Here is a 65,063-nt window from a genome sequence, read left to right on the forward strand (position 1 = left end):
CGGACCACACCTATTTGGGTAGGGTGGGTAGGGTGGGTAGGGTTAGGGTTAGGTAAGGTTAACCGTATAGTACATTTACGTGTGGTCACGTGTGGTCCGGATATAACCGTATAGTACCCTTAAGAACTAGTGTGACCTATTTAGGAATAATCAGTCTTACTTTTCAGTATCAAATTAGGCCAATCTTTAATGTAACTGACTTTAAAATAATGAACATTCTTACAGAAAAAAGTTGGATGACCACCTTGTAAGACCATTTGCCGTTTCGGCTATGCAACCGGTCCCAAAAGGGCCACTGTAGCCTTCTCCAAAAAAAAAAAAAAACGAATCTCTTCAGTCTTCAGTGAAGGGATTCAAAAGATTCGAGTCACTAATGAATCAAAAAATCCTCACCACTTCAGTCACACACACTCAGCCCCTCCCATCGCTGAGGAGTTCTGCGAGTGACGTCACTCTGGCCCCGCCCCCAACGCAAACTCAGTTCTTCGCGTTCATTTCATTCTTGCCCTCATTCCGCGCATACTTCACATCGTTGTTAGATACGCAGAATTGTCGCGCTCTCGCGCTCCGACAAGAAGAAGAAAAAAAGTGATCAGCTGGAAATAAACCAGAGCGTGCGCTCGATCCGATTACTCTGCATCAGACACATTTAAAACACTTGAGGTACGTTTGTGCTTTATACTAAGTTGTTAAAAGCGGTGTGAAGTTATAAACGCTATTTAGATTTTCTATAAAATTGCTTTTAAGTATAAGAATGGTAGATTTTTATTTATTTATTTATTTTGCTACTAGTTATACTAACACTTTATGTTTTTTGGGTTGTACATTATGGAGATAAATACTGAGAGAATAGAGGATATAGTTTTATTCCCAGTTCTTAAAGTGCCACGGCAAAAATAAGCAGCCTTTCACGATGAAAACCGGAAAAAAATACACTGTGCCAAACGGGGTAGGCTAGTTAAATAAAGCGATTAATGTTTTTTTTTTTTGTTTTTTTTTGTTTTTTTTTAGATTGTGCAAACACCCGCAGAGATTTTCATCATTTGTGGAGGTTCAGAAAACACTTTTTGCTTCTATCTATGCCAACTAGTTGACCACGATCTCGTTGTAACAGTAAGTTCACATTTACTTCAATAGTAAACCTCACGCTGTGATTCATGTTTCTGGCACGACTGAATCAGTGTCATTGATTTCTGGTTATTAACTTGACCTCGGTGACTTGGGTATGTTTAGGCAATTATTTGGTCCGGTTAACACCCCGCTCCCGTTTGCTTTCCTGAAAAACGCTAGTTTTGTGTACATAAATAAAGGATTAGGGAGAAAGTCCATGGTCCAGCCCCTGTTAATAATTAATCTGGACGTTAGAAAGCCCTCAGACTAAAATTAGTCTCTGGTCTAAGACTGTCTCAAAAACTGCCTACCTAGACAGCATTTTTTGGGGTATCATGTGTCATATGTTGGTCTCACTTGTCATATTTCCCTCTAAAAGACTGAAGAAACATATTGTTATTTTCCAATTTTATTGCGATTTTTTCAATTTTACTGTCTGACATTTAAATAGCATGCATTGAAAAGATAGAGAAATCTTTTAAGGGCTAAACTAACTGAATTCATATAGTTCAAATTCAATATGTGTGTGAAAAGCATTGTGAAAAGTTTAATAACTGTTTCATTGTAAACATTATGTACATACTGTAGGACATAGGCTACTGTAGTAGGCTACATCAAGTACATGTCTTATACTGTAGTGCATTTGAAGTATTCTTTTTTGTCTTTCTTTTTTGCTGTTTGCCCCCCCCCCCCCCCCTTCAACTGCTGTCTGACAGAGGTTTGTTGTCTCAGATGAGATCGACCCCCTTCGCCATTGTCTTGTTGTTTTGACTTGCCAGTCTATTTAACTTATGTAAACAGAGTAGATAAACCCTAAAATTTAAATACATTCTTACGCTAGCTCCTAAACACTGTTTTTTGACTTCATATCAGTATTAAAAATCAATATCTGTGACAGTTTTCATTCATTTCTGAATGTAATTTAATCAAAACCTAACAAGTATTTCGAAGTGTAGGAACATATGGCCACTTAAATGAAACGGAAATCTGAACTTTTTGTTTTCTTCTCTTCCTTTATGAGTTTAACATTGCACTAATAACCTTTCAGAGGGAGATAATCAGTTAGTTAATTATGCTATTTTCTTTTTCTGTTTTCAAGAATTAAAACTTTGTCAGAGAAGGAAAAAAAAAAGCCTGATTCACTAGTCACGGCTTCCTCTGGGAGCACGGGATTGTGGGAAAATGGGGGAAGGGGCCCTTCATTGTTCCTGCTGTTATTGAAGCAGGGGCTCGTGGAGCGGCTGAATTACTCCACAAACAGTCCCGCTCCCATGCTGACATCTGGTTTGCCACTTAAGCGCACCTGTAGGCTGAAAGATGCTAAACTGTGTATTCATTCTGGCGCTGGACTAATTCAGAGGAACGGCCATTTGTTTGACTGTTGCTGCCACTCATCTAGCCAACTCCATTGTTATGCCAGCAACAGGCGATAGTGGTGGAGGCACCATATGGCTTGTGTGTGCCTCGATGTTATCTGGTAATTTAGCTTATCAACACCATTATGTTGTATTTTGTCCTTTCTTTTACATGTCTTTTTATGCAAAGGGGGTGTTTGAGTAAGTTTAGTAAAGGAGGGACTGTGTTTATGTAGCCAAAGTACAATAGTTTGGCACTTGTAATTAATACCTTTGGTTTACATACAGTTTAGGGAACAAATTACTCTTTTTTTTTTTTTTTTTTTGTGGTTTAATATAATTGCAATTTTTGATAAGGGAAATGCTAGCAAAGCTGAGCTAAATTTATCATGCGTATAATAAATATTCCCTAAATTTTGTTGAGGTTTTCATTCAAAAAATTTGTTTTTGTTTTTTTAAATGAAAAAGTCCAAAAATAATCCCAAGTTTTTGCTGAGCGTTAAGCCGTTTTCTTGCGTCATGTTTTTAGAAATAAGTTCAGATATCTGAGGCGAAGATGCCAAGTTTTAAAGCAACAGGTGCTTATGACTAGCATTGAATGAGACATTTTATTTTATTTTTTTGCTTATCAAAAGAAGAGAAATTAGCCATTTTAATATAGTGAAATGGTTTTCGGTGTAGATTGATGCTAAATTTGACAATACGGACTAATATAATGTTCTTTTTATGAGTTACATGTGTTCCTTGCAGTTTCATTTTTTTCTTTTGGCATGCTCAAAATCACAAGTCTTGCATGATAACTGGAGGGGTGGCGAGGGGGGGTGGCTATACGAAACCCGAAAAGATTTGTCGGAGCAAACGCGAGAGGGGGGCCTGAAGGGGCGACAAAGGAAAATTCATATGTAATGAAATTTGGGTTGAGAGTTTGTCAGCAGAACAATAGCTCAGTGGGACTGTGTGTAGCAGGGGCACGGGTGGCCGGCTTTGTTCAGGGAACACAGGAACAATAGGGTGTCCTCTGTGGCCCGGGGCAGCAGGAGGCCCACGCCGTGCCCTGAGGTAAACTCTGTTGTCACAAAAGGACGGCTCTCTCCACACAGCCCACCGCTCCACGAGACCAAGGACAGCCAGAGAGAGACCCTTACTGGAACTCTGCCACTGACGTCAGCACGTCTGCTCCAGGCTGGCCGCTGGACGGCCTTTTAGCTAGCTTGTAAATGTTGCTGGACTTTAGCTTGAGGAAAAGTTTTGGAGCGATTTCAGAAAGAAGTAAAGAGATACTGGAGTGAATTAGTGTGCAAGAAATAGATAGATACTTGAGTGAAATAAAGAGGGAAAAAATATCTTCCCTGATACAGACAGACAAATAATAATTGAGTGATTTTGAACAAGTTTTATCTCAAAAGAAGATGGATGGATGGATGGATGGATGGATGGATAGGTAGATAGACAAGCAGATAGGTAATTGAGTTATTTTGGTAAAAGTTTTATGAAAAAAGATCAGATAGATAGATTGATGGATGGATGGATGGATGGATGGATGGATGGACAAGCAGATAGATAATTGAGTTATTTTGGAAAAAGTTGATAGATAGATAGATAGATAGATAGATAGATAGATAGATAGATAGATAGATAGATAGATAGATAGATAAATAGATTGATTGATTGATTGATTGATTGATGGATTGATTGATTGATCGAGTGGATGGATGGACAAGCAGATAGAGTTATTTTGGAAAAGTTTTATGAAAAAAGATCAGATAGATAGATAGACAGATCCTAAAGTAAAAGAAAGAGAAAAGGAAAAGGAAAAAAGAACAGCAGAACGGTTTGGGGAATTCACATAATAATGTTATTGTTGTTTGTGTATAGATCATGGCTTTGTGTGGTTTGGTAAAAAAAAGAGCTTTTCTTTGTGTAGGTTATTATATTATTATCAGATCTGTTTTTCCTTTAATGTTCCTTCAGCTCAGTGGAAACGTCAGAACAACAGCTTAGGGAGAGTCAGAGTGAAATCAGTCACTAAATGAGTCAGTTCCTGTCACAAACGCAAAGCTTGAGTTCCAGTTAAACAGACCATTATTCACCTCCCGTACAGTATTAATCAGAGGTGGTCGTGCAGTTTTTCTTTCCCTCCAGTTTACAGTTGATACAGCTGTTAAAATAGCATGTCAGGGTAGAGTTAGTACCTTGTTTATGAAATGCATGCTTTTTGAGAATAGTGTTTTAAAAAAGAAGACATGCTCCTGAACAGAACTAACAAAAAACAAAGCACAAAAACCTTTTCCTTTTTGGGACAGTAGATTAAAAAAAGACACCGCTGTGTCCTAGATAGATTTAGCCAAGAAAATCTGTTTTGATACAATTTCTTCAGATGTACTGCGAGTTTTGAAAAGACTTTCTTCTGCGTTTATAAGAAGCGCCTGTGTTCTCTGTGCGAAACCGTATCTGTGGTAAATCGGGACGAGAGCGTGGTTCACGGCACCCTTTGGAGTAAATGTATTTGTCCCCTGCTGGATGGTCAGGAAAGGTTATGAGCAAACACTGGTCATGCTTCTCGGGAGCTCACACTTATTTGAGCACGTCGTCTCTTCCATTTCCTGGAGGAGGCATTGTGGGACGGCGTGGGGAGAGTGGCACCCCAGGAAGACATTGGATAATAGCGGGATCTGACTCAGCGAAAAATAGCCTGCTTCAGAAGAATAGAGCCTGTGGAGTGATCATAGAACATGTCTGACCCACAACACTGGAGAGGAAGCCGGTCCACTCACGGATTGTCTTCAAGGAAGTGGACTTTGTACGTGGCCTCTGGCAGTGTAGCCACTGAATTTAATCATTTAAAGGGATAGTTCACCCAAAAATGAAAATTCTGTCATCATTTACTCTCCCTCAAGTTGTTCCAAACCTGTATGACTTTCTTTCTTCTGCTGAACACAAAAGAAGATATTTTAAAGAAAGTCGGTAACAAAATGACTGATGGACCCCATTGACTTCCATAGTAGGACAAAAAAATACTATGGATGTCAATGGGGACCAGCAACTGTTTAATTACCGACTTTCTTTAAAATATCTTCTTTTGTGTTTAGCAGAAGAAAGAATGTCATACAGGTTTGGAACAACTTGAGGGAGAGTAAATGAAGACAGAATTTTCATTTTTGGGTGAACTATCCCTTTAAGTAGGACAAGGTCCTGAATCAACCTTCCTATACCGACATGAGGGGACATACAACCTTGCTCACTAATTTTACTTAGGAAATGTTTTTAATATCTGATCCACTAGGGATGCGCAATATACGGAACCATATCGGTTATCGGCAGAATTTTATTCTTTATTTTATAGAAATGTATTGCTGTTGATATTGTATGTTTAATTTTTGCATTTAAATGACCTTTGCCGTCATCTAACACTCACTTAAAAATTCAAACGGATAATTTAACAGTTAAAAATGAATCTTTTGCAAATCTCCAAATAAATATTCATTTCTTATACTGTACATTATCATGTTGTGATCCCTGAATTCACTTGTAGCATTGATTTAATAAAAGAAAAGAAAGTATATATATCGGCCATTTATCGGTTATCGGTAAACCGCTATTTTGTAGTAATTTAGCAATATCAGTAGATATCAGATAATTAATTGTGCATGCTCTTTACCGTCATTAAAGGAGAACTCCGGTCAATTTTAACATTGAGCTCATTTTTTTGTACATTTGGAGTGCTGTCAATACAGAGAACAACGACAAAAATCGGTGTTGCCTACACCGAGTTATTCTATTTTTAAAATCTGCACCCTGTTGACTTCAATAGGGCAAGTACTAAACCTGCTTTTAGGCTCTTAACATCCTTGATGTGTCATTACAAGTGCACAGACAATGTGAGTGATTCCTTCAGAGTGAACACGAGTGAATCTGACTGCAGTAGATGTGAAAGATATGTATAAAAATGATGTTATTTCAGCCAGCGCAAATACCTGTGTTTACATCCTGTTTTCGGTTGAAGTCCAAAGTAATCGATTGCTGAGTTCACGCGCGTGATCATAGGTAACTAAACCTATGCGCGTGAACTCGGCAATCGACTACTTTGGACTTCAACCGAAAACAGGATGTAAACACAGGTATTTGCGATTAATAACTTGTTATTTTAGATTAATAACTCGGTGTAGGCAACACCGATTTTTGTCGTTGTTCTCTGTATTGACAGCACTCCAAATGTACAAAAAAATTAGCTCAATGTTAAAATTGACCGGAGTTCTCCGGAGTTCTCCTTTAATAGCACTGATAATTTAGTAACACTGTTAAATGTAATCTCACCATGATGCATTTCAAATTATTGAGTGTTTTTTTTTTTTGGTTTTTAGTGCATAGAATTTTAATACTAGCCACAACATAATAATCAGCTCTTCTGTATCGTACAGAATTTTAATATCAGTCATTTCTTTCAACCACTCATTGATTTTAGGGTTCTGGTTAGAATAGGAATATTGTTACCAACAAAGGATCAGATTTGATTTCAGATTCATTGAATCGGATTCCATGTTGCTAAGCTAATGATTTATTTGAATGAAAGTGAGTGCAAAACCTTCCTAGCATTATTGTCTTGTAACGCCAGCTTTCTCTACCCACTGGACAATAACTTTCCAGAAGTCCAGCCGTCACTTTGGGTCATTAGCACTTGGTTGAGAGGATTACATAGCCGCGGGGAAAGCAATAACAACAGTGCTTACATACCGCCGCCCCTTAGGAGTCCATGCAGTGCAATTCACAGACATTTTTTTTTTTTCGCCTGGATATTAGCAGGATTGTATGACCTCCGAAACTGCATTGAATAAAGTCATAACCTGGGGAGCGAGCGAGCAAAGCTGTGCGATTTCTGTTCAGGTGAATGAAGCCTTGGACATGCGGGTTCAGTACATATTTAGATGAGTAAAATGTAATCTCAAGGATGGCTTATATGTTTTGTAAGACCCCCGCTTTAGTCATCAGCATGACAAATAATTAATTTGAAGTGCATGCCAAGTTATAGAGCACAATGCGCTGAAGATGTATTACAAGGCTGTGAATTTATTTCTGATTAAAGATGCTTCTTTGCACATGTTTCTGAATAGGATCAACAGCCCATTTCTTAAGGACCCTTCACATTTCTTGCATCTTCAAGACGTCTTCCTCCTATAATGCTTTTTTGGAGTCTAAGGCAAGGGTTTCTTTGAGGAAGGATTCTCTGGCGTGGTTCCTTCGCAGAAATAAAAGGACACGGTTTCATCTAAGCAAATACTACTCTGACAATCAGAGTACAAGATGTGCTGGCCGCTATACAACACATGCCATTGAAATGCAAAAGCCTCTCTCTCTCTCAGAGAAAGACTGAAAGAAGGGATTTTTAGGTCATCCTTAATTGAATTTCCTGGCTGATGACAGAGTAATATAGAGACTAATAGCATTGTGCGTGCATCTCGTGTCACCGCTAGAAATGCACTGGAGGAAGGCTCTTTGCGATCACTTACAGATACTGGATATATGAAAACCCTTAAACCGCTTAATAACTTAATAAGCCTTCTCCGTTATGAAGCTCCTGTTATGTAAGTGGAATCGGTTTATGAGGGTTAATGTAACCATTCTTTTTGATTAAATGAATGGAGCATCTAGTGGCGTTACAAATAAGCTTTTTTTTAGTTTTTCATTGGAATCGGATCGTTTTTGTTCACTATAGCGCTGGTAAGTCCCGCCCCTTCCGCTAACCCCCACTGGACCTCTAGGTTGAAAAATCGTCAATGCAAGTGAATGGGAGAAAATAATTATTTTCTGGTCCCGTTTGAATTGTGCCATGAATGTGAACATATGTTGTCTGTGAATTTTTAATATAATTTTACGTGTAAAGAATTCTACAATTTAGCGGGTAGAAGTTTGATACGGTTAGACTTTGTGTGAGAGCACTTTGTGGACTACAACTCTCGACGCGTTTGAAACGTCACCACCACTCGCACACGGACTAGCTCACGGATCCCGCTAAACATGGCTGTGTCTTTGGTGCACTTCACCGCCTTCTTTCAGGGAGAGGACAAAATCGTTGAGGTTGGCGAAAACCACGGGTAAGTCAACTTTATGGGGGTGACGTCACATAGGCGACATGTAGTCTTTCTCGTTATGTATTTTCCACAACTGCTAGACAAAGAATCATACCATATACTGTCAAACTCGTAACATGAAAAGTTATATAAAAAATTCATAGACAACATATGTTCACATTCATGGCACAATTCAAACGGGACCAGAAAATAATTATTTTCTCCCATTCACTTGCATTGACGATTTTTCAACCTAGAGGTCCACTTGGGGTTTTACGGAAGGGATGTCCCGCGTGACGTCACGCCATTTGGAGCAGCCATTTTGACGGTATAGAAAATCCTAAACCGCTGGTCATAATACAGGTCGTCGTGAAATATTCACCAGAGAATGTCTAATATGGCTCTGTATTCACCTATTTTTCTATCATGCCCGAGCGATGCTGTGATACCGATAGCCTGCTAAGCTTGTGTATGCTTTTAATGAAGCTCCGGTGTAGCGTGATGGGAAGTGAATAAGGTAACTTAGCTGTAAATGTCACCGAACTCAATGTCAGGAAGTTTTCAGTAGGGGTTCAATCTTCAGCTGGCTGGCAGGAGCCGCCACTGGCATGTCATGTGACCTGTCAGTGCCGGCAGGAGCCGCCACTGGCATTTCACGTGACCTGTCAGTGGCTGGTTGGCATACAGTCTGATTCTGGCATTTCACGTGACCTGTCAGTGGCTGGTTGGCGTTTGCCAGTCTGATTCTGGCATTTCACGTGACCTGTCAGTGGCTGGTTGGCGTCTGCCAGTCTGATTCTGGAATTTCACGTGACCTGTCAGTGGCTGGTTGGCGTCTGCCAGTCTGATTCTGGCATTTCACGTGACCTGTCAGTGGCTGGTTGGCGTCTGCCAGTCTGATTCTGGATTTTCACGTGACCTGTCAGTGGCTGGTTGGCGTCTGCCAGTCTGATTCTGGCATTTCACGTGACCTGTCAGTGGCTGGTTGGCGTCTGCCAGTCTGATTCTGGATTTTCACGTGACCTGTCACTGGCTGGTTGGCATACAGTCTGATTCTGGCATTTCACGTGACCTGTCAGTGGCTGGTTGGCGTCTGCCAGTCTGATTCTGGCATTTCACGTGACCTGTCAGTGGCTGGTTGGCGTTTGCCAGTCTGATTCTGGCATTTCACGTGACCTGTCAGTGGCTGGTTGGCGTCTGCCAGTCTGATTCTGGCATTTCACGTGACCTGTCAGTGGCTGGTTGGCGTCTGCCAGTCTGATTCTGGCATTTCACGTGACCTGTCAGTGGCTGGTTGGCATCTGCCAGTCTGATTCTGGCATTTCACGTGACCTGTCAGTGGCTGGTTGGCATCTGCCAGTCTGATTCTGGAATTTCACGTGACCTGTCAGTGGCTGGTTGACATACAGTCTGATTCTGGCATTTCACGTGACCTGTCAGTGGCTGGTTGGCGTCTGCCAGTCTGATTCTGGAATTTCACGTGACCTGTCAGTGGCTGGTTGGCGTCTGCCAGTCTGATTCTGGCATTTCACATGACCTGTCAGTGGCTGGTTGGCGTCTGCCAGTCTGATTCTGGCATTTCACGTGACCTGTCAGTGGCTGGTTGGCGTCTGCCAGTCTGATTCTGGATTTTCACGTGACCTGTCAGTGGCTGGTTGGCGTCTGCCAGTCTGATTCTGGCATTTCACGTGACCTGTCAGTGGCTGGTTGGCGTCTGCCAGTCTGATTCTGGCATTTCACGTGACCTGTCAGTGGCTGGTTGGCGTCTGCCAGTCTGATTCTGGATTTTCACGTGACCTGTCAGTGGCTGGATGGCGTCTGCCAGTCTGAATCTGGCATTTCACGTGACCTGTCAGTGGCTAGTTGGCGTCTGCCAGTCTGATTCTGGCATTTTACGTGACCTGTCAGTGGCTGGTTGGCGTCTGCCAGTCTGATTCGAGCATTTCACGTGACCTGTCAGTGGCTGGTTGGCGTCTGCCAGTCTGATTCTGGCATTTCACGTGACCATAAAAAGAAAACAATGTATTTCCTTACAGCGAGAGTGTCAGACAACGCGTTATACACGCAGTTCAGCCGCGGCTGACTGGATTGAGCATCCGGTAAAGCGTCAGTAAGCAACCAGTCTGATCACGTCCATTTTAACTGGTTTAATTGGGATAAAATGTTCTAAAACATCACTAATACTAAATTATAGATGCACGAGATTCCATTCATAAAAATAAAACAATGTATTTCCTTACAGCGAGAGTGTCAGACAACGCGTTATACACGCAGTTCAGCCGCGGCTGACTGGATTGAGCATCCGGTAAAGCGTCGGTAAGCAACCAGTCTGATCACGTCCATTTTAACTGGTTTAATTGGTATAAAATGTTCTAAAACATCACTAATACTAAATTATAGATGCACGAGATTCCATTCATAAAAAGAAAACAATGTATTTCCTTACAGCGAGAGTGTCAGACAACGCGTTATACACGCAGTTCAGCCGCGGCTGACTGGATTGAGCATCCGGTAAAGCGTCAGTAAGCAACCAGTCTGATCACGTCCATTTTAACTGGTTTAATTGGGATAAAATGTTCTAAAACATCACTAATACTAAATTATAGATGCACGAGATTCCATTCATAAAAATAAAACAATGTATTTCCTTACAGCGAGAGTGTCAGACAACGCGTTATACACGCAGTTCAGCCGCGGCTGACTGGATTGAGCATCCGGTAAAGCGTCGGTAAGCAACCAGTCTGATCACGTCCATTTTAACTGGTTTAATTGGTATAAAATGTTCTAAAACATCACTAATACTAAATTATAGATGCACGAGATTCCATTCATAAAAAGAAAACAATGTATTTCCTTACAGCGAGAGTGTCAGACAACGCGTTATACACGCAGTTCAGCCGCGGCTGACTGGATTGAGCATCCGGTAAAGCGTCAGTAAGCAACCAGTCTGATCACGTCCATTTTAACTGGTTTAATTGGGATAAAATTCTCTAAAACATTACTAATACTAAATAATAGATGAATGAGATTCCATTCATAAAAATAAAACAATGCATTACCTTACAGCGAGAGTTTCAGACAACGCGTTATACACGCAGTTCAGCTGACTGGACTGAGCGTCAGTAAGCAACCAGTCTGAATTCTCTAAAATGCCAATCATGCAAAAGAACATAATCATATCAACAGATGCATAATACACGAGCTAGAGAGGGAGGAACATACAAAACAGATAAACTGGCAAAAATCAATGTTTTCTGAAACTTGCAAAAGGCAGACTGCCAGACAATAGCCAACCACTGGCAGGTCACGTGATATACCAGAATCAGACTGGCAGCTGCCAGTCTGCCACTGACGGTCACGTGACATGCCAGTGGCGGCTCCTGCCAGCCATCTGAAGATTGAACCCCCACTCGAAGTTTTTCTGCACATTTAATGTCTGTAAAAAGAACTTGTGGTGCTTCATAAGGATCTATTATTACTAATTCCTTTATCTTCCTCTTGTATATTTCTTTTTGTGATGACATATGACGTGAAGAGTTAGCTGACGGCCGCTGTGCTAATAATAGATAATGGTCAGTGTTCGTCGCTGAAGTGCGTGAGAACAAATGAATAACATCAGTGTGAACCACGAACATTTATTTATTTTAATAAAAAATTTAAATTTTAATCATTCTGTGTCATTTTCAATGTCAATCTTTTCATTATTTACATGTTTATGCCCAAAATGCTATAATATTCAAAGTAGTTGACTGTCATTCTCCTCTATCCTGTGTACATTAACGTTATTGATTAAATAGCCTAACGTTAGCCTATTTAACATCGTTACTAGGCACGATCGCGAGCATTCATTCAACTATTTTAAAAGACTGGAATAAACACCAGCACACACAAGCAATCTTTATAGTCAATTTAATTAAAAAATGTAAACCCAACAGGTAAGAAATGTCAGAAAGAGAAGAAAAAAAAAACTGTTAATGGGAAGACGAGCATATGACTGCTGCAGCTTAGTGGATAAATATATTTAGCCTATTTATTATTCAGAATGCACAGTTGGAAAGAAAATATATTTATAGGAACATTACAGCAGGCTCAAGATAATTAATACAATGACCATTATATACTATTATATTATTTTAATCAATTCGCAGTCATAAAACATGTGATAATCCGCATTCTCATGTATGTAGGTGCGCTGAAGTATTCCGTCAAAATGGCTGACACGCGGCTAGAGGTCACGTGACTGGGAGATCCCTATAGTCTTACTGAGATGAACATTAATTGACATAATTAACAAATATTTGATGTTGTGCTTATGTATATATCAGGAGTTTTTAGTGCCAGTGACCCCCAAATATAAGAGTCAGCTATATATTTTCTTTATATGTAAACTGGCCCATTTACAATGTAGTAACATGATACTATATAGACAATATTTATTTATTTATTTAATTCATTATTATTATTATTGACACAACAGTGAAACAGTGGAAATAAGACAAAAAACTAAATTATAACTATATAAATTCTATGTATTTTTTAAAATAATTTTATGTATTATGTTTGCTTACCACTGTTATATGGCATTTATCTTTTCTTCTACACAAAGTGCTATACAAACACATTTGAATAAAATAGAAATTGTTTCACTTATCTAATATTGTGTAATAAAAATATAAATGCATGAAATTCAAAGAAATTGCAATTCAAATAAAGAATAACATATATTAACAGCTATATATATATATATATATATATATATATATATATATATATATATAGCTGTTAAAAAATGTGTTGTCACAAATTTGCCTGATTTTTTCCTCTCTAGACCCCTTTAAAAAAAAAAAACTAACTGTTCATACACAGTCTAGTTGTTAATTACCTTTAACTAATCACAGGGCAATTACAAACATATAACTCAAGGTACGGCTGTAATTCCCAGTAAACTGTTTCTTTAATACATTTAAACCATCCAAAGCAGCAAAGTGGAGGCGGGTGGAAGTGGAGCTGTTTTCCATCGGTCCGGCTGCCAGCTTCATCAATAGGGAGCCGCTAATGTGCAGACGAGAGCCGGGCGCTTCGATTACAGCTTAATTTGGTAATGAAGTGAGAGCGAGAGGCTCCTGCGAACGCTTTAAAGAGCTCAGCGTGATGGTTTTGCATCGAATAAAGCAGATTTTGTGATCTACACTCATGTAATAGAGTTTTCTAGCATTACAACACAAATGGGACCCCACGCAAATACTGTCTGTACTCATATACATATCATTACATTTAATTACAACAAGCTGGCGCTTTAGTGATGTTCTTGCCCCGTGGACATGGACACACACAAGCGTACACATGTATACTGTTATATACCCTCGTCTCCATTGGCAGCGAGAGTAGACCAGAGGGAGTGAGACAGCTGCCCGGGGTGGATGTGTTCCTCCCGGTTTGTGTGGGATCGCACCCATGCCTCTCGTTTGGCCGGCTGAGGCTGCCTGGAGGGTGAAGTGTATTGTAAGTGTGACCACAGTACATTGTTGCATGACTAATCTCGGCCTTCCATCTGCCACCGAGGCCCTGCACAAGCACTGTGCTCTCCAACATCAAGCACTGCCATATTGCTGCAGTCACAACATCTTGGCTTTGACTGGCACTCTGCTTGTGCAGAAGCGCCGGGTGGACTCAGAGCCGGGAATTATGGGACGTTACATGCGCACACATAACGAAACACAGAGGTTTTTCCTGACGTCCGAAAGCTGACGGCTTGTGCAAATGTCTTTGGTTTGACAGAACTTGAATGTAGTGCATGTTATCATGCGTTTAGTTTAAAGGGATAGTCCACAAAAATTCAGCCACCATTTACTCAACCTTTTGTTGTTCCAAACACATATGACTTTCTTCTGCGAAACATTGAAGATATTTTGAAAAAAATTACATTTTCATTTCAAGCTCATTAAATTACAAGCTCTTATAGGTTTTGGATTGACGTGAGGGTGAGTAAATGATGACAGAATTTTCATTTTTGGGTGAACTGTCACATTAAGATGTGTCGTTGAACTATTTTTAACTTGACACACCATCTTAAAAGTGCAACGTTGTGGGTGGGATGTTCAAAAAAAAAACTGTGCGACGCAAAAACTGTGACCAAAGGGCCATTTTAAGTGGATAAATTTATTTTTTTTGTGAATTCTAATTAAATTGTAACTCTAATGGCCGTTCACACCAAGTATGATAACTATAACGATATATATATATTAGTAAACGGATGATATTCTGTTTTTTTTACAAGTGCGTGCTGTAGTCATCTGTCACTTTAAACAATTCGCTCTTGGAAGTCGGGTGCATTCTGATTCGCTGTCAATGTTTTTATTGTTATCAGCTTGAAAAAAACTCTTTCTGAAAAGTCATTTCACCGATATTGTTCTTCCGTGTCGTGATCTGTGATGTGGACATGTAAAAGAATTACTAAAACTTAAGAGTTAGTTATCGGTATAGTTATTGTCCTTTGTTAAAATCAAGATAAACTAGTCAACATCGCTAACCAAGTAGTTGGTTGTTGGACAACTAATCGATTAGTTGACATCACTCATCCCTGATAGACCAGTAAAACAGGTTATTTATTTATTTAGTTTCTTTACAGTTTCTCTTATACTGAGTTTCTCTCTCTTTTGAAGTGTGAAGTTTTGTAAATTACAGGGAGAATGTGTGGTGTGTTGAGAGCCGCCTCTCTCGCTCTCTCCGATTAAACCATCACACTCAGGCTCTCTTTAATCTACAAATGTCCAAACCACCAGTCTGCTTTTGTTGATGCTAATTCAAAACTCATGTAGAATCTCACAGATTTCCAAGTTATTATCGTAAAAGTAATTATAGCATGTACTTCTGGTTCGGTCGGCTGGTAATGCACAAGATCAGGGAGTATATGAAACAAAACCTTCACATGCGATATATGCATAGAGCTCAACAAAAACACTAAGTAGAAACTCAGATGTAGTGTGCTGAATGTACAAATACAGTATTCGGTAAGTGTTTCCATGATGTGCCAGAAGTGGAAAACTACAGATTGCAGTGTAATTGTGGGCCAAGCCAAAAGTGCACACATGACTGTGCTGGAAGTGATTACAGTTGAGTTCATCTCCAAGTCAGGAAGATGATGTTTAAGAGCCCAAGCATTTAGCAGTTTGCAGCATGCTCACATTTTATCACTCTCTTTCAGCAGTACGAGTGAATATTTTTTTTCTTTTCTTTTTTTGCAGTGCCAGCATTTAGTACACAAACACACACAAAACAGTCTGTTACAACTGCAGTCACACACTTGTACACACCCATTAAGCTATTCAAATGGGGACAGACAATAGATGACAGTTTATTACTCTTATGTAAAGTTAAATATAATCACTACTACTTACTACTTTTAATGCCAGTTTTTAGTAAAATACTTTTCATTTATTTATATTTTATCCTGCTTTAAAGTAGTACACTTATTTTGATGTGTGAAGTACTTGATTATAATTTTGTCAAAAAAGCACTAATTGATATACATTTTCATTTAATTGCAAATATCAAGCAATTAATAGACCGAAAACATTATTCAGCTCGCACTGAAGTATATATTTTTAAAGTATATTATTTCTGTAATAAGTACTACTCTTTTTTAAAGTGTGCTGAAGTGTTCATTTTCACAAGGGTCCAACACACACATTAACACATTGCAAAGTGCAGCCTGCTCAAATTTGACAGGAAACACATGCTAGTGGTTCTACAATAGGCAGCACTGTTTTCACTGGGCATTTCCCCGGTTAGCGTAGCCGCTAAGCCAGGCATGACTTGAAAACACAAGTTTGTAGTTAGCAATCACTCTGTGTGATCATTCAGTTGAGATTTGTATTGTTTTAACAACTCATGCTTTACCTCAAAGTTATAAAGTACACACACGTTTGATTTTGTTGTGCTTTTGGCTGTTTATGTGAGCAGTTGGCTGCACATAGGCATGTTTTTTTTTTTTTTTTTGTCATTCCTTGATATCCAGTGTAATTTTTATAATGGGATTGCAGTTAGCCACAGAGCTTTTGCGCTAGCAGTTGCCTTTAACTTGAATCGTAATGTGTGGTGCTAATGCTAAACACAGTGACTCGGAGGAGTGTTGCATGTGATTTGGGATAATCACTCTCTCTTAAGCTACGGGATCAACATTTGTCATTCAGCAATCTTCTACCACAAAATGTAAAAGCTGTCCTGGCATCATTGCCAGCTTGTAAGTGTTCCCTTCTAAGACAGCAGCTGTTTTGGTTTAGCCTAAGTGCCATTCCTAAATTGGCGTGGCTTATGTGTTTTCTCATTTCCTTTTCTTCATAGGTTTTCAATCATGTGTTGATTTTTAGCTTTAGGGTTGATGTTTTTTTATGGATGATGAGAGAATGTTTTAATTGTATTTAATGTGGTCAGCATTCATTATTATTTTTTCATTTCCAAACCACAAATAGATTTACTGTGTGAAATTGTAAACAGGCCATTTTTAAAAACGCAGTGACATTGTTTAACATCGCAGTGGCATTCTCAATCCATAGAGCATCTGATTGGACAAAATCTTTGTAGTACAGGATGAGTCATCAATATATTTGGTCTGTTTTCCTGGAAGATAAATGCTGTTCATTTTACATCTGCTAAAAGTAAAATTGTCTACATTTTTACAATTAGCAAATGTATCCAAAGTAACATTAATTGACATAATGAATGAACTCAATTGCCATGGTTTTGCGATATCATAAGAAATACCGTTGCAAATGAAAATGGCAATCACATTCTTCATGTTTACCCCTGCTTGAATTGTTGTGTTGTCAGAGACTTGGCAGAGACCTCTTGGCAGAACTCCTCAGGTTGAACAGACCAATCATTTGCTTTTTTTTGTCGTTGGTCTTCCCAGGTCAGTGCACCTAAAGTTCCCCAGGCTCGGGCTCCGAGATCCCAGCCGTCGCCATGGATCCCAGCAGCTGGAGTGGCAGTGAAAGTGCCGGGGAGGATATCGAGAGGATGAGCGACTCGGCCGATAAGCCCATGGACAACGACGCAGAGGGTGTGTGGAGCCCTGACATTGAGCAGAGCTTCCAGGAGGCCCTGGCCATCTACCCACCATGCGGCCGACGGAAAATCATCCTGTCCGATGAGGGGAAAATGTATGGTGAGTCAAAAAAGCTTGGTTTGATTGCTAGGTCAGAACTCGAGTTTGAATCTTGAGTTCACATGAACCAGACCACCGTTTCTAAGTGTGGATTGAACCAACCAAATGTGATGTCAAATTGACTTTCAGTCGCTTGAAATGCTCTAGTGTGAATACACCTTTAAGATGTTGAGGTTATACATCTTAACGCAATTTACAATCAGCCCTTTTTCTCAATCTCAGTATTTTGACTTGCTATGTGGAGTTATGACTGCCGTTGGGAGTTGTTTTGACTGCTTGTAATCGTGTGTTGTTTGTTGAGGTTGGCTCATCAGAAAGTTCTCAGGGAAGTTGTTAGTTGTTTGTCCTCAGGGTGAGATGATGAGGTCCGTTGGGCCTCTGAAACTGGAAAACGAAACTCCAGCGGGCCAGGCGGTGAAGCGGGTTGGCTGTCCGGGGTTCTGTTTGTAAAGTCAGCGTGAACCATTAGTTAGGAGCAGATGGTCGTGCGGCTGACACCAGCTGCGCTCCCAATCCCCCCCCACCTCGTTCCCCAAAGCCACCCCCTCCTCTAACACCTCCCTCAAACTCTCGGCTGGGGTGATGTCATGGAAAGAGGGAATACTGCTTTTCTTTTCTCGTAGGATATTAAACATGCTCTTGGCCTTGTCCACAGTGAAGCCTCTTCACTCTGCTTGGACTTGTATCCAGCTGTCTTTATTAGGAACAACTCGGAAACCAAACAGTTGTTAAATCTGGATGCATGATGGAAAAGGTTGACAAGTTTATAAATCATAAAGCCGCTGTTTTTTTTTTTTTTTACTGAAAGTTTATTTTTCCGTGGTAGAATAGCAGTGCACATGGTTGCTGCCCCCATGGGGATGCAGTTTTGAATCCAACTTGCAAATTCTTGCCTTTTCCCAATTTCCCCTATCCTTTTAAAACATTTACATGTATGCAATTGGCGCACACTTATTTCCAAAGCGGTTTTGGATTCAGAGTGTTTAAGTCATGCATTAATTCCTTGGGAATCTAACCCATGACCTTGATTTTGCGAATTGCATGCTCTGCTTTTTGAAACTTGTCCTGTGAAATCTTGGTAACACTTTACTTTAAGGTTTATAATTTTTAACATTACCTAATGCATTGACTAAAAAATTTCAATATTTGACCCGGTGAATCTTATTTTGTCAGAAAATATGGTAATCTAGGTTCATGTGAATTTCTATGTATACTAAAACATTTTTAACTTGTCAAGTTGTGAAAACTGTATTATGAGTGAACATGAAAAATAGTCTAGATTAATAAATGCTGTAAATTAGATTTAACTTTTGTTAGTGTTTTAACTAATGTTGAACTTTAATAGAAAAGTTGCACAGTTAAATGGATTTAGGTATCTCAATAGACACCTGTTTGTTCCCATGACCACAGTGGTTTTTTCCTTCAGGCATTTCCTTCTAAATAAATTGGCTGGTGTTCGTGGGGTTTTTTTCTTGGGTCGCTGAGGCAAACCTGTCACCTCCTACGCTGGTGTCCGTGTAACATTCCTTAGCCTTGTGCTTTACGTCACCTTCGTTATTTCATCGTCCATAACAACTGCTTGAGATTTATTTTATGTGCGTACCCATCACACATCCATACAAGTCAAGATCCTAGTCCCCAGTCCTGCCGCTCTCAGGTCTGCAAGCGCCGTGTGGTTAATTAGCAGCCGTCCCTATAGCAACCGCCTTTCACTTCAAAACAATATAGGTTTTTTTCCTTGTGTCGTGGCTCAGCTTATCTCACTGTTTACCTGAGGGGGCTCTTTACAGCATCACGGACGCACAAAAACTGGAGTCAAGCCAAAGAATCAGAGTTTTCGCTTTAGATGGTTCGGTTTTACAGGTGAACCAAGCACTACTTTTTTTCCCATAATCCTTTCCCTTGCCCTCACAGACGTCCTTTTTGACTGTTGTTGCATGATTTTTTCCCCCCAGCATTGTAAAATTAGTGTGCCCTCTCTGTCGCCTTTGATATTATAAACCATTCGGCTCTGCTTTGCTAGTAGGCTTATTTTAGGCAGAGAAAACATGCCATAAGTAGATTTGACAGTCCCCCGCTGGGTTCAATGAAGGAAAGATCTAATCTCAGTGGTTTCACTTCTAAGGGGATATACTGTGAGGACTTAACATAATCTCAGCCAATTAATATTTCTCAAGTGATTTATATTCCGACATCCATATCCACCTATACTTGAGAAATGTACTGTAGCTTTTTTAAGCACAATTGACATGCCTGGCCATTCTGTGATCAAATATTTTCGTATATTGACCTCTAAACAGTATAATCGTCCCATAGCTAGTTTTTTTCTTCTCGCAAAGGAAACTTATTCTAACTTAAATTAACATTTTGTTTATTTTATTTAGTTTAGTTTACTTTAGTTTAGCACCAATACTGTGCATCATCATTGATTTGCTTCCGTATGCCTGTTTTCATTTTGAAAATGTAATTTTTTTAAGTATTTACTCGTGTGCAATGCATAGCTAAAATGCTTCCTGTCAGATGTTATACCAACATAGCACATTTAGCAGACGTTTTTATGAATTTTATGATTGAGAATATAAGTAAATCTGCTTTAATGTGTTTATCTTATGTTCGTAAATATATATAAGTCCTAAAATACCTATTATTGCTATTCAGTCTTTGACGGGCATTTCAGTAGCGTATTTCGTTGGTTGTAAAATACCTTCAATTTACTTTAATTTAAAGGACATTTTGTGTTGTAGCTCTATTCATGCAAACAGAGCCTGAAATGTTATTAATTTTACCTTAGAGCACCATGTCTTTCTGCATTTTATAATAGCAAATTGTGAGTGTAAAATAATGAATAGACTGGTGTGCTCAGGCAGTGTTGGGCTTTGTGAACATAATGTGTGCCTCGGAGGATTGGAAATTGCAAAGCTGTGTCTTTAACAATAGGATAACAGACCCGCTCCGAGACTGTGGTGCCAGTTTGGGCTACATTACGTTCCGCAGGGGAAACTAGTGGTTATGGGAGTTAGAGTCACTCTGTTCTGGCTAACTAGTGTGCTGTTGAATCTCTGCCAGCAGCAGAAGTACACAACATGGCGAACCAAATGCACAAATCAAGCCTCCACTCTTTTCTTAAGATTTATTATCAAAGATGAAAGACAAGCAACGAACATACATTTTTATTTATTTATAGGAACTAACAGTGTCTCAATGGTCAGTTGTTGAGATTGGTGAAGTCCACTGGTTTTGCAGTTAGTTCACCCCAAAATGTAATTCATACATAATTTACTCACCCTCAAGCCATCCTAGGTCTATATGACTTTCTTCTTTCAGCCAAACACAATCAGATTTATGTTTAAAATATCCTGGATTTTCCAAGCTTTATAATGGGAGTGAATAGTACCCTAGATTTTGAAGCCCAAAAAAGCACATCCATCCATCATAAAAGTAATCCATACAGCTCCAGCGGGTTCATAAAACCCGTCAGAAGCGAAGCTATGCGTTTTTGTAAGAAAAATATTCATATTTATAACTATAAACTCTAATCACTGGCTTCTGACCTGACGCATGTCGTATTCACGAACACGGAAGCGCAGAGGATAGAGCAAAACAAAACACCGGTCACAAATTAGAAGTCTAAAACTAGTATTTTTAAAGAGAAATGTTGGAGGATTTCGATATAATAGAAGAGGAGCTTGAGTTTGTTGTCCAGCCCTATTTGTTTGAACCACGAGAGGCGTCTACTCTCAATTAAGCTTACGCTACTCCTACATCATATGTCGGGTCAAAGGTCACTCTTTCGCCAGAACTCTACTTGTATACGGCCGCTACTGGAAGCCAGTGATAATTTTTTGGAATATAACTCCGATTGTGTTTGGCAGAAAGATGAAAGTCATATACATCTTGGATGGCTTGAGGGTGAGAAAATGATGGGGTCATTTTCATTTTTGGGTGAACTATCCCTTTAAGTCGATTAGAAAAGAGAGGAGTAAATTGAGGAATGAGAAATGTTGTGAGCCAGATTCAAATTCACCACAGCTCAACAGCTAGATGTGATCTCCTAGTGATTAAAAATCATTGTTAAAATGATTCTAAAATGATAAAATGAGATGGTGTAATACACCCATAAGTGCTTACTCACTGTACTTACACAGCCGATTATGTTTTAAGTCCTTACAAAATCCCGCCACACCTCTACCTACGGGTATGTTTAGAGTCACTCAGAAAGACTTCCTTACATAATGATAAAGGTACAGGGAAGCTTGTCGATGCGAGATGTAGTGTGATGGAAAAGGAGGGATTCGGGTGGGAGACTCAGATGGGAGGCAGTTGCTATCTGAAAGAAGTGTTTGTAAAATCACATTGCTTTTGTGTTCAGAGTTGTATTGTGCTCCAGAGGAGGTCCCTCGATGTGGGCCGCTTCAAAAAAAGTCTTTACTTTTCAAGGTCTACCAAAGAACTATGTATATTCCCACTCTAAACCTGCACTTTGCTTCTTTTGTGTTGCATAAAATGGGGCCGAGGAGTAATTTCTTTCCCAGAGGTACAGAGTTTAATCATGTTTCTCAAGGGATGGTGTGTGAATTTGAAAAAGGGGCTTCGTGCAAGGTGGGACTGACGCCCGGAAGACCGTATGGACACAAGAAATGAGTCCTGTGTGAACCGCATTAATGTTCTCATTTGGCTTTGATAGGTGTGAGAGGCCTGGATGTTACCTCACCGAGAGCCAGTTAGGAGACAGGTCACAGCATGCTTCAGCCTCACACCTCTTAACTGTTTGAGACGGATGAGTGATTGAAACAGACACCGATATCATGTTACAGAGAGTCCTTGAGCCGTATAGTGCATGTTATTTTAGTTTGGTGGCAGCTGTAAAGAAGCTTGTGTTCCTCATTAGTGTATGAAATTCAAAAAGTTCTCAAGCGTGAACGATTTTTGAAAATATTTTCACTTATTTGTCTGTGTTGTCAGTTAAGACAAGGAAAACTATACACTTTTTCAAACCTATAAAACATGAATATCACCTCACATCATGCGGTTTATTGAGGGGTGGTGTGCTATTCTCTTTATTGAGTATATTGAGTATTTAGGAAAAATCATAGACTGTAAAAAATATGGACAAAGCGTCTGTGATGTCACCCATAGACTTTCTGAAGAACGGTTTTGAGGCCGTTTATGGGGGTATGGGCGGCGTCATCTTGGAAAATCTTGGGTAATCCTAACCCCGTGATGTTTTGTGTCAGATCATGGCCGAGACGTCAAATCTCAGGAATTCCACTCGGCTGTCAATCAAAGTTAACCACGCCCTTATTTGTCATACATTTTATATCTAAATACGATCTAAACTAATGAGTTAGAAAAAAATTCACCCCCCTCACAGTTGTCAGGCACTCGGAACCTATCGAAAAATACAATAAAAGTCCATGGGATCAACCTGTAAAAACATGAATTTATGCTGTGAAAATGGACATTTTAACATGGGGGTCTATGGACATTTGCTCCCTTTTGGGACCTGCCCCTAGCGGATTTTCGATGTATTGCAGTTTTTCGCACTTCCGGGTAGGCTTCATTTTTCAGATTAGAATGTTGGCGCTTTGGAAAAATATAATAATATTAACTATTAAAAAAAATACTATTGTAAATTTCTCTGTAAAATAAAAAAAATTGTATTTAAGAAAATATAATAAAATAATGTAAAATAAAATTTAGCTGCATTTACTTCAAACCGAGCCGCTCTGAGACACTAAAAACACTATCATGTTATCACTATCACACCTCGCATGTAAATAAACACAGTGCAGCGTTTCACTGTGAAACACGCAGCATATATCGTGATTTTATTTGTGTCCTGGTTTTATTTTGGTTAATCATACAGCCCTAGTTGTATTGTTCATCGGCAGTTACTGTAAAACAGCAGCATGTACAGCTCCATGACAACTCAAAAATGTTTTGTGCTCATTAAAAAGAGTATAATTGAAACTTATTTTGTTATTCGTATTCTGACTGATAAATACATTTAATAAAAGTTTCTCTTCAAGGTCATTTGGTTGGCATATTTACCCTGGCAGACAGACAAACTTCATTTTTAAGCTCTCCTTTCATAAAGTTTGCAGACAGTGATTTATGAAATGATGGAGAAAGAGTTGAGATAAAGTGTGAGTGAGCGAGAGGTCATTTGGGGTTGTTTGGATTGTTCATGTGTGATTTCCAGCAGGCTGGTGTGATGTTTCCAGCCAGCGCACCATGTTAGGACACAGTCAGACACACACACACACACACACACACACACACACACACACACACACACACACACACACACACACACACACACACACACACACACACACACACACACAGGAAGCATGCTTAATTGCTCCCATTAAAGAAAACAGCTCCAAACCGACTCCTTCCACTCTGTTTCCAGTTTGGCTTCGCTATCGCAGGCCGAGAAGCTTTCAGCGTTCTAGAGCTCTCTCAGTACCGGACTGTTGTACGTGTACACACTTTCAGGGCTTTTAACATCAAACATACTGCACTGAGCGGTTTACTGTGACTCCAGACTAGCATAGGCAGTAGAAACGGTTCCTTCATTTCTGTGCTTCCTTCTGTTTGCCGTGAAATGCATTCAGAATCCATTTTACATTTAGAACGTATAGTGAAACAACATTTAAAAAGAATAAATTCAAGGCAGGACCGGCTATATATTTGATTTTTAGTGCATTGTTGAGAGTTTATCGAGTACAAATTTGGTCCATCTGATCATGTCCATGACTTTCCTATCAGATTTGGTTTCACTAAATAATCATAGCAGATTTGGCGGGATGAGGGGTGTGTGTGTGTGTATGGGGGGGTTTGGGGTTGTGTCCACTGGAAAAGAAAAGACTGTCCGTCACGGTCTCTTGCCATCTGGCCTTGAATTTCCTCTCAGACCCTCCCTCTGAAAATGATTTGCGGACAGAGGGGTGTCATCGTGTTACCCGTCACAGAGGACAGCTGGCTAACTCTAATCAGATGGTAGCAGGCATGTGTGTGCACATAAGCGTGTGTATGTGTGTGTGTGTGAATGGCTTTATCTGGCAGGGGGAAAGCTGGCCGCACCCCTCGGTCCTGCTCTCAGGGAAACACCTGCATTGAGCCTGTAGATCATATCAGTCTAAGCTGACTGACTCCCAGAGAGGGGATTGTTCAGACCACCATCTGCTTTTGGAGGCTGACCTTTCCTTGTATCCATATGGCATTTTGCCGTTCCTCACCATGCGTGCTTGTGCGCTAAATGAGCAGGTAGATCATTAGTCTGTTAGTGTGATTGGACCATGTGGAGTGTCAATCAAGGCAGGCTTGATCGAATTTGCTCTGAAAGGCAGATTTTACTTCAGTTATTTCCAACCTTAGTAGTTGAGTAAAGTTGCAAACATTGAAGTTGTTCTCTGAATTTAAATGTCAGAGGTGTTTTTTTGAGACAGAAATGATCAAATAAAACAATATTTTGGAATATTATGATGCTTGTTAACTGATCCGTCACATACTTTTGTTTTCAATTGTATTTAAATATATAATTGTAATCCAAAAAATATAAACTAAACCATATTTATTTATAAATTATATTTATAAATATTAAATAATTATTATAATAATATTGTTATATTATACATATTTATATTATTATAATTTATTTGTATAACATACATTTTAATATATTGTATTATAATTGTATTGTTTTATTTTAATTTTGTTTTATTTATATGATAATAACAATCAACTATTGTTGTTGTTGTTGTTGTTGTTATTATTATTATTATCTTTCACAAAACTCAATTTGAACTTATATTGTGTGTGTATAAAAAATTGTTTTGTATTTTATTTTAAGATTTTGATATTTGTATATTTTTTATATAAGACCAATTGAAGATAACAAATAAAAGAAAAATGACAATGACAAAAATACATAAATATGTAATTCTTATATAACATAACATACATTAAAAATACTTTTCAAAATGTCATGCAAAATGAATTAATTTATGCTTTTATTTATTTAAAGTCTGTGTTTGTGATTTTCATATTTTTTAAATGACAAATATTACATTATAATATTATTATTGATTCTGTTTTTTATTACTGTTACTTAAGGTAATGTAAATCAACAGGTAAACTGTTGATCTCTGTAATGCACATGGAAATCAGCCATGAATATTGCAGTCTCAGTTTAGACCCGTCATTCCTTAGTCATGGACCTCCTAGAAAGTCTTTGTATTGTTAGTTTGGGCCATTGTGATTGTAATGGCAGCGAGTCCTCAGAGTCATCCATCAGGCCTGGCAGTGCAGCGGAGCCATTGTCCAAAAGATTTGGGGTTTCTACCCTGCCCGTCACCGCCACACCCACGGGCCAACACCCCGATACTTGTGGGTCATTTGAAACGGTCAAAGCTTTTCAAAGATTTGTGAGGAGAACCAAATTCTTTTATCCAATCTCACCACTTTTCTGAGAGTTGACAAGATGATAGCAAAATGATCAAATTGAGTGCGAGAGAGAGAGAGAGAGAGAGAGAGAGAGAGAGAGAGAGAGAGAGAGAGAGAGAGAGAGAGAGAGAGACACGTGTCAGGCTCGCTCTCAGCTTCTGACATCACCCTTTCTCTTTAGTGACCCATGACATCACTTGAAGAACGGAGACTTGAGTTTGTGTTATCTGAAATCAGAAGAAAGAACAATTTGGCTCAGCATTAAGCTTACAGTAGTTGATTTTATACTGTATTATCACAACCTTAATTACATGTAAATGACGAATCATCATTCACTCACCCTCATGACTTTACAAACCAACTTTTCCCCCCTGCAGGATACAAAAGAGCAATTTTGTAGCCTCAAAAAAGACGCAAACTCATGCACTAAGTTTTCTGAAGTATATAAGTGTAAGTAACAGTTCTACAGGTTTAACATGAGAGTGAGTAAATGATTGCACCTGTTGCTTTCCTGAAAAGTGAAAGGTCCTGAGAAAAGCAGGCCGGTTTGGATATCACAGCATGTATCGCAGCCTTTCATTAGGTTTGGTGGAGGAGACGGATGGTTGAGTAAGCTGTCACTGCACAATGATTGACGAGCCACATTTTTGGCGCCATGTTTCCCCTTAGAGGGAACGCTGAGGTTAACCCTGCGTCAATGTGAGGTCCATTTATCAGCTCGCTTTTAATTGCAAACAGCGGGTGTTCCTCTTTACTTGCTGATCAAGCTGATATTGTAATTTAATGACCTTTAACCCTCCACATCCTCAATGGTTTTTGTGATGTGACATCCACCAGCATTACTTCAATACTTTTGTAACACCATTAGAAAGGAATGCCGCCCGACCCCCTCACTGGGTTTTGAAGCTAAGTTTAGTCCATCTGCTCAACTATATGTCGTTTGCTTTTAACATTTTTTTAATCACTCAATTTTAAGGCTCAGTGTTGAGTAAGTCATCACCAAACTTGAATGAATAAAAAAAAACCACTTCACTTAGTATTGCCTGACATTGCTGAGTCATCAGAAGATTCAGATGTCCTGTTATTGGTGGATCATCAGCCATATATATTAGAATAAATTTAATTATGTATAATTCATATAATAGTGATTTTATTAATAATAAAACATAAGTAATATATTGAATTAAAAAAGGTCTACATAAGTACTTTAAAAAAATATTTAATATTTATATAATTATAATATTAATATATTAGTAATATATAATGTATGTAATATATATATATATATATATATATAAATAAAAATGTCTGAATATGTATATATATATATGTTATTTATTATAATGTATATATTATAATTATATGTAATTATAAATATTATATATAATTAATATTAGTATATATTAGGGCTGTCAAAAGATTAATCGCGATTAATCGCATCCAAAATAAAAGTTTGTGTTTAAATAATATATGTGTGTGTACTGTGTATAATTAAATTTGTATATATAAATACACACACATGCTTGTATATAGTTAAGAAAAATGTGTAATTTATATATAAAAAATTTATATTTATATATAATATAAATTATATATAAATATATAAAGTATATGTATGCAAATATTTCTTAAATATATACATGCATGTGTGTGTATTTATATATACAAAATAATTATACAGAGTACACACACATATATTATGTAAACACAAACTTTTATTTTGGATGCGATTAATCGCGATTAATCTTTTGACAGCCCTAGTATATATATATTAATATTATATATTAATATAATAATAATATAATATTTATTTTTTATAATTTTATGTGTGTGTATATATATATATATATATATATATATGCTTTATATAAATGCTTTACATATATATGTAAACATATACACCGACCCAGGTGCCTTATTTTTAGTCTCTATTACTGTAGTAATTTTTTTGCCATCTTTTGGTAAATCAGGATGGCTTCGAAATGATTTTGTTTGGAGATATGGATCAGGGAAGACACATTGGTGTGGAAAGAAGAGTGGCTGAGAGAGGGAGGACTAGAACCCTCACGTTGTCCATCCATCCATATATTCCATACATTTTCCAAAGCGCTTGTCCTATGTAGGGTTGTGGGGAGGTTGGAGCCTTTTCCAGTATCTCGGGACGGAGGCAGGAAAATACCTTAAGACAGACGACCGGTCCATCACACACAAACACACACACACATGCGTATTCACACTCACACCTCCAGTCAAACTTGCTGTCCTGTATGTCTTTGGATTGTGGGGTAAACCCAGAGGAAACCAACGCCAACACAGAGAGAACATGCAAACTCCACACAGAAATTCCTCCTGACACAGCACACACACGTCATTATACTAGACATATTGTTGATGTTTTGTTGTTTAATGCTTGTTAGCAATTGAAAAAAAAACTGTAATCAGCTGTCATTCAGTATTTAGTGAACTGATAGTGTTTATCTTATCTCTTGTTGAGAGTGAACCAGTCTCTTTGACCAGTTTCTGCTTTGGTTTTTCTACTAAACTCCACGGGGGAGACTCTCAAAACTCAACATTCGTTCGACAGGCTCTCTTTCTCTGTCCCTGTAAGTCCCCTTTCTCTCTGGAGGTTGTTTTGCAGGTTTGCCAAGTCCAGCTGAGCATGTTTTCAAGTGACTGAAAAGAATGAATTATGCAGCAGTAAGCATGCTTACAGCTGGCCGTTTGGAGATTCTTTGATCTGAGAGTCGGAGTGTGCATGAATGCCCGCATTGTGAGTGTGCAGAGAGTGTGTGTGTGCGTGTACACGAATGTTTGTGTTTGGAAGAATAGGGAGGCCCAGGTCTGGGTTAGAAGAGATTACACTGCAAGCACATTGGGTAAAGGCTAGCTGGAGAAAATACCCTGACTGACAGTCAGATATTGTCCTTAAAGGAATAGTTTGCCCAAAAAATGAAACTATTTACTCACGTTAATGTCATTCCAAACCCAAATGACATCGGTCTTCCGTGAAACACAGAAGGAGATGTTTTGAAGAAGGTTCACGTGGCTCTTTTCCATACAGTGAAACATCAAAGAAATGCTGGGTTGTTTCAACTCATGTTTGGGTCAAATATAGATTAACCCAACCATTGGGTTTATATTTTTTTTATTTAAAACTTTAAACCAAGAGTTGTGTTTGATATTTTACCCATAAACAACCTTTTTGTGTATATTTTGACCAGAGGCTGTCAGACTTCAAAAAGCACCATAAGCTCTATAGTTCATATTCACATTAGAAGCTTCCATAGCTCCTTATTTCAAGTCTTCTTTTATTCAATAAATTAATTCAATGTTAATTTAGTAGCATACAATTAATTATTCACTTTAAAAAAAAAAAAATTGTAATTTTTTTTTTTTTTACATTTTTTTTTTTTTTTTTAAATAAAATTTTTTAAAAAACAATTTTATATGAATTATGTGGGTTGGAAGCCAGTGACTGGCAAATGTTTAATATGAAAATAACAATATTAATTCTTTTTGTCTGTTGAATGATTTATTCAACTGCCACAATATTGTAAATTCAAAGACAATATTTAATCATTTTATATATGCCATTAATTGCGGTTTATTACATATCAAATAATAAATATGCAAAATTAAAATCAGTTTGTGTTGTATAATTGTCTAATTGTTCATGTATTCACCTATATCTATGAATGAGGTCACTGAAATAATTTCTTTAAAATATAAATATTGACTACATATAACAAGCATTTCTTTGTTTTCTCTTATAGGTCGTAACGAATTAATCGCCAGATACATCAAACTCAGAACGGGAAAAACACGGACGAGAAAGCAGGTGAGTGGAGCTGCTTCAGATTCTAAGCATGACATGAAATAAATAACGTTGGTTACCGAGGCTGAACTACAGTTTATTTCCAGTAAATTCACAACGGTGACAGTGACAAGCCAGGCTTTGTTTACAGCTTCAACCAAACGTGGTCTCGCTGGCTTACTGCCTTCCTTAGTTACCGAAGCGTTCTTCAGCGAGCGGACACCTGTTGCTTTGTGCTCTCAGTTCACTGCAAATCTTTACAATTTTACTGTAAAGTCAGTTTGACTTAAAAACTGAATTCTTAACTAATTAAACAGCTGATCGCATGCTTCTTCCTGGTTCCTGAACAAATGATGTTGTATTAGATGTTCTGTTTGTAATTAAAGTACATGTTTTTTTGTGGCTAATGGCAGGGAGCCTTTCATCTCCATGGTTACAAAATGCTCCTTTTGTGTGTGTGTGTGTGTGTGTGTGTGTGTGACCAGGTCTCCAGTCATATCCAGGTTCTTGCCCGGCGGAAATCCAGAGAATTTCACTCCAAGCTAAAGGTACATGCCTACATCTTGTGTTTGACACAGCCTGTGTGTGTATGTGTATTCTCTCAGGCCATATCCGTACTGAACCGTGTGTGTGTGTGTGTACGGGTGCCCTGCTGTTTGGCTGTCTGTAACCTAGATTTCCTGCTTGTGACTGCCCTGCTTAGTATGCAGTCAACTGGCTAACTTCTTTTCTTCCACATGTTTGTCCATTTCCTTCCTGATTCGCACAAAAGTGTGTTTGTTTTGGAAGAAACTGCATTTTGCCAGGCGTTGCATACACACTGAAAAATGCGTGATAATGTGTTATATACTTGGCTTCAGAAAAGTTGTTCAAGGACAAGCGCATGATTTGAAAAGCAGCATGAAACTCAAAAGCAGACCTTTAGATATTATTTATGCATGTGACAAAATATGAGCAACTATCCAATCTAATCCAAAATTTCCAGACTTGTCTATGTTATTTTATATTACTTTGTTATTATTATATTATTTCATAGATAATGACTTTTTTTGGACAGAAGTCTCTATTCTTACCAAAACAGCATTTGTTTGATCAAAAATACATTAATATTGTGAAATGCCTCAACCATTTAATTCAAATCGTATTTTAAATAGTAATTTAGTAAAAAAAAAACTTTTTAAATAAACCATTTAATAAAAAATGACTGTGGGTTATGACAGGCTAATGTTAAATTATTTGACAATACATATCTTATTTTAAAAATTATATTATTAAATGATTAAAATATATATATATTATGTAAAATTATGTATACAATTAGTTTTTCAATAAAATATTAAAAACATTTTTGGAAATAAGTCTCTTATGCTCACCAAGGTTGCATTTGATCAAGAATACAGTAAACCTGTTAAATATTATTAACATATAAAATAACTGTTTCCTATATTATAAAATATAATTTATTCCTGTGAATTTTCAGCATCATCACTCCAGTCTTCAGTGTCACATGATCCTTCAGAAATCATTCTAATAGGCTGATTTGCTGCTCAAAAAACATTTCTTAAATTATTAATGTTGAAAACAGTTGTGCTGCTTCATATTTTTGTGGAAACAAAGAACAGCATTCATTTGAAATAGAAATCTTTTGCAGCATTATACATGTTTTTACTGTTACTTTTGATCAATTACTGACCGCATATATACCGTTATATTAAAAATAACTAATAAAATTTTTTTTACAACATAATGCATATAGTGGCATGTTGGCTGATGGCCTGACCTGTAAAGGAGGAGGGGTGTCAAAGGATCCCGCTTTTGAGCAGCTGTGGCATCTGGTGGTTAAACAGCGAATGACAGTTCTGCCATCGACATCATTTGCTTGTATAAAAACACTTTGACAAGTTCTCCTGCAGAACGATAAAGGTTATATAGCTCAATGCCATTTTCACACATTATAGACCTAAATATACCTAAATATTTTCACACATTATAGACCTAAATATAGACCTCCGCTTCGCGTCGGGGTCTCGTTCAGCCTGTCGGGCTTGTTATTCGCTATAGCGACCGCCTCTCTATACATTATCCCTTACTTATTACATGGCTTGGTTGAATTCTAATGTAGAATGCGGTCTGTTATTTCTTGATAACAGACCGCTGCGAAGTTGCCATGAAAAACAGCGCGTTGCTATGGACGCGGAACGGACTATTTTCTTTGGCGGAAGCAATACATTCGTTTTTAAATCAATAAACTCCTTTTTAAATCAATAATTCGTGTCAAATTATTTATTTATTTTGTAGGTAGCCATGTAATAAGCGGGATAATGTATAGAGAGGCGGTCGCTATAGCGAATAACAACCCCTTCAGGCTGATTCAAGACCTGTTCAGTCTTGTCTGTCGGGGTTGTTATTCGCTATAACGACCGCCTCTCTATACATTATCCCTTACGTATTTAATACTTCACACCGACAGTACTTAAAGTCGGCATGAAACGGATGTTGTGATAGTTAAAAAAAAAAAACAATGTAGGACGAGACTTGATTTTGTCCATCAGGAATTGATTGGATAGTTGCGGTTTGCTATTGGTAGATCTCATGTGATTGACGGGTTGTCCCCGCCCTCGCGCCAGTAAACAGATGTCACCGCAAGAGGGAGGGATTTCATGCTGACTTTAATATGAACAACACTAAACCTGCAGTTGATAAGGTAAAACTTCTGATTAGTCTCCCCCCCCCCCCGATGCTTTTGCCTTCTTTATAAGCCTGATACAGTGGACAGTCGGTTACTCATTTGATTACACAAAAGGCTCTTCTTTGAGCGTATGCGCTCCAGTACTTGACAGCATGCTTGACCAGAATGAAACCCATTGATCAGACACTCGGACTGACTGCTGCTTTCATGCACTGCAGCTGACAAAAACAGAGCTCGCATTCTCCAAATGAGTAACACAAGCCACATAAGTCTATCACCAGACTTCACCAAATGGTGCAGCAGCATTAGCATGTGCAATACCACATAGTTAATGTGCAATGCATGATGGGAGCTCTGATTACTCGTTACGAGAACATTTGAGGGCATATTGCTGGTCTTAATGTACATTCACAGTAATTCACATATCTGTGATTCAGAAAGCACTCTGTGCCGAATTAAATGCAGTTTCCTTTGTTTCACAGCATTGAGTTCCTCGCATACAATTTACCTCTGCTATATGCGCTTATATAAGGCTACGTTTTATATAAAAAGTTAATTAATTTTCAGAATCATGCTCTACGGAGAGCAGTTTAAATGGACCTACCTACTTTTTCACCCTGTCAGGTCTTAAGACAAATTCATTTGAAGAAATGATGAGACTTTTTGGCTTTAAGTCAGAAATACAGTTGCTGACTGATGTTCTCTGTGATGCGTGTCGTTGAAGGACCAGAGCGTGAAGAATGATGCGATCAGCAGGATGGCGGCCATGTCTTCAGCGCAGATCGTCTCGGCCACAGCCATCCACAGCCGGCTGGGGCTCGCGGGACTCCCACGGGCCACCTTACCTGGGTCCACAGGGGTAAGAGATGCCCCAGCACACTTTAAAGCAATTAGTGTCCATTTAAAGGACGAGCAAAAGAATATATCCATGCATATCGTTTCACTCTAGTGATTGAGTGTTACTTTTGCTCCCTTTCTAGATTTGGCAGGTGCCAACAGGACAGCCTGGTTCCTCACAAGAGTAAGTATATAGAACTTAAACTAATTCAGTTACACATGGCTGAATTCATACCTAGTAAAATAATGTATTATGAACTAATAAACAACAAAATGACACCTTGTAATAATGAGCTCTCTTGTTCCTCAGTATAAAGCCGTTCTCACAGCAGAATTACCCCATCCAGACGGCCACAGCTATTGCAGGTTTGTACATCCACCATTGACAGACATTTAGTTGACATGCCTACTTAGATTTTGTATATTTTCAATAAGGATCAATCTGGTTCTTATATTTGATTTGATGAGCCATTCAAAGCAGCTTTATTACTTTGTGCACGTTTTTATTAATTGATTGTTTATTACATGAATCATTTTATTAATTTATAATATAAATGTGTTTCATAATATATATATATATATATATATATATATATATATATATATATATATATATATATATAGTTTTGTAATATAATATTATATGAGAATATAAGAAGTATAACAAGTATATTACTTGGTGGGAGAATTGTATTATTAATTTATAATATAATTTAGTTTATATAATAGAAATAAAATACATATTTATAATATGATATGATAATTACATTACTTGGTTGAAGACTTGTTTATTATTAAAATTTTAGTAATATTATTAATGTGTAATATAATTTATTTTCTATGTAATATTAATAAATAAAAAAGTATATTTACACTATTATATATTTAGTTTTAATTGTAATATAATATGTAAACATATAAATTATATGTATACTATCATAGTAAAACAATGTAATTAACTTATTTAGTGTAAGAAGATTTATTAATTAAAATAAATCCTGTATATTTATTATAGTTAAATCACTCTTAAAGGGACAGTTCACCCAAAAATGAAAATTCTGTCTTTTTTTTTACTCAAGCATTTACTCATTTAGTCATCTCAAGTTTTTCCAAACCTGTATGAACCTGCTGAACAGAGAAGAAGATATTTTGAGGAATATAGGAAAACCAAACAGTTGATGGGCCACATAGTAGGACAAAAAAAGTTTAGTTAATGACATTCTTCAAAATATCTTCTTTTGGTTTTGAACAACTTGAGGGTGAGTAAATGATGACAGATTTTTCATTTTTGGGTGAACTGTCCCTTTAACGGCTCTGGTCTTATTTCTTTAATCCATCACTGATGTGTGTGTGTGTGTGTAGCTTACGAGTCCCCCACAGCCCTCACAGCTGCAATGCCGGTGTGGCACGGGCGCTCTATCGGCACCTCTAAACTGCGGCTGGTGGAGTTCTCCTCCTTCCTGGAGCATCAGCGGGACCCAGATTCAGTGAGTCAGCACACACACACAGAACTACTGCAGAAGAGCAGCCTTGACCTGCTTTACCAGCCTCAAATATACTGCTGCTTTACTCATTTAACATGTAGAGATCAACATCACACAACAAACACCATTAAATGATGACTTGTGTAGCTCTGCAATTTATATAATGTAATAATAATAATAATAATAATTCTGCTGAATATATATATATATATATATATATATATATATATATATTCAGCAGAATTATTATAAAAGGATGATTGTGGTTTATAGCTGAAAAAAAAATGGAATCAGTATTTTTATTTCTTGGAGGTGTAACTAGTTGTTGAATACACATGCTCAAAAGCAGATGAGTAATATGTGAAATTAATCTATTTATTTTGATTAAAGATACATTTACCATAAATGCAATGATGGATTTTAGTAGTATTGCATTATTTTACTAGCATATCCTTGGTGTTGGTGATAATATAATATAATATAATATAATATAATATAATATAATATAATATAATATAATATAATATAATATAATATAATATAATATAATATAATATAATATAATATAATAATATTTACTTTCATATTTAATATAATGTAATATTTACTATATATTTAATTATTATAAATTTCTTACTTTAGAAATGTTGCATTATGCGTTTGAGCGAATATCATAATATAATTATAATATACTATAATAGTTATAATATAATATACTATAATAGTTATAATATAATATATGAGAATATAAATACAGTAGTACATTACTTAGTGGTAGAATTGTTTGTCAAATTGATATTATTAATATTATTAAATCATAATATATTTGTTTAATAATATAAGAATTACGTAACTTGGTGAAAGTATTGAGTTTGCATTTAGCCTTGGATCAGCAAGCTTGTGCGATGCTTTAAAGAAATGTAAATTTGGGTCTTATTAGAGATGGTCATGATGACCAAGGTCACATCCCGCATTTTTCCTGATCCAATGATAATGATGGAAAACTACAGAAGTCATTTTCAGCTCAAATAAAACCAAAACACATCTTTTCTGGTGCGCTAAAAGAACTGAGCCTGCTTATGATCTAGTAGTCCTCCAAAAGTGTCTTTAGATCAGCTGACCGATGCTGAATGTCCTATTTACGTGCTGATCTAGACAATGAAGACAAAACAGAATGTTTCGATTAAAAGCGAGACCTGGGAAGAACTTCTCGTGACCTGCAGGTTATCAAAATGCCTCGTGTCCGTGTTAAAGCAGACCTGTGTTATCTATCATGTTGGCAGGATCTGTATGAAATGCTTGTCCCTCTGGTCTGGCGTGACAGCGGCTATTAATCAAGCGTTATACGCAGAACCAGTCGTGTTCTCAATACAGTCGTCCAGCCACACAAACATTCAGCAGAACCTGAAACCGCTTCACAAATGCAATCTGAAATGCTTCCTTACTGACACAAACAACATTTGGGAATAGTTCATTAAAAACTCATTGAAAGCTCTTTCAATCTTGTCGCTTCGACAACAAACATCTCACAAAAAACGTGTGTTAGTGTATATGTTGCAGTGATCTGATTTCCAACTCTTTGTGCAGTACAACAAGCACCTGTTTGTGCACATCGGCCAGACGAGTTACTCGTACAACGATGCGCTTCTGGAGACAGTGGACATACGTCAAATCTACGACAAATTCCCTGAGAAGAAGGGTGGGCTGAAGGAGCTGTTTGGGAAAGGACCTCAGAACGCCTTCTTCCTGGTCAAGTTCTGGGTGAGTCAATCTGAGCGGTCGGGCCGCGGCGTAGCTGTTAGCGCATGTGCTGCTCATGCTAACAATACAAATTCAGTTCAAATCCTTTTCCAAACCCAATTTCTTATTTTTTCCACATCATTTTATGTGCTACTTCACTTCTCAATCCAATAAAAATGTCCAGAAACACCTGTAATAGTGAGACAATCCTTAAAAAAAAAAAAAAAATCATTTTCTATAATTTAAACAATGGTGTTATAGATGCTGTTGCATTATAGTGATTAATATATAGTGAATATATATATATATATATTAGGGCTGGGAAATGATTAATCGCGATTAATCGCATCCAAAATAAAAGTTTGTGTTCACATAATATTTGTGTGTGTACTGTGCATAATTATTTTGTATATATATTAATACACACACATGCATGTATATATTTAAGAAATATTTGCTTAAATATACTGTATATATATTATATATAATTTGTATTATAAATAAATATAAATATTTTATATATAATTAACAAATTTTTCTTAAATATTTACTTGCAATTATGCACAGTACACACACAAATATTATGTGAACACAAACTTTTATTTTGGATGCGATTAATCGCGATTAATCATTTCCCAGCCCTAATATATATATATATATATATATATATATATATATATATATATATAGATAGTGAATATATTTATGAATAAATGTGAAAAAAAAAGTAAATAATTATTATAATCATAATTAGTTTCAGCATTTTTGTGCACATTTTATTTTCACTTTTGGCTGTAATGTAAATAATTTTAGCATATTAAAAGATATTGTCAATATAAAAACTTTTAATAATAATAAATTTAATAATAATAAATAATAATTTTTGCATTATGGCTTTTTATAGTTTAAGATCTGGGATAAGGGTAGTTCTTATAATAAATCCTAATTCAGTTAATTTCACTTTTTTGCCCTTTTTAACAAAAAAATAACAAATTCTAAAATTAACTTTTAAACATCTTGAAAAAATGATTTATATTTACATGTTAATTTTAGAATTTGTTAATTTTTTGTTATATAAAACATATTAATTTAAAATTGCCCACTCAAAGTATTTATTTATTATTCAAATTAGGTTTTTATATTGACAATGATATATTTTAATACAAAAAAGAATTATATTAACAAAGTGAAATTAACTGAATTATGATTTATTATAAGAACTACCCTTATCCCAGATCTTAAACTATAAAAAGCCATCATGAAAAAATGATTTATTATGGCTTTTTATAGTTTAAGAATGAATGAAATTCTAGCCCTGGGTAAGAGTAATTCTTATAATAATTTATTGAATAACTAATAAATACTTTGAGTATGGGCAGTTTTAGGTGAATAAGTTTTATATAACAAAAATGTAACTTTAGTTCTAAAATAAACATTAAACATGATTTATATATATATATATATATATATATATATATATATATATATATATATATATATATATATATATATATATATATATATATATATATATATATATATATATATATAATAGTTTAAGAATGAATTAAAGTGTGGGTCAGTTATTTTCACGTTCGGCTCTTTTTTAATATAAATAATTGTCATATTGAAAGCTATCATTGTCAATATAAAACTTACAATTTTTAAGTAGTAAATACTAAATACAAAGTTAATTTGTAGTTTTGTTAATTAACTTCTTCAAGTGTTTCTTCTTTATTTTAGCTTTATTTAAAAAAAAATAATCCTTTTCATATTACAAAATTTTAACCATAAACTAATTATTTATCCTTTTTTTACATTTTGAACTTTAAATCCTAAAATAAACTTAAAACAATTTATGTTTTATGCTAGCTTTTTTTAGTTTGGTCTGGGATCAAATGTAAAACAATAAAATCAGACATTAAAAATAAACTCATGCGACATAAAGCACCCACAGTTAAAGAATCCACCATACATCAGCATTATATGAGCCGTTGAGAAAGCACCAGTGCCCTGCGTGCGTCTGAATGGAGGCAGCTGAATTGGTTCAACACGTTGGCGTTTGATTAAAGTGCTGTGTTAAAGCCAGCAGTGGTGTGTTTAATCCCTGTGAAACAGCGCTCTGTCCTTTAATACTGCTGATGCTGGGTTTGATAGGGAGCCTTTATTTGAACACCTGCCGCTCTGAGCGACAGGTGCAAGCGCATGACGGCCTCATCCTGGACAGACTGAAGGTTAACGCTTATTACACTCTTACATCGCATACTAGTTTTCGGATGGTGGTCAAACGTGCCTGGTTTATCTCTTACTAATGGGTGTTTTTAGGACAACAGCAGCTGAAATGAATAGAGTGTTCTTATTGTGTTTGATGTCTACACAGTTGTGGCATGTTTTATAACCTTGAAATCTCTGAGACTGTACAAAAGATTTTTTTTTTTTATTATGTTCTTTCAACGGCATTTGATACACTCGTCGTTTTAATATAGATTTGCAGAAGTTTCATTAACTGTAAATAAGACTCAGTGATTCTAGGTGTCTGTGGCCTTGGTAAACTTCACAGAAGGCTCTATTCACAGTTTAAAGCAGCCAAAGAGTTTACTGTTGACATAAAGCACCTTTTATTTTTTTAGCGTCTGACGAATTACTCATTTATTTGCTCAACTGTATGCAAACCCTGCGGTCGAAGTGGCTTTTGTCAGTGTTTTCTCTCCGTCCGTCACTGAGCTGTTATCTGGTGCGTCCGCAGGCCGACCTGAACTGCAACATCCAGGAGGATTCTGGGGCTTTCTACGGCGTGACCAGTCAGTACGAGAGCTCAGAGAACATGACCATTACCTGCTCCACAAAGGTCTGCTCCTTCGGGAAACAAGTGGTGGAGAAAGTTGAGGTGAGTGCTAATGAATATTAAATGAATATGATAAATAAAAGAGTAAAAAGATGTTTGTAAATATCAAAACATATCCTATCAAAAGTAAACTCAAAATGTTATATATATATATATATATATATATATATATATATATATATATATATATATATGTGTGTGTGTGTCTGTGTGTGTGTGTGTGTGTGTGTGTGTGTGTGTGTGTGTGTGTGTGTGTGTGTGTGTTTTGTTTATTTCACTTGTTTTTGGTCATATATTATTTTTTTATATGTTTAACTATCATTTTATATTTGGCCTTTTTATATACACAATTAAAATTTTTTAAGTTCAGTTAATAAATATTAAATTTTATTTGTAATCTTGTAATATTTAAAATTGTATATACATGTAAAATGTATGTATATATTTAATTTTATAATATGTATTTTTATATACAATTATAATATGAATTTTATTTGTATTTCAGTTAATATTTCATTTTATTTGTAATATTGACATTTTTTAAATCGTGTAAAATATTATATATTATATGTATTTTTATAAACAAATAATATATATATATATATTGTTTGTATATAATATTATATATATATATATACAATTTAAAGTTAAGTTAATATTACATTTTATATGTAATGTTTAATATAAACATGTAAAATTGTATATGTATATACAATTATAGCATGAATTATATTTGTTTGTTTTCTTTACTTTTTTAAAGTTCAGTTAAATAAATTTTAATTTGTAAAATTTAAATATTTGAAATCATATGTGTAATATATATATATATGTGTGTGTGTAAAATGTTATATGTATTTTTATATACAAATAATACATATATATACATATATTGTTTGTATATAATATTGTATGTATATATATATGTATATATATATATATACAATTTAAAGTTAAGTTAATATTAAATTTTATATGTAATATTTCATATAAACATGTCAAATTGTATATGTATTATAGTGTTTTATATACAATTATAGCATGAATTATATTTGTTTGTTTTCTTTACTTTTTTTAAAGTTCAGTTAAATAAAATTTTATTTTGTCAAATTGAAATATTTAAAATCATATGTGTAAAAAATAAAATAAAAAATGATATATATATATATATATATATATAAAAAGTGTATGAATTCATTTAATTAATTCATTTAAATATCTTATTTGTTTATCTGTTCTGGTAGACGGAGTATGCTCGGTTTGAGAACGGACGTTTTGTGTACAAGATCAGCCGGTCTCCCATGTGTGAATACATGATCAACTTCATCCATAAGCTCAAGCACCTGCCTGAGAAGTACATGATGAACAGCGTACTAGAAAACTTCACCATCCTGTTGGTATGTCCTACAATTCCCATGTTCATTCCGTTATCTAAATCCACATGTGTATGTATAGTCAGCGTCAAATGGCGATTTCTAAAAGCTGGTTTCTTTCTCGCGCTGTTCCTGCAGGTGGTGACGAACAGAGACACTCAAGAGACCCTACTGTGCATGGCCTGCGTGTTCGAGGTCTCAAACAGCGAGCACGGCGCTCAGCATCACATCTACAGACTGGTCAAAGACTGAGGCTCCCGACTCAACCCAGTCAGTCGGTCAGCGACACACTGCTCACAGACAGAACAGTGGAGACTTTATATTCACTGAGGCTTTTAGGCTACACGGCTGGCGTCCGCCAAGAGCGGCAGAGCCTGACGGACTAAGAAAAGCCTTTGAATGACTCACAACCTCATTTTAAGTGGCTGTGCCTCTCTCAGTCCCACCCCAGAAGGCTTTTTGTCACGTTTTTGGGTGAGGTCTGGAATGAATAATTACATTATAATTTGTTCATCACTCGTGTTTCGGTGTTTATTTTTCGTGGGTGAAACGGTACAGTTTTGTTATTTTTGTCTGGATGTCTGTTTAACTCGGTTGATGTTTTAAACCACAACGTGTTTTGAAAGAACGTTGCTTATATAAAGTTGTATTGTCATAGTACATGGAAGCTTTTTTCTGTTGTTCAGCCTTTTATTCTCACATTTCAAAGGCTTAATTCGCCCCTGGTATTTGTTTTTGCTTTGTTTTTTTTTCACATTGAGTGGATTTAACTTTAATGAAAGAGCATAAAAAGGGTACTGTATTATTTATGTGGAACTACCTGCCTTACACTGCACATGGGCTGTTCCAGTACTAAAACACTAAGAAACAAATCGTTTTCTTCATAGAAACTTTAAAAAATAACACAGGCAAAGTTTTGTTTTTTTGTGAATTTGCATTTAAAACTGAAGTATGTAACAGAAAAGGTTCTTGGGTTAACTTTAAACTTTAACCTTTTTATTTTAAGCGACCCGTCTAGTTCTACGCAACAACACTGACTCGACCAATGGCGTGATTTGGGGGCGGGGCTATCATTTTTTTATTTTTTTAAAATTCCGTTAGGAGGCGCTGTTGGGGCAAAGAAATAAATTACATACTTCAGATTTAAGAAACTAGCACGTTATTTCTTCCCATATCAGAATAGGCTACACAATAAAGGAAACTTACATAGCAAAATCACCAAAGCATATTGTGCCTTAGTGTTTATCATCACAGACTTTGTCTATTTGTGAGTAAAAGTATATAACCTCACTTGATGTTTGTATTTTGTCCCACAAAAAAAATGTTCTGCCACATTTTTTTTTTTGTCAAGCCTAAGTCTAAGTAGGTCACATTTCTCTCTTGTACACCAAATAAACATTCTGTCACTTCTGCTCATGCCAAGTGAAAGCTACAGGTGTTGAAAGTGCCTTTTGTTTTTTGTTTTTTCCAGCTCAGAAAATGGTACACGCCAAAAAAAAAAAAGGTCAGATTTGGATACTATCACCATAATGCCTTTGACATTTTTAAAAAGCTGGGAAAAATAATGAATTAATCGATGGAAATGTATTTTTAATTTCAATATGAATCAAATGATACGTCAGAAATTCATTTTCCACCCTGTAAAGAAAGCAGTTGATTGTGGTGTCATGTATATAGGGAAAGAGATTTCATGTACATCAAATGACATGTTAGTTACAACGACAACCAGACCGACGATGAGTGACAGTCCAGTGCTTACAGAGCCGTCTTTGTTTTTTTTTGGGGAATAATGACTCCTTAATCTGAATCAAAATGTTGATTTCAGTCTTATTTACCACACACGATTGTGGGTTCTGTTTTGTTTGTTTGTTTTTGTCATGTTTTACATGTTTTGCAGAGTATCTGTTAGTAAAATGAGCATTAAAACGGAACACTAATGTATTTGATGGCAGTTTGTTTTCAGTAAAGAGAGCACTGAAACGCTGAGTTTGGGTAGCTTTTTAATAGGTGGACTCTTGTCAAATAATTGTTTTCAATCGTGTATATTTTCCTTGAGGGGATGACACGAAAAGAAAATGAAAATAAACTTTTAGTGTTTGTACTGCAAACTGTTTTACTGAGCTTCTCTATTTTCTCTGTACTAAATCATTTGTAGCCAAGCGTTGACCCTTTTATGGCAAGCCATATTAACATTTAATCCTTAAAACCTACTTGTCTCTATTTTCATGCTACTAGTACTTATTTTTTAGACACTAGTATCTATTCCATTATGTACTAGTGCTTATTCATTAGCTACTAGTGCTTATAGTGCCTATTCTTTATAGTACCTTTTTAAAAGATACTAGTACCTATTAAATAGATACTAGTACTTATTCATTAGATACTAGTACTTATTCATTAGATACTAGTACTTATTTATTAGATACTAGTACCTATTTATTATATGTACTAGTAGCTAATGAATGAGTAGGCCTACTAGTATCTATTTAATAGGTACTAGTATCTAATGACTTTCACACCTTGTTTGGTCCGGACTTTCTGACTTATCAGTTTGGTCCGAATCAAAATTACAGGTGTGAAACCTCCCTCGGACCACGGTCAGGACCAAACAAACGAAATTTGGTCCGACGAAAAGAGGTAGTCTCGGTCCGGATCAAACTGAACAAAGGTTTGGTTCGTTTCCAGTGTGAAAGCATTTTCTGTATGGTTCGGACTTTCAGACCATTTACAGGAAGTTCTGGTGGTTCCCGTGTAGCCAGAAACAACTGAAGAAGAATATTTATGTGCAGTCCTGCCTTCCAGCTGATTTGAGCGCACACACACACACACACACACATTTGTCCTGCCGGCGACGATAAAATGTTCGCACAACGAGGACGTTCATTTGGCGAATTTAAACTAGCCTCGAGTATAGTAGGTGCTGCAGGGAGTAATGCCGTAATATCCATACGGTAATCTCTCTACTGTGCGACAGAGTCGCATGGTTATGACGCAATCGTTAGCCTATTTTTACAAAAACGGCTTCTACGGGGCCATAACGTAAGATACAAGGTCTTTAGAAATAAATAATGGACAAATGGAGTCTTTAAACGCCTCAGATGTAAAGTTATTCGCTGTCAAAGTGACGGCAAAATGAATGGGAGTCAATGGAATGCTAGCAGCAGGTGATGGTCTGCTAATCAATGGCGGCGCCCGGGGAAGCTTCAATTTTTTCCCGAAACATTGGCCCCCTGGTTACCCGCCGAATTGACTACACGCTGACGTCAGACGCACGTCCGTTTACAAACCAATCAATGTTAAGATGCAGCCCATATAGATAATGATGACAGGACGCAAGTACATCAAGAAAAGTTCTTTAGTGCGCTCGCATAATTGCAATGTGAAACCAAACCAAAACTAACCAAATGTATACAATGTATCAAAACATGAACTTTGGTTCGGACCTTGGTGCGGACTTTCAGGTGTGAAAGGGCCCTTAGTATAGTATTTATTGAATAAATACTAGTACTTAGTAATAGGTACTAGTATCTAAAAAATAAGTACTAGGACCTAATAAATAACTTCTAGTATCTAATAAATATGTACTAGTCACAATTGGAATACATAGTCAGAACTGAATAGTTGATATCTGAATGACAGATCCCCATAGAAGTCAATGGCAAAAAAATAAAATGAAAAATTGTTACTAGTAACAAAATAATAGTTACTAGTAACTAATGAATAAGCACTAGTATCTAATGATTAACCCTTGTGCATTGTTAGAATTTACATCCTTTCGTTATGTTTGTGGCTGAAAACAGCCACTACTTTAAACTGCTGTAAAAATGTATCAGATAAATATTTTTTTCAAAATTTTTTGCATTAATCTATTAATCAACCTCAGTCCTGCTCAAAAATATTAAATGTTTAAAAAAAATTCAGGATTTTAACTCTTTAATTGCCAAATTCGTAAATGATGTCACTGATTTGGGGGGAAAAAAACACAAAATTACTCATTTTCAATATAAAATGTGATTGTGGACTGGATTTTTTTTTACCTTTTATCACAGTCTTGGACATGTCAAAGATTAGAAACAACATTGGTTTTGATGCATTGTTAGTTTTTGTGCAGCATCAGATTTTAACTTTTTCTCCCTTATTTACTGTTCGTGGCTGTTTTTGCCCCATTGACTTCCATTATAACCACATTTTTTGATTGCAAAGCCATGACACCATATAATCATGCATTTTTGATTGTTGGTGGTTTTCCCTGTTGGGAAGAGGTCAAATTTGTAATTTTTACTGTTGATAACCGGGTGGCACCATTAACCCTTTAGATAGGCCTGTGCCAAAAAAAGCTTAGTTTCTGGCTTTTACATGGAGTTATATGGAGTATAACAGCATAATAAAGTGTGTGTGTGTTTGTGTGTGTGTGTGTGTGTGTGTGTGTGTGTGTGTGTGTGTACTCACCTCTATGCGTCTGAGAAAATCAAAATATGCACCTCAGCTCTCAGAACTGCATGGAGTAAACAAAAACAAAGTAAGTGTATTTATGCACCTGCTGCCTTTTGATGGTGAGAAATGCAGACTAAACAAAAACAAAGCAAGTGGATTTAAACGCATGCATGCAAGCCTGCTGGTCATTTGATGGTGAGAAGAGCAGCAAGCAACATGAGAAAGGGCTTGACTTGTAGTGAAGTTTTAGAGATGATTATGCAGCCTGACCCCTCCAGCGAGCTGCAGGATGTTTCGTCTTCTCCCTCTGACACCACAGACTCAGGAGAGTCAGATCCTGATTTGGATGTGGCACCCTCATCATCCTCTCTAGCTTCCACTGAAGGCGAGGAGGATTCGGAGGATCCTGGATCTGGGTGGATTGGGAGAAACGGCGAAGTGTGGTTTTCCACTAACGCGGAGACAACTCTCTTTCTTCAGCCTGCCAGAGGCGTGACTCCAGGGCCGACGCGCTATGATGTTGCTCACTTTCTCATGTTGCTTGCTGCTCTTCTCACCATCAAATGACCAGCAGGCTTGCATGCACGCGTTTAAATCCACTTGCTTTGTTTTTGTTTAGTCTGCATTTCTCACCATCAAAAGGCAGCAGATGCATAAATACACTTACTTTGTTTTTGTTTACTCCATGCAGTTCTGAGAGCTGAGGTGCATATTTTGATTTTCTCAGACGCATCAAGGTGAGTTCACACACACACACACACACACACACACACACACACACACACACACACACACACACACACACACACACACACACACACACACACACACACACACTTTATTATGCTGTTATACTCCATATAACTCCATGTAAAAGCCAGAAACTAAGCTTTTTTTGGCACAGGCCTATCTAAAGGGTTAATGGTGCCACCCGGTTATCAACAGTAAAAATTACAAATTTTACCTCTTCCCAACAGGGAAAACCACCAACAATCAAAAATGCATGATTATATGGTGTCATGGCTTTGCAATCAAAAAATGTGGTTATAATGGAAGTCAATGGGGCAAAAACAGCCACGAACAGTAAATGAGGGAGAAAAAGTTAAAATCTGATGCTGCACAAAAACTAACAATGCATCAAAACCAATGTTGTTTCTAATCTTTGACATGTCCAAGACTGTGATAAAAGGTAAAAAAAAATCCAGTCCACAATCACATTTTATATTGAAAATGAGTCATTTTGTGTGTGTTTTTTTCCCAAATCAGTGACATCATTTACAAATTTGGCAATTAAAGAGTTAAAATCCTGATTTTTTTTAAAACATTTAGTATTTTTGAGCAGGACTGAGGTTGATTAATAGATTTATGCAAAAAATTTGAAAAAAATATTTATCTGATAATTTTTTACAGCAGTTTAAAGTAGTGGCTGTTTTCAGCCACAAACATAACGAAAGGGTAGTAAATTTGCCCACAGTGAACTGTTGAGTTTTTGAAAAATTTCAAAGCATTTTCCCAAAATATGTGTCAAAATAAGATTTGTCAGCAAAAATCATTCCATTTGCTGAAACACAGAAAAAGTTATAGCCAAATTTAGACTCAAAAATACCCCATAGTGGATGAAAACATCCCCAACAGCACATAAGGGTTAAGTACTAGTGTCTTTTTAGTAGGTACTAGTATCTAATAAAAAGGAACATCTAATGAATAAGTGTACTAGTATATTTAAAAAGGTAGGCTACTAGTACCTAAAGAATAACAAATAGGCACTAGTAACTAAAGAATAAGCACTAGTAGCTAATGAATAACTACTACTTAATGGAAAAGATACTAGTATATAAAAAATAAGTACTAGTAGCATGAAAATAGATACTAGTAGGTTTTAAGGATTAAATGTTAAAACAGCTTGCCATAGTAACTGACTGTAATTGTGATGTTTCTCCCCTGATGTGAGCTAGAGGGCGCAGTATGAGTGTGTGTGTGCGTGTTTAATGGGTCGGATCAGTTCTGCTGTTCTACTCCACCCTCACTGACAGTCAGCAGGTGCACACACACACGCACACACACGCTCGCAGCCTCGCACTCTCTCAACTTTAAACTTCTCCAGCGTTCCTGCTGTTCGGATCAACAGCACTGAGACTTCATTTCGGGACAGCGCGTGCGGATTCTACACATGAAGTGACTGGATTTCTCGACATGGATCTGTGGAGATTTAACTTGAGTCGAACAGGTTTGTGAAGTAACAGCAGATTGATCTTAATTCATTTAGGAACATGGAAATTAATGTTCAGAAATAGCTCTCTCTCCTGACAGTGCTTTCGACCTCTCCTGCAAAGCTAATCATAATTTTTTTTCCGTCGCATTTCATACGGTGGGTCCATGGTCCTCACGGGAAACATCTCCAGGCGTTCACACTGGGATTATAAACTCTTGTAAATATTTTCCTCGGCTTTATGAGCGGAATAACTGATACATTGTTGGATTGATGGAGATGGTGATTCTGCGACAACCTGTTACATTACGTCCTGATTGACGACGTTACACCTGAGTCATCATGACGTAACGCGCGGGAATCGGTAAAACTATCGATCTTTAGGAGATCACATCAAACCCTTTAAAGTTTTGTCACTTAAATCAGTGCTCACGCCAGGAGTCAGTGCGCTGACAATCACTGACTCTCAGTCATGTTCAGTCAGTAGGCTAATACAGGCCAGTCAAACAACTAACATTTAACATTTAATAATGTTTAATACGTTCCATTTACAAATAGTTGTTAATAATAGTCTTACATTTCACATCACAACACAACAATCCAATAATAAAAAGTTATTACACACAATGTAAAAGAATAACTGTGAATCATCAAATAATAAAAATGTAATATTAATGTTTTGTGTCGGATGTTTATTTCCAGCTGGGTTGAGTAAAAAAGCAGGTCTTAATACTGTATATAATTTTTATTTCAGGTGCATGTTCTTCATTCTTTGCTAAACAAAACCTGAGCTGTGAGCTATTGAAAAGTTGGTGTGCAGTTTATATCAATTGTGTATAATTGTAAAACTATATAAAACTATAATTAATGTCCTAATTATTAACAGCTAAAAGCATGTAACAATACAAATTTGGAATGAAACCATTATCAGAACCAATACAAAACTGCAATGGAAACCATTAAATATGTAGCCTACAAATCATGACCAATACAAATTTGTAAGAAAACCATTACAAATCAGAACCAATACAAGCTGTAATGGAAACCATTAAAATTATGTCCAGATCAAGACCAATACAAATTTGTAAGAAAACCATTACAAACCAATAAATCCTAATGGAATATGGCCCAAAACACACTACGTAATGGACACCACTTGGTAATGGTTTTAATGGTTAACGGTTGATGGTTTGTAATGGTTTTGTAGTGGAAACCATTAGCATTTCTGTAATGGTTTATATTGTTTTTTTCAGCAGGGAAAATGTCCATTATTGTTTGTTTACACACATACACACGTTTTTCACCAGTATGAATGACATGAGGCTCTGTTTTGGTGGGCGCTAAAAAAAAATCAGGCTATGTAATGTTTATTACAACCACTATGTGGCAGTACATTGTCAATAATGACACGCTGCTACATTACCGTTTTCTTCAACTAAAATTGAATACAAATTAACTACAAATTAAAGCAACATTATTATATATTATATGAAATAATTAATTATAATAATAATAGTTGTTAATACAATAATATACTATTACACTTATAAAGATTTATGTATAGGCTATATTTTTAATTATTGTTTAAATTACTGTATATAATATATAATTTCCATATTTTATATATATATATATATATATATATATATATAGTCACAATACATTGCAATACAAAAACGCAACAATGTGTTTCGTGGACACTGACAATATGTATTGTGTATAGTTCACCCAAAAAATTTTAGTGTCAGAATTATTAAACTTCTATATAATGTTGAATATAATGTATAATAATGCAATCTGGGAATATTGGGTCCTGATAATGCCAAATGTCTTATGTTACCAGTAAAAAGTGGCCTACAATGTGACAGTGCAAGCATATTCGTCTAAAATAATTCTGTATTTACAGCTTCAGAATCATGAATATTTTTATTCTGGTGTCACCATTGGGTTACCAGCACTAGCACCAAGTCCAAGCCAATTCATTTACACCCGAATCATGAGTTCAGTATCATGATATGTTTCGATTCGTGACATGTGGGTATTGTTACACCCCTAATATATATATATATATATATATATATATATATATATATATATATATATATATATATATATATATATTATATATAGTATTGGTATTGTTACACGTAATATATATATATATATATATATATATATATTACATGTAACAATACCAATACTATATATATATATATATATATATATATAAAGAGAGAGAGAATTATTATATAGGCCTACAATATATTATTAGTATTATCAACTGTACATAATTAATAGATCTCTACAGATGTATGTCGACAGGTCTATATTAGCACAGCAGAACTGTTGATATACTAATCCTGACGGCTTATTTCACCAGGAAAGTTGTCTTTTGCCCTCTCTCTCATCTGTGGATATTCCGGCCTAAATCCGCACTGACCGATGGGACATTTGGACATCTGGTTACGCACAGTTGGATAGCCTAATACCAGTGTGGTGATTTACGTTACAGTCGCTGACCTTTTGCAGTCAAAGCATCTCCACTTCACAGGCTTAATATTATATAGGCCTGTCTACAGTATGGTCTAAATCTCATTTTATCATTTGCGTCATGAATAGACGTAGGCAACTAGAAATTTAAATAACTAGTAACACCAATAATATTAACAAAGATTATACGTTATATAATGCTTTATATATCATTTGTTGATCTGTGTTCTCAGGGGACATTTTCTTAAATGCCAGGCAAGTCATCAAATATTTATTGGGGCACGTTGTAAATGTTACAAATGTAGCCTATGTAATTTATTATAATTACAAGAGGGATTCCCAAACATTTTGGTCTGCCGAAACCCTTTGATCTAAAATATTTACTCGAAGCATCAGTTACACTTTATTTTGTAAGGTGACGTAGTTACATTTAGGCCTGTCACGATAACAAATTTTGCTGGACGATAAATTGTCCAAGAAATTATCGCGATAAACGATAATATTGTCGTACTGAGACCATTTTCATTTAATATAATTATAATGGCATAATAATGCAGGTACACCTTTTCAACGATCTATAAACTTTTATTTCTAAAGAATATTAAACATTGAAAACGGAAAACATTTTAAATATCCAAAAAAATGAACAAAACAACCAAAAACAATGAAAGCAATGGACTCTTAGTGTCTGTTAACAAAATAAATGTCTGTTAATAAAAAAAAAATGAAACAAAATTGCACTTCAAAAAATATTAAATATTAGGCTTTAGACATTATTAAATAGTGATACATTCCATAACAGGCAAAACTGACAGTTAGGACCTTTGTAAACAAATAAAAAAAGCCTCAACAAGCCATATCACCCAAATTTTGCACTGTTACTCCTGTTACTTTGTCAAGTGATTGTGTACTGTCGGGAAGACAGAGACGCACTTTATTGCGTGCATGCTACGCACTGAAAATACTTGGTTAGGATTAGGGGTGAGGAGTGCGTGCGTATTACACGCCATAAAGAGTGTATCATATGCACGCAAAAACTATTTTTGGCATATAAATGGCACGAGAAATAACATTTGTGGTATAGATATGCATTTTCATGTGATTGGGCTCGCTGTCGCAACTCACAACTAGCGTCTTCTCTCTCTCCCGGCAGTAGCCGCAAACAGTCCCGCGGCCGCCGGCGCTTTCCCATACAAAGACCATGTGACTGACAAGCGCCGCCTTCCCACACAAAGACCATGCAACTGACAACAAGAGGGTTCACTCCTCCTATACGCTAAAGAACCGAGCGAGAGTGGTCATCCAGTCTCTTTGGTAGAGAGAGAGAGACGAGGAAAACAAACAAGCATGCAAATGGAATTATCGCGGCCGGAAAAATTATCGAGCTCATTTTTTTTATCGTGCGATTAATCGACTTATCGACTATCGCGACAGGCCTAGTTACATTGCACTTATTCAATTAAGTAGCCTACTGAGCAATATTAACTAATTATGTACTTACTATAAGAACAGTAAAGTATGCATAACAACTAACCCTAAACCAAACCTTAACCGTAACTCTATAGTAAGTAGCCTAGGTTAGTAATGTGTAAATATGTCCCCTTAAAATAAAGTTTAATTTCAATAATTGAATAACACATTCAGTGGTCACGGTTCTCTGATGTTGGTTAATGACATGCAGGTAAAGTAATACAATATGTTAACTTATATATATATATATTATAGTTTATTTTAATTTCACATTTAAAGGAAAACCACGAATTACAATATATGTTTGTCAAAAGAAAGGTTTGATATTTTTGTTTAAAAAAATTATTTGTGACACATAGAGAAATGCTTTTTAAAAAAAATAGCCATATCCTGAAAAATATTCAGTGGCGTAAATGGACTAAATATGCGACAAGTAGCACCGATATTCTCAGCATGTGTTTATGATCACCTCAGTGCATTATTATCAACGATGAGTGAAGTTGGAGTATGTCATGTGATGTTGGGAGGTGCCTGAGCCCTCAGAAACACGCTGCTGTAGTTCAGAGACAAACACAACTCTCAGTTCACAGTGACGAGCGCGCGGGACGAGTCATCTCTCCAGTTGATCAAGTTTTCACCCCGTCTAACATTATATGAATGTGAAAGTGCCTCAATGTGAATCATCATGGAACAAGAGGAGAGCAAAATCTCGGTGTGGGTATGCCGGGAGGAGAAGCTGGTGTCCGGACTGTCCAGACGCACCACCTGCGCGGACGTGGTAAAAGTGTTGCTGGAGGACCAGACCATACAGCAAGGCGCGATGCTCAGCGGCACGCCACAGTCTTACTGCATCGTGGAGAAATGGAGGGGGTTTGAGCGGATTCTGCCGAATAAAACGAAAATCCTTCGGCTGTGGGGCGCTTGGGGAGACGAGCAGGAAAACGTGCGCTTCGTCCTGGTCAGAAGCGATGCGTCGCTGCCCAACAGCGGACCGAGGAGCGCCGAGGCTCGGGTCGTGCTCAGCAAAGACAGTCCCTGCACCGCAAAAGCCACCACGCCATTTTCACAGGAAAAACAGCGGAGGATTGTGCGAAAGGCTTTTAGAAAGTTGGATAAAATTAATAAAAAGAAAGAAGAGGTTTCCAAAGACAAATCTGCGGAGAAAATGGAAACGCTCGTTCATCTTATCATCTCGCAGGATCACACAATTCGACAGCAGGTACAGCGAATAAAAGAGCTGGACAGTGAAATCGAGAGGTATGAATCAAAAGTTCACTTTGACAGAATGAAAATACACGGCGCAAACTATGTGCAAGACACGTATTTGCTCGACCAGGGCTTGGATACGGAATCCAGCGCGCATCCGGACGCGTCCTTTGCGCAGTTTGAGGAATACGCGTCACGCTGCGACCAAGTCATTCAACTTCAGGAGGAACTAACCGAGAGGGAGGCTCTGATGGAGATACTTACAGGTGAAATACAAGAAGAACTCAACCAAAGGTGGATGAGACGGCGGCAGGAGGAGCTCTCTAATAAAGACGCGGATAGCGCTGGGGAAGAAACGGCTCTCAGGGTGACTTCTGTCCCTGAGGAACCGGTCTCAGTTGCTCCGGACCTCCTAACAGACAATGAACTCCAATTAGAGGAGGAGAGGATCAAAACACAGCTGGATACGAGTTTATACATCGGGTTGCGCTTGAACACTGATCTGGAGACGGTGAAGAGCGACTTGGATATGAGTGAGGAGCTTTTGGGCGCGAAGGAACAGGAGTTGAGGGAATTACTTGAAAAGGTTCACAGATTAGACGAGCTGGAAGGGAAACAGGCTGATGACAGCAAAGATGAGGGGAAAACGGAACAACTGCCTTCCGTAGACAATGTATGGGTAGAGCAGGCGAGGGGACTGTCAAAGACATGCGGCAATGATGATGATTCGGACACCGGACTGAGTTCAATGCACAGCCAAGACTCGGATAACACACCTGTTTGCGAGTCACTTGTGTGACAGTTGAAGTCGTAATGGGCCCAGAATCATTCAATACGACGCGAACTCAGGGAATATTTCGCCTCTCTAGATTTCTGTAATATTCTCTCTTTATAAGAGAGGAATGCATGTAAATTATACCAGTGTAGTGTTATGGTCGCCTCACTCTCTAATTGCCTCACTTGTACAAATGGAGAATCGCTTATAAGGTGCAGCTTATCAAATTATAACTAATTAACCAATGCATAGACAGAGATGTCCACTGTGTGCTGACTAATGTTATAATACCAACACTATGTTATGTAGCCTTGTGTTTAAATGTTAGAATTAGATTTTTGTGGTTTAGTGCATGTTGCTTCGCTCTTTCTAAATATAAATATAAAATTGACAGTGTTTCCTTTCTGGGAAAATATTGATGACTCTGATGGAATGATGGATTTTTGTCCAATCAAATGCTCTTTATAATGAGATTGACTAGCGATAATGAGAATGAGAACTTCATAGTTTTTTTTTAGCTGGGATGTAACTGAAATCTGTTGGCTATTTAAAAATAAAAGGGATGCGCCTTTTGATATGGCCCACCTACACTTCCTGTTTCAACAGGAAATGTTATCACAGGAAAGAAACTTATGTCAAACCCATGAACCATGATTTGCTAGTCAGATTGAAGGTGGTGTTAGGGGGCGGGGCATTCTCCTTTTAGAGAGCATCTGATTGGACAAAAATAAGTGTAGTGCAGGATGAGTCATCAATTTGCTTTGGTCATTTTTACTAGAAGAGTAACATTGCAAATTTTGTCAACGCTTAGCATGTACAACTTCTCAAAGTTAACGCACATCGACTAAAAACCACAAAACTCTAATTTTTATTTAACAGAGTCTTTAAATGTCTACGGAATTATTTATTGTACAACGTTTAGGCAGATAAAATAGTGCGAGCCACTTCCATCTTCGCCAGGTGACTAATTAGAATGATTCACTTAGAGCTTTTACACAAGGAATCAATTTGCATAACTAGAAAACATTCAGACCTGTGGGAACTAAAGTTGTGGGAAGTTCTGATGCGTGAATCACGGTTTGCTTACAGTTAAGAGATGAACTGAAGCATTTTCAAAACGAGACTGTTTTAATTAAACTAAATGTACAGTCCTGGAACTTGCAGTTAAGTCATTTCTTCTTAATCTTTTTCTTTATACCCATTCATTTTCTTGTCACAAGGGACCTTTCAGCATCAAATGCATTTTGTGGTTGACCAATTTCACCCAATGCATTTGCAAAATTATCAAGTAGAATGCCTAAATGTTTTATGAATGCTGTTGCAGCATTTCATCTCATTATGTGGATGCTTACAAAGTCATTTATGAATTATATCCACATCTGAATTAGAATTATGCCAAAATCAAACTCTAAACTTTCTTGCTGCTGTAGTACCAAATGCATTATGAAGCATAAAGTCATAAAAACATGCCACAAACTGTACACTCGGCTCCGGCATGACCTCAGCACAGTAATCAACACAAAGTTCCTTAAGGTTGGGCAGGGCATCCATCCAACCAACCCTCAATGCAGAAGTGTCACCGAGTTCAAGGATTCGGTGGTGTATGAAAAGGATTTAAGAGTTAAGCCTTAAATGTGATGTTTAAAAACAGAGGAAGAAAGGGGATAGAGCCACCCTCCCACTTCATTCTCAATTACCCTAGTTTTGAAACAGATGAATTATGGTATTTGGAAAAGCCCTAGGTCAGCACCCTCCAAATTTGCAGCTAAAACAGGCGATTGTGTAAAACAGTGTTTTTATGTTCCATCTCTTCAAGTTATCATATAAACAACATCCAATTAAAGTTAAACCCCCGGGTTTCACAGAAAGCTTAAGCCTAGCCCCAGACTAAAATGCATGTTTGAACTGAAAGCAACTGTGTTTTGTCTCAAGATGCACGCCAGTAATGTTTTGTTTCTAAGGCAAATTCATAAAAGCTACTTTAATGTCCTAATTGAACTAAGATCTAAGCCCTGTCTGTGAAACCGGGCCAAAGAGTACTGAAATGCTTATACTTAGTATACTTATTACGCACTACGCAACTAACTCTAAAAAAGGAGCCATTTATTTGTCAATTAATAATTAGGCATTTCATTTCCCATCAAAATGAAGCAAATCCATCGGAAGTCATTGAAAAAAGGGGAAAATTCTGGGTCTGGTTTCCTGTTGGCGACTGTGATTAAAGTCGAAGAGGAGGAGGAGGGGACAGATGAAAAAGCGCCATTAATCTGGATTGGATTGAACCATTTTGAATAAACAAGAGCTCTGACGGGTTTGGAAAAGATTCAAGAACAGCTGGACGAGCGGAGATGCACAGCGTACCAATGTGGGACAAACACCCGTGTTGATTTAGGAGGCATGCTGAGAGGGCGAAAATGACATTCAACAAAACCTTTAGGATTATCCATGGGATCCAAGAACTGCTGTATTGTAAAAACATAGATCTAATGTTTGCTATTATTTATTGTCCTCTTTATCTGTCAGAAATAAAAGGAGTTTATTTTGCAAGGGCACATTCAATAACCGCATGTCATTCATTACAGAAAGTGATGCGTAAATGATTGACACATGAAAAAAAAATACCTCAAAGGCAAAAAGTGTGTCAGTTTTGTACTTGACATCAAAGTTAATGCATGGAATAAACTGCAATTGTTGTCTTAGATTAAGCTTAGATTACAACTGTGAAACGGACTAATTTGAACCGCTTAGGCTAGATTAAGCAGCCATTGTTAGAAGCATGTAGCATTTAGCATAAAGAAAACAGGCTATGCAGCTTTTATCATTAGGAATGATAATACATTTTTTTCCTGTTAAGACACTGTAGGTTACCAAAGCAACCACTACAAACAACATCAACAAAACACCACTTTATTTTTCTTTACATTTCTTTTAGACACCCATCTCTGCAACAAAAACTATAGGGTACAACGGGGCTAAAGGCACACCTTAAGAAAAATTTGCTTTATTGCAGAAAAAACAACAACATATGTTTGATGTTTCATTGATGGAGCAACAGATTTTGTGTAAAAATAAATGATGAAAGTGGAGAATGGACGGTGTATAAAAATGTCTAAGTTAATACTTGTTAGAAACAAACACTTTAGCAATGTTTGTAATTTCCGTTTATTTTTTATTTTTGTTCAATACTGTCATTAAAATGTTAATATATAAATATATTTGAAGAGTTCAGATGCAAAAGGCTCTAAGTGCCATCTGAAATTGTCTTCTAGAATGATCATTTTTACGAAGCTCGTATATTTAAGTTCAGTAATTTCACTTAAATGGCAATGAAAATGACCTATTAATTGCCATTTAAGTGAAATTACTGAACTTAAAGAAACATGCTTGATAAAAATGATCATTCTAGAAGAAAATTTCAGATGGCACTTGGAGCCTTTTGCATCTGAACTCTTCATTTTTAAAAATACAGAAACCAAAAAAGTAAATATTCTGAAAGGAAGAAGAATTTAAGGAGATCCCATAATAATTTAATAAAGATTTACAGTAGCAACAATAAATTATATATATATATATAATTATATAATACCAAATACCATACTTTTACATATTCTTCCGTTATTGAAAAATCATTCAAAATCATTAAGAAGACATTTGTCTCAAAATATATTCAATCCTTTCAGCGATTCTCATTTGCTAGTTAAATCTACAACATTTTTAAAAAACATCAAATATTAGATCAAAATAGCGCATCAAGAATCAGACAAATTTCCACGTGCATCTAGCCTGGGTTTCCCCATGCTGCCTTTTATTCAGGTTGCTAGGCAGCCTGGATTCCACGGACCAGATTTTCGCCTCAGCGAGGGGACCAATCACAGAACGGGGAGGGAGCAGCAAGACGATGATGACGTCTATGCGACACACGGAAGCAGTTTGTTTATATCTATGGATCCAACATGGCAGCAGACGCGAAGTTACCTTTCGATGCAGCCTTAGATAGTGTTCTAAGTAGTTTAGAACGCAAGTTTATTTTGAATTTGAGAATCTCGTCGAATTTCTGTCTCTCTACATACGTCATCTGGTATAATTGAAACGATTGGCTATGAGCTACGTACAGGGGCATTTGATAGACATTCGTAGCGCCCAATAAACGGCTCTGGGCATTCGTAAACCACGCCTCAAATACGAGAAAATGAACACGTGGTTCCCTGACCACGTCTCGATGAGACGGCTAACGCACATCTTAAAAAGCAGATGTTTTGGAAAGTGCTGCGGAAAGCTTTTGCGCCATCTAGTGGTTTAGAGGAAAATAAAATCAAAGGCACTTTTTACCCTGGTGCGCCTTTAGCCCTGTTGTACCCTACACTGTAGGCACTTTCGACAGTGTTCAGGGGTCATCATAGGCACTCTGATTGGTCTGCGACTACACAGCAGAGTGAGATGCACTGTGTTGAGACACATTCCTCCCATAACCATCATTCAAATGTTGTGTGACTTGTGCAACAGTAGACCTTCTGTTGGCTCGGACCAGACGGGATAGCCTTCGTTGCCCTCGTGCATCAATGAGCCCTGAACACCCGACACCCTTTGTGGTTTGTCCCTTATCGGACAACTGCTGATCTTTGCTTATCATCTAATCTACCCAGACCTGTGACAGGACATAATGTTTTAGCTCATTAGTGTATATATCAACTTTTAACTCTGTGAGCAGCATGTGAGTCATTCTGCAAAACGATTAAACACTGAAGGTGCTTTCCAGTAATAATGTCAGCTGATGAACTTGTATATTTAGCAGTTGAGAATAAAGCACTGTTAAATAAGAAGTTGCAGAGCATATTTCCAATCACAGGTGCGCGCACACACACACATGCACAGGACAAATTTACAAACCTGTTTATATGGAATAGGAATGATAGTGACATAACATGACAGTTCATGTTAGGGAAATGAACCGAGAAGCTAATTTTTAGGAAAGTTATATAACATCTGACGATAGTTCGTGCAAAACACAATATACGAAGATAGGCACTCAAGCTGACCAGCTATATTATTAAAAAAGAAAGATGGATGTTTCTTAGTCAGAATGAACACTTGGACTGCTCTGCATGAATATTTTAAAATACATGGACTGAAAAGCTCTGTACTTGCTATGACACACATGCGCACGTGGACTGACAGATTGAGCGGTGAAATCTCTCTGAGACATTATGTGATCTCATGTGACTTGCACAAGAAGATTATAAATAATAGTTTCCTAGGGCAATGCCTTAAGAGAAGATTAAGATCGGCCAATAGCGAAGTTTAGTTAAATTCCAAACGCACACAGACAGAATGGAGAAAATATTAAAGCCGCCAGAGAATCTGTCCTATCACTCACAGAGAATAGTTCTTTTCCACCCTTCTGCCATGTGGCGTGGGCTTTTTAGCATCACTTTACGTTCTATCAGTATTTTCACTCAAATTATGCTGTTGTAAATATATATAAACAATGTTTTAACTGTATTTTGAAGCTGGGAAGAAATGCTGGCAGAGGGATTTGTTGAATCAAGAGGTCGTCCAAAATAGCGTGTGAATTTCTCTGCATTTGACCGCAGTGATTTACAGTAAAGGAATGTGAGTTTCTAATAGGGATTACTCATTTACAAAAGGTAAACACATAGGGCTCATTTCCTTGACCCCAGTGACAGCCAAAGACAAACCCTGTCGATGAGGAAACAGGTTCCGGCTGAGATGCAATGTTCCTCAGAACGTGTTTTTGAGTTCAACTGCTCTGCATTTTAATCGTTCTTCTGTGTAAACATGCATTATTTATGGAAACTTGTTTCCGCCACAAAATAAAACATTTTAAAAGATAATTGCGACTTTTTATCTCACAATTGCGAGTTTACATCTCGCAATTCTGACTTTATTTCTCAGAATTGCGAGATATAAAGTCAGAATTGCGTGAAATAAAGTCGCAATTGCGTGTTATAAAGTCAGAATTCAGACTTTTTTCTCGCAATTGCGACTATATCACGCAATTCTGACTTTATAACACGCAATTGCGAGTTTATATCTCGCAATTCTGACATCTTTTCTCAGAATTGTGAGATATAAAGTCCAATTCTAAGGAAAAAAAAGACAGATTTTTTTTTTACCTCAATAGTTTATATCTCACAATTCTGACTTTATAACATGCAATTGCGACTTTATATCATGCAATTCTGACTTTATATCTCCCAATTGCGACTTTATTTCTCAGAATTGCGACTTTATATCTCGCAATTGCGACTTTATTTCTCAGAATCGCGACTTTATTTCTCACAATTCTGACTTGATATATCGCAATTGTGAGAAAAAAAGTCAGAATTGTGAGATAAAAATTCGCAATTATTATTATTTATTTATTATTCAGTGGCAGAAACAAGCCTCCATAGTTATTAGACAATATCTTTGACGGTTCAACAAATATGAGGCTCGAGACTTTGCCTGGGGCAACAAAGATAACCATCTAATGCCAGGTTTAAATAAAATAAAATAAAACACGTTTTAAATCATAGCCATATTAATCAACAATATTAATTGATAATATCGTTGTTAACTGTAATCTCACATTCTGTGTCGCAGCGGTTTAAACTTTGCAGTTTAAGGGCCAATCATATAGAATGAGTTTTTGCGTTTAAAAATGTGAGATGCAGGGAAGTGAAATGAACAAAAGGTCTAGAGATGTGTTTTTTAATAGTTAGACGTATAGTGGCGCATTTCTAGATGCTGCAAAAGATGCAAACTCAAAGGTCAAATAAAAACAATGGAAAAGCAGTGCAGTGGAATTAAAAAATAGTTTTATTAGAACGCAGTGTTGAAAGATGCCTCAAAAGACAAAAAACTTGAGTGCAACGGTTAAATACGTCCATCTATGTTCACATAGAAAACAGCAGACAAGTAGAGAAGTGGAATGCAAAAATGTGAGACGCAAGTATGTAAACATGCTTTATTAAATGGACGTCTTTGACGTTTCTCAAGATCTCTTATATTAGACAGTGTATTAGCATTAACAGTGTCAGCACAGTCATGCACACTTCATCTGTTTTCCCAGAGCACCGGTGTGACAAATTGAAAACACATAGGGTGGAGGAAAACTCAAGGGGCATTTAACAGGTTTTCAGCAGAACAAGTTGGGACACCTGCTCTAGAAAAAAAAAAAAAATTGTTTCCACTTTACCTGTCAACGATTGTAATCTCAAATCAGAGAGGCTAATGTTACCCTGTATACAACTTGGTGGACAACAACGATGCAAGCATGCTTAATAGTGTTGTATTAAAAAAAACAGAGCTAAATTCACACAACATGAAAAGTCAGATCAAAAATCCCAAATGTGGATAAATGGTTTGAAGGATTAACTAATTGCTTGTGAATTAGGCGGGACATCCTTCATCTAACCCTGAGGAGAAGCAAATAAGTACATGATGACAGAAGATGTGTTTATTATATTCAAGTAATCACCTGCATTACATAATTGTGGTTCACATGAACAAAGAATTTGGATATAGCTATGGAAAAAAAAAAAACATTTACCAGATTTGCATGATAAATCCAGTCTGGTGACATTATAAGTTATCTAATGCAATCTGTCTGGAGAAACAAAGCCGATTTTTTTTTTTCTCAGACAGTCAAAATGAATATGTTCAAATGTGCCGGATGCTAATTTTAACGCTCATGCATCCCATAATATGAATCTCAGGAAGCAGATGGCTTTTCGCCCTTTCCTGCAAAATGTTTCCCAAATGCACTGACGAAATGAGAGGAAGAGAAACAAAGTGTGAGTGTGTGTGCTGGTTATTTTGAAAGAGAAAACCAGAATTTCTCTTTCAGTCTCTGGTTACACCTGGTTGTTGGCTGCTTTCTTTCCAAAGAACCTGCATACTCATGAGGTTATTTAAAGGGGAAAACCGTCAATAGATAAAGAAAATAATTAGAAAATCGTTGTTCTAATGTCACCATGACTGGACTTTTTAACTTTTCAGATGCCTTTTATGTAATTATATTCATTTACTCTTGATCCAAACCCACTTTTAAACTAAAAATCTGATTATCCATCATAAATACATGATTTATTACATTTAATAATATAATATTATTGATAGTATCCACAAATAATTAATTTAATAAACAAATAATTAATCATTAAGGGAAACAAATAATTTCAATATGGATTGTTAAATTATTTAAATAAATAAATATAAATTATATATGAATTATAATTTTAAAATATATAAATATACATTCAATTATAAAAAAATTACAACTATGCCGCTAATATTTTTTTTTTTATGTTGTGGAATTTTTGTAATTTAAATGCTTGAGATGAAATTTCATGAGAAGAAAAAGAAACCCAAAATTAAATATTACTTATAAACAAAGTACTTAATTGTGTAATTTCCAAGACACAAGATGTAATTTTGCCAAAATTATGCAAAAAAAAAAAGGTCGGCTAGAATGGTGTTAAATTGTCAAATATGATTAACATGCATTATTATTACATGTAAAACTGTGATCATATAAACAGAGTGAAATAAATATATTATATATATATATATAAAATTGTATTATATTTTTATAAATTAAATATCTGACATATATAAATGTGTCATTTCCAATTAAGCTTAAATTTTGCAAAAATATTATTTAATTGTGTGTTTTCAGGATACATAAAACGTTAGTTGAGAAACTAGCCTTAGCGAGACAAAGTAGTCGGCTATTTTGTTCCAAAACTGTTTAAAATGTCATTTCCGAAATCATCCTTTCCATCAGAGAATGCTATCAATCTTAAATCATAAATAGATGAATCATCATTTCCATCACAGAATGGTACACAATACATCATTAGAGATGTGCTGGAAATGACACTGTGGGACAATAGGACTCAATTAACATTACTGTCAAAGCCTTCATAGAGACACCATAGACCATTTTCTTCAGGGACGAAAGCGATAAATAATTAAGCCTCCTTAGCTTTTAAACACAGTCTGGGCAGATGTTAACGTGTTTCTAACATATGCTGTCAGAGCCACTTCCGAGAACAGCAAGGAGACAAATTACATCCCGAACGAAGCCCCCGGACCAAGACATCCCTTTAGGGCAGACCACCTCTCATCTGTCCCGACCCGAACAGCTACATGAAAACTGACCTTCCTCCAAATAAACGCCACAACAAACAAAACACAGCATGTTGGCCTAAAGGTATCTGCTTTAAACAGGCTGATATATTCAACTTCACTTCTGTACGGCCTCCAGGCAAAACACTGACAAAAAGCCAAATGATCTGGAAACCTCAGGAAACCGGATCATATTGGAATTAGTCAGAGGTAAATTCACTGTAAATGTTTGACTCTTTTCTTGGTGGCTTTCGTTTTCATTTAAACAAAACAAGGTGACTGCAAGATGCAAGATCCGTCCTGGGATCAAAGCGGACTTTCGTCTTCCCACGCTTTGTCATCACAAAAAATATCTTAAATGGGTTATTGGTGATGAAATATAAATGGTGCATCACATTAACAAGCGCATTAGAGAGAGGAGGAAGTTCAAACGGACGGGGATGTTTCTCAAATACAAACAAAGCTGACCTCTGTGTGCATTCGGGTTTCAGAGGAGCAAAAACCTGCCGGCTTTGATCCTGAACTAGCGGCTTTCAGCCATTACAAGGTCATGAAGGTTCATTCAAAGCATTCCTCGACTTAATAGGTCACTACGCTAATAGATTATGTGGAGATGGGTGGGAGCGGGTTGACAGGTATGCAGTGTCTCGCAGGGGTTGTGACACTCAGAGAACAGAAAGCAAAAGGCCCTTATGGACATGCAATGTACAATAGAAGAACTTCTAGTAGTAGTAAACGCATTCGACATTCTTAAAAGAAGATATTTTTGTACAGTGCAACCGAAAATGCAACTATTTCTCTTATACTATGGTTACCACCTCAAAACATTGTTCAGATGATGTATTTCAAGACTTTTATCATAATTTTGCAGATTTTGAATGGCAGTGCATGAATAAATATAAAATAGATACATTTTTATTCTTATGACCAATGACAATACATCAAGTTTTATAGTACCATCATTTTTATATTAAATACTTATTGAGTCATTCGCAATGCTTAATGGAATTATAGCTAATTCCCAAGTGAACTTTAAGATTATTTGTTTGATTGCTTCAAATTAATGTTGTGACTCATCTCAGAGCTGGTTGAACAAGTTAAAAGCTTAAAGTCTTTACTGACAAATTTTCTGAAATCCGTATGATGAAAATTAATGGGAAACATGAAACCACCTAGCAGCCACTTACAACCTATTAATCGCTTAAAACACCCTAGCATCCATCCACCCAGAATACCCTAGCAACACCCTAGTAACCATCCAAAATACTGTAGCAACCACCAAGTAGCCACTTAAAACACCCTGGCATCCATCCACCCAGAATACCCACCCTAGCAACACCCAAGTAACCATCCAAAACACTGTAGCAACCACCAAGTAGCCACTTAAACAACCTAGAAACCATCCAGAACAATGTTAACCGCATAACAATACACTAACAACACTCAAAACACCCTGTCAACCACCCACATCACCCCAATTATGAGCTTTACATGAAAAGCACCAAAAACATTCTGGTCTGCTGCTTCGTGATTAGTTTTAATTTGTGTATGTTGTAGTAAACGGCGCCACAAAACCTTTTCAATAGTAGTCAGTGACTAATGTTCAGTTTAAAGTTAATTTAGGCCATTAAAGACGCTTTGAATGGGTAAAGAACTGAAATACTGGCTGTTCTCCAAGCCTCCAACTTCATTTGAGGTGAAGTCAGCCGGTGAAAGTGCGAGGTCTGTGACAAAATCTAACAAGACTAATGATAAGACTATCTCAGGATAATCAATCAGCTTTTCAGTGTGTGAATAAAGCCCTTCCCACGTTACTCTTTATGTTGACTTAACTACAAATTTACTTTGCCATTGATGTCAAAACGTGTGTGAATGTGGAGCGTTTCAGGACTGAATCTATATGCTCACTTGCAAACAGAAAAAGGCCTTCGAGGGGTATGAAGCGGCACAAACAGAGGTGATAAAACAACATTTCAGAAACCGGCTCTTCCACTGTCACATGACATCAGTGCATGTCTCGTTCGCGTGTGGCGCTCTGCATTTGAAACCTACACCTCAGATAATTACAGGGCCCAGACACTTTATGATACACCTACGCAAAAGCACACATGCTCTCACACTCTTAAAAAAGTTGTTGTCTATGCTTTTGTATCTTGTCACTGTACCCCAACTAGCAAGTACCAGAGAAGGCTGTAAAGCTACAGTAGAGAGGCCTGTGGGATCCAATAGAGCCAAGCTGTTCATTTAAGGGCAGATTAGGGCATTTAGCGCAAACCCTCTTTTGGCGTTAAAAAACTACTGTCAGGATTTACTAAAGACACGCAGTGAAAAATTAGCTCTGAAAAGGCTTCTTATTGCATATGCATTTGTTGGAGTTTCCCTTTCACACGCAAAGTTTATGGGAGGAGAGAATTTAAATGA

General features: G+C 36.7%; 2 protein-coding genes across 3 annotated transcripts; both read left to right on the forward strand.

Annotated features, from left to right (window-relative positions):
• Window positions 1–510: 510 nt before the first annotated feature.
• On the forward strand, window positions 511–43,031 carry tead1a (TEA domain family member 1a). 2 transcript variants are annotated; one of them, XM_081356869.1, is made up of 13 exons: window positions 511–663; window positions 1,012–1,113; window positions 17,442–17,696; window positions 29,921–29,985; window positions 30,447–30,509; window positions 33,375–33,509; window positions 33,631–33,671; window positions 33,798–33,853; window positions 34,850–34,974; window positions 36,559–36,732; window positions 39,458–39,598; window positions 40,798–40,950; window positions 41,065–43,031. In XM_081356869.1, exons 3-13 carry the CDS (start codon window positions 17,495–17,497, stop codon window positions 41,176–41,178), a joined length of 1,269 nt encoding a protein of 422 aa, XP_081212995.1. In that variant the 5' UTR covers window positions 511–663; window positions 1,012–1,113; window positions 17,442–17,494; the 3' UTR covers window positions 41,179–43,031. The 2 variants fall into 2 exon arrangements, with proteins under 2 accessions (XP_081212995.1, XP_081212994.1); XM_081356868.1 differs by lacking the exon at window positions 1,012–1,113.
• A 9,084-nt stretch (window positions 43,032–52,115) lies between these two features.
• On the forward strand, window positions 52,116–56,596 carry rassf10a (Ras association domain family member 10a). Its single transcript, XM_081356731.1, has one exon. It carries the CDS (start codon window positions 52,215–52,217, stop codon window positions 53,532–53,534), a length of 1,320 nt encoding a protein of 439 aa, XP_081212857.1. The 5' UTR covers window positions 52,116–52,214; the 3' UTR covers window positions 53,535–56,596.
• The last annotated feature ends 8,467 nt before the right edge of the window (window positions 56,597–65,063 follow it).

Source organism: Scardinius erythrophthalmus (assembly GCF_964197995.2).
Source record: "Scardinius erythrophthalmus genome assembly, chromosome: 24".
Classification (NCBI taxonomy): domain Eukaryota; kingdom Metazoa; phylum Chordata; class Actinopteri; order Cypriniformes; family Leuciscidae; genus Scardinius; species Scardinius erythrophthalmus.

What these genes read in the sequence shown, in the direction of transcription:
- tead1a (XM_081356869.1), top strand. Translation starts at nt 17,495, where the DNA reads ATGGATCCCAGCAGCTGGAGTGGCAGTGAAAGTGCCGGGGAGGATATC. An exon ending in CGATGAGGGGAAAATGTATG is followed by an intron (nt 17,697 to 29,920) that starts GTGAGTCAAAAA and finishes TTTCTCTTATAG; the next exon opens with GTCGTAACGAATTAATCGCC. An exon ending in TCTTCCTGGTCAAGTTCTGG is followed by an intron (nt 36,733 to 39,457) that starts GTGAGTCAATCT and finishes GTGCGTCCGCAG; the next exon opens with GCCGACCTGAACTGCAACAT.
- rassf10a (XM_081356731.1), top strand. Translation starts at nt 52,215, where the DNA reads ATGGAACAAGAGGAGAGCAAAATCTCGGTGTGGGTATGCCGGGAGGAG.